The following is a 69,922-nucleotide window of genomic DNA, read 5'->3' as shown; positions in this document are numbered from 1 at the left end:
GCTCGGAGCGTGTCATACACTCGCACAAAATAAACACAATGCGGTGCTACACCTCGGTCATTCCAATGGCGTTGTCACCCTCTGGACGCCAAATATTCCCCATCCCGCTGTACAAATCCTAGCACATTTCGGTCCAGTTGTGGGGCTGAGTGTTGATCCGAGCTCCGGTGGGCGCTATATGGCGACATCAGGTCAGGATGGCGTCGTAAAGGTCTGGGACTGCCGAAATTGGAAGGGCACTGTGCGGGAATGGACGACAAGAGGTGGCGGCGCCGAGCTGGAATGGAGTGCAAGGGGTGCGTTAAGTGTCGCTGTAGGTGGAAGTGTTAATGTGAGTTACTACTCTCTTGCCTGTGCCGGTTCTGATCCATCGTGCGTTAGGTGTACACAAAACCGTCAATACAGACCCCGCATGCACCTAAAGCACCGCCACCTCTTTACCTCACACACCCAATACCACACCGACCGCTTACTTCGGTGAGATTTTGCCCTTTTCAAGATATCCTTACGATCGGACACAATGCTGGTCTGTCGAGTATTCTTGTACCTGGAGTTGGCGAACCAAACTTCGATAGTATGGAAGCCGATCCATTCGAGAACAAGAAGGCAAGAAGGGAAAGAGAAGTCAAGGGTCTATTGGACAAGGTATACTTAACGTCTAGATCATTCCTGTGACACTGATATGGACTATCCATTAATCTAGATTCAACCGGACATGATCACACTCGACCCAGATTTCGTCGGAGCTCTTGCGCCGCCAACAAAGTTAACGACTGCTGTCAATGATACGCATGATATTCCCTTCGCTCGGCTTCCTCGGCTTGAGCGACTCCGTGTCCAGGGCAAAGCAGATGAAACAGAGCTCGTTGATGATGACGACGAGGACGTTGCTGACGGTGACGGCGACAAGAATGCCAAACCACAGTCACGAATGGAGAAGGAGAAACGGAAAATGCGCGGCAAGGGAAAGAGTGTCAAAAGGTATGTACTCCGTATAAGACACTGCAGCCTATCATTTATCATATTCAAAACTCAGATACCTCCGGAAGCAACGCAAAAATGTTATCGATCCCACTGCGGTAAGCCTCAGTCAATCGCTCCATTCATTTATTTTGTACTCATGTTCGTGCGCTCTACAAATATAGGTCGCTATTCGTGCAAAATTAGAGAAGCAGCGGGAGGAAAAGCGCGTGGCAAAGGCTATCGAGAATGGTTCGATGGAGGCGCGCAAACCATCGGCGCTTGATCGATTTAGACGACCGTGATGGTTCTTGGAGAAAATTCATATGTATGGAAACTTGTCAAGTCAGACGAGTTACACTCAGTCGGACAAGACTATGTAGACTAGCATAGAGCCTAGGTACGAATCAGTACACGTGACTGCTATGAACTGCAAGATAACATGCCTTGACGAGTACGATGAGGTGACGAACGTACAACAACGCCAACATACCTCCTTGCCGAGACTTGGACGCCTGTCGGAGTGGAGTGACATGTTTCGAGATAGACGGGTTCGATGAGTAAACGGCTGGAGAGCCCTGATAACCGCAGATAACGGAACCTGGTTGCGCAGATAACAGGCCCGCAAGAGCCCCGGCGAGATGCAATTGTTTGTCCTCAGTGAAGAGATGGAAAGGCCTGGTAGCATTGATTGCGCCAATGTGGCCATGAAGGGGATTGAGGGATTTCAGTGAGGACAAATCGATAGTTGGGGATGAAGAGATGTTGCTCGGCTGGCCGCTGCGCCGCTATGGAAAGAAATTCTGGATCGAAAACATCTCCAGGAAAGAAACACCCCGGATACGAATTTGATGTCGCTCTGAAAAGTTCGTGGCCAAGCTCGAGGAATTCTGTATATGCATGCACCTGAGTCATTAGCAAGAATGTTTCAAAGACAAATGGAATCATTGTTGATGATATTCGAAACAATGACATTTTCCGCAGGAAAACCATCCGCCGCAGCCTTTCTGGCATCAACACCGACGGAAATGGAGTCGAGCTTTAGTATCCAATAAAGTAAATCATAATTTGACGTACAACAATGGCCAAGGTCGAGGAACACGGCATCGGAGGGCTCACCGCCAAGCTTTAGGATGTGTTCATACACAGGGTAAGTCGAAATGTTGAGGCTGAACACAGTTCCCTCATTATGATGATGGATTGACTCGGATACATAGACTGCAGGTCAGGTACCGAAGAAAGATGAATCCGTGGATACAAGGATACGGTGCAACTGTTTAGCGGCAGTGAGTTATTGAACTGATGGTGAGGTCGAGTCTGCAAGTGACTCACATGGTATGCTTTCGCCTAGTACACCTTCAGGATATGCCTCTTCAAGTCTTCGTCATCATCGATACCAATTTGCGCTTTAAAGAACATAGCTTCTTCGGAAGACAAACCGTAAAGGCTGGTGTCTACGTTGGCAGTGATGGGGTCTGAAGTATTAGGTCGCCCAACAACGTCGAGTCATGGTGTGTAGCGGCACCCTCCATCGTGATAGATTGTTACTTGTGCTACCATAGCATTTTGCAAGGCAACTGGCTCTAAGCGTCTCCCGATGGGCCCAGCGGCCACTGGTGGAGGTGTGACTAGCGATTTTTAATTGACCAGTTCACTACTATTGGTTACCACTTGCTCGTGCACACCACATTTCGTGCAGTCACAGAAAAGTCACGCAAAGTCACATGTTTGCCAGGTTCAGATTTACAAAATCAATGCTGTGACACAATGTGACATCTATGTCAACCCAAATTTTATTGTTTCTAACATCTTGCATCAGCATCCCTCTGGCAGCATCTTTTAAATACCTTTTTTTCTTCTATCAACTAGAGCTTTCTTATGACATATGTAGCTATAGTTCCATGTAATTACATGAAAATGAGGTTCTCAGATTTTGCAACTCTGGCCCAACGATAGTATTTATTAATGGTGACACAGGTATACTTTATCTATTGGTAATAAGCAAGCAAAACAAAAGTTGAATATTGGTTTGTTGAAATGTAGTGAAAATTTTGAGTAATCCATGCCCAAATCAATAACATCCCAGTGTACACAAAGTCACTAAAAAAGACTTGACTGCTTTGGAAGCACTGGGAATCTCCGCAACCTGTCATGACAGACACGCTTGTTTCAAATCAATTATTGCAACAAGGACATCGCGACTAGGCGGGCTGCAAAGGACAGAGGGCTGGCGGACACGAAAGAAGATGCATCGATGAGCAACGAGGGACAAAGGTGCTGGGCAGGCAAGGCTGATGAGCGGACAGTGAGCAGAGTTGGGGCGGAGACATCCAGTATTCTAATAATGGTGGGCCGCGGCCTGAGTCGACCGATATAAACTTGGCTAGCGAGGTTTAAACTCCGGTGGGCGTGCCGCTGGCTGCCGATGTGATATCCTTTGAACTAGACTTTGGCCTAGACGTTGTCTTAGACAAGTGATACTGAAGGACCCCGGGAGACATTGCAGGCTATTAGACATCGCTCGAATGGCTAGGGATGGGTTTTGTACTAGCCATGGGCTCGACCTCGAAGGATTTATAAACGGATTGACAATGATCGAGAACTTCAAAAAGAACACAAGTAGGAGCGGAAATTGAAGTGATGGCCGGTGTCCGAGGGCCGAAGCAGGAGGCCACGAAAAAAAAGAGCAACGTTATTTGTAACTTAAGCCAAATTTTGAGCCCCTTCTAAGGGTCACTTCACCTCACCTCACACTCTTTTTCGCTTGCTGGACAGTCCTCCTTTCGGTCGTATCTTCCATATTCTGTCTTTCAAATCATTTAATCTTGTAGTACGACCACCCAATCATGTTCACACCCGCTGCTTGGCTGGCCCTCGGGCTTGCAGCGTCTTCCAAGCTGGCAGCTGCCCAGCAGGCAGGTTCCTTCGCTCAGGTCGGCAACACACAAGTTAGCGCTATGATGGTACGCAATTGTCTGCCTTGTTTTTCTTCTGTGCTGAGTGCTCGCTCCGAAGATGTTCCTTGGCAACGAGGAAAAGGTCTACATTCTCGACAAAACGGAGGGCAATGCTGCTCAAATAGATGGCCACCCTGCTTGGGGCGCTGCATGGTACGTGCTCCCGCATTCGCTGCATATTAATAGCCCGCTTAACTTTGCGCCCAGGGATGTCAATACTCACTCAGCCCAGGTGATGGAAGTTTTGACCAATACCTTCTGCGCTTCTGGTATGCACCTACCAAATGGCTCGTACGCGACATTTGGCGGCAACAGTGCAATTGGCCCTCTTGGTTCCACTGGTAATGTTAATGCAGGTGCATATGATTCGACCTATGGAGATTATGACGGAAGAAAGTCTATTCGTATCCTCAATCCTTGCACAAGTGCCGATGACATGTCGAGTGCTCAATGCCAATGGTTCGATAACGCCACAGCTCTGTCTATGCAGAAATTACGGTGGTACTCTGCCGCTGAGGCTCTTGGTGATGGTAGTATTGCATTGATCGGCGGTTTCGTCAGTGGTGGTTACATCAACCGGAATTACCCCAACACGGACCCAGAATACGAAGGCGGTGCAGCTGAACCAACGTATGAGTTCTTCCCTTCAAAGGGACCTGCAACTGTCATGAACTTCATGATCACCACTTCCGGTCTTAATTCCTACGCGCATACTTACCTCCTGCCTTCTGGTAACATGCTCATCCAGGCCAATATCTCCACTGGTATGTCTTATTTTTATGCTCTTGTCCATCTTTCTCTTTCTTACGATTCCGATCAGTCCTCTGGAATCCTGATACCAACGTTGAAACACCCCTTCCCAACATGCCAGGCGGTGTCGCTCGTGTTTACCCGGCTTCTGGCGCCGTTGCCATGCTACCCCTCACTCCCGCCAATAACTATACCCCTACTGTCATCTTTTGTGGCGGCTCTGACATGCCCGACGAGTATTGGGGTAACTATTCATTCCCCAACTATAACACCTGGACCTACCCTGCTTCCAAGGACTGTCAGCGCCTCACTCCAGAACCCACAGATGGCTCTTCTCCTGTTTATGTCTCAGACGATGACATGCTCGAGGGCCGTACCATGGGTCAGTTCATCATCCTTCCAGATGGTACCCTTTTGGTTATCAATGGTGGTTTAAATGGTACTGCTGGCTACGCTCAGGCTACTGGTCAGACCCCTAGTTATAACCTCATGCCCTACGGCGAGTCGTTGGCCTCTGGCCCTGTCGGAACTCCTGCCATCTACAACCCGAATTTGCCCGCAGGCAGCCGCTGGTCGAACGCCGGTCTGAGTAGCACGAACATTGCACGTCTGTACCACTCCAGTGCCTTACTCATGCCTGACGCTACCGTCATGATCGCCGGATCCAACCCTAACATCGATGTCAACCTCACCACCATTTATCCCACGACCTACACCGCGGAGATTTTCTATCCACCATACTATAGCGCCAGTAAACGCCCAACTTTCTCTGGCGCACCGCAAACTCTCTCTTACGGTGGTAGCTCCTTCGACCTCACTGTTCCTTCGAGCGCGTACAGCGGCTCTGGCAACGCTGCTGCTGCAAATACGACCGTCGTTCTGTTGCGTGGCGGTTTCACTACGCACGCCATGAACATGGGTCAAAGATACCTGCAGCTCAACAACACGTACACCGTCAATAGTAACGATTCAATCACCCTTCACGTGGCTCAAGTTCCGCCAAACCCCAATATCTTCACCCCCGGACCTGCTCTCATGTTCGTCGTGATCGACGGTATTCCCAGTAATGGAACGATGGTTATTGTCGGCAACGGTCAAATCGGGACGCAACCCACGCAAGCTGCCACTGTTCTCCCTGCTTCCGCTCAAAATCCCTCTGCCTCAGGCTCGGGCTCGGGCTCGGGTAGCAGCACTTCGTCAAACAGTGCATCGGGGAGCAGTCACACCGGAGCCATCGTTGGCGCTGTGATCGGAGCGATTGCTGTTATTGGTATTCTCGGTGCGCTCTTTGGTATTTTTGTGGCTCGACGTCGGCGCGCCGCCAGCCGCCAGCATCCTGCGGCTGCGTATGTCATGAAAGCCACAGGTGACGGGTTTGGTAGCGGCGCGTCCCGCGGAAGAGCCACCGATGATCGAGTGCGTCATTCTGACTCGAGTGCATTTGTCCCGTTGCAACAGGATAATTCAAGCACCTCATGGAATGCGAGTAACACTAGTCTGCATTCACCGTATCGGGATACGTATGGGAGAGAGGGGGCAGATTATGATCCATATAATTCAGATGGCGCAGTGCAACATAGCAGTGGACAGCGGTTATGAACATTGGACATGACAATAGAAACGGACAGACAGCGCTTGTTGTGTGGACTATCTCAGTTTTTTTTTTGTTTCTTTCCTGTTGCTCATTCATTTATAGCTACAACTATATATCGCGTGCGGTGATGTTGAAGCTCTATTGTTCCGTGTGCTTCAACGTAGTATCTGTCGTTTCGGGCGTTTTTGGACTTTGTTATATTAGAGCCACGGGCGCTCTGTTGTCACTCATTAGTGTTGTTACTTACGGATAAATTTGCAGTGGAACGTTGAACGTTCTGTCGAAGTTCGGCAAACATTTTCGTCGAACAAAAGCGATAGATCGTTGGCGAAAGCTGTAGTGTGTCGGATGTCACGGACAATCTGTGAGGGACGTACATATGCAACAGTAGTGCGCAGCAAACTTGGGGTGATAACGACTCGGTCGTATTCTGGATAGCTGAGGGGAAAAGGCAAGTTTGGTCTAGGTCGAGAAACAAGGGACCCTGCAAGAGAGGCGAAGTGTGGCGCGGTAGGCTATCGCTGGTGTGTGGTCTCGTCGAAAAGGTCTGTTACGTGCCCACTAGCCTTGTCAGCCTAGCTGACACAAACCTGCTGAAACACTCACTAGTAGCACCATATCATGAAGAGACTCGGAAAAGCTAGTACGAGTGGAGTACTTGCACGCACACAAGTCTAACGTTATAAGTAGTCTGGCTAGAATGCGGGTTAACCAATCTACACCCCCGGTAAGTATTACCACAACTCAAGTTTATTCTGTGACACACATGTTCACATGAACAGCGCTGGTGACACCGAGACCAGACAAAAATAGAGGCCTCGAGATCGAAGCACGGTGCGTATGGCATAAGCATGTATTAAACACCTCCCCCGTTGGGGAATGAGAAGCTCATGACCGAACTCGGTTTAGGTGGTGGGTCGTACTATCCCTAGGCAGACTGACAAATAGAAGGATGCCGGTTCTTGAAAAGTTGCGGTCAACTTATTATGGGCTAGACTGAGAGATCCGGCGGTCTGTATCCACAACTACGACTCGGAAGCCGCATACAAGGGCCTACCGTAGCCCCACCGATTGTACATCTCCACTCTCAGGCCGTAGCTGCGTCATAGAATGTTCAACACCCTCGTTCCTCCCTCCGAATAGGCCCGTCGGAATTGACTAGTCGGGATTAAGAAGGTCGTACGATGTATGATACGCTGGAGGTATGTCTTATCGCGTTAATCATACACCATCTTTTACAAATTTTGAGTTCCGCATCCTACCGATGCGACGTCGCGCGAATGCAAATATCGAACAAGTTATCAAGTGGTCTCGCTAGCTAGACACTTGTCTAGTTGCGGTATGGGGAAAGAAGACAGACCAAGATCCAGACAAGTTGTTTCTTTCATTTCTTCTTTTTTATGATACTCGATAGGCACCTGGAAATCGACCCTGATCGGTCCCGGAGACACGAGGCAAAGGTTACATACATGAGGAAGATGAGCTGGCCATTGCAACCCCTATCGACTCGTAGTAACGTTTGCCAAGGCTCGCGTGTCACGGGATGTGATGAGCCAATCCGCTTCTGCCCCGTTCACCTCCGTCACGAATGAACAGTTCGAATCCTCGTCACACAGCCTGTTTGACGTGCATCAATCAATGAAACACATTTTTCTTGCGCAGATGATCACAGACCTTGATATGATCACCCCCACAGCTTGGTAAACGGTTCATTGGTGAGATGATGAGGATTGTTTCAAGGCCTATCATCGCTCTACCAAGCCGGTTAGAAGACTGCAAAACTTTTCAGCCAAAGAAGGATAGATGTCACGGATGTATACCTATTTGGCAATAATAGCTTCTTGAATATCGTGACTATCGTGGACGCTGGTTAAGCGGGTGCAATTCTGTGCTAACCTATGTTCGATTGACCACATATCGTACGTGCCTATCTAGAATTTCATACATTTGTGATTTCGCTACTCATCATATATTCTATCAGATTTCTCGGAAATTGATGAAGAAGCTTGATCGGCTCAACCTCGTGGCTTGCCACTGCTCCCGCGAAAGATGCTCGATATTGGAGCTGTTCACCAAGGTCTGTGAGCGCTCGTTTTGATCCTATCACCAACTGTTTTTGAGACGAGGCTATGTAGACACTCTTGGCAATTTGACGCCCAACTGGGTGAGTATCTGGTCGTGTTACTCCCACAAGCACCTTTGTCTCCCAACAACCGCCTACACCTACAACCGCCCTTGTGCCTCATGCCCACGGAATCTGTCTTTTTATGAAATAGTCAACCGATCGGTGGAATCGGGGTTTCGAAACATGATGACGATCAAACAAACTTTCATCATCGAATTACAAGATATGCTTACATCGCCGTAGGGTATTTATACCGGGCCGTTCACTCACTCCTCAGTAGTTATTACAGTCCAGCGGTACGTTACTAAAAGGCCAGGGCCTTTTCCATTCCCCTCACGATTCGTCATGCTCTACCTCCAAATTCTGTATTCATTCACGAGCGACGACATCACCACTACCATTGTTCCCATTGTGTGTATCACTCTTTCGCCGTTCTGTCACCGTACACTGACCATATCAGACGCTATTCGCAGTCGTGGCTGGGCCACTCTGCAATTTCCAACGTTTTTCACACATTGTGTTCTGGATTTGGCTCCATCTACTCCATTTTAATGTCGCCAATCAAATAATCGATCCTCAGGAGGATGGGAAGAACAAGTCTTCTCGACCGATACCTGCAGGACTAATAAGCCTAGAAGACGCTCTTGTGTTACGTTGGGCTCTCATTCCCATATGTCTCGCCCTATCCGCATGCTACAGCTTTCAAGTCTTTGGCTTAAGCCTCGTGTTGACGCTGTTCATAATCTTCTATAATGAGCTTAAAGCCCACGAGCATTGGATCTCGAAGAACTTTATAACGGCAGTGGGTTACGCTTGCTTTGAAATTGGTTCCACTCTTATCGCAGGTTCGTTACCGAACATTTTATCTCCGAATGAATGCTTTGCTGATTTATTGCTCGAACAGGCAAAGATATGTCACGGTTAGAACCCACCGCGATTTCAGCGATTTGCTTAAGCCTTGCCGTATTCACGAGCACATTGCACGCTCAGGACTTCAAAGACGTGGAAGGAGACCGCCTTATCGGCAGACAAACATTACCCATAGCATTCCCGAATCTCGCGCGGACATCTATGCTGGTGGCCCTTCCTCTGTGGTCCATCTGCTTGTCTCGTGTTTGGGGAGTGGACACACTCTGCACGCTTGCATTCACAGGATATGCAGCGATGGTAGGGCTCAGATTCATGACCTGCAAGACATCAAAGGCAGCGCGAATGTCTTGCAAATTGTATAGTGTGAGTGGCGTTCTCTGACTGACGTGCGTCTTTCCTGATGTGATGTTATAGCTATGGTTTTCTGTCGCACATCTTCTCCCTGCCTATTGGCGGTACTTCCACGAAGGACAGAACTATGCCTTTTGAACGTCCTAACTTATTGATAATGTGACGCGACTGTTGTACGACCAAGCCTGTAAACGATGTAGTTTTTGGAGGTTGTAGTTTGGTTGTAGCTGTAATCTGTATCACCAAACGGATGCATTTCTTTTGTTCGGCAATGACATGTACCACGGACCCGGCGCTAACTTGTCGGCCGGTATCACACAACTCCACCGAGCCGCATGGAGGTCGCCTGACATATCCATGCACACTCTTATTTATAACGGGAAGTACATCCAAACTTGAGTATTCTCGCGACTCAGGCACTTGAGAAAGCTGTGAATCTAGATGAGGCCTTATTCTCTCAGGGGTACTAGGTTAGGACGACACACGGAAGATAATCTTAGCTGCCAGCCAGTGCCAGGGTGGGCACCAAGTATAGTCATCAGTAGCAACTCACCAACACGTGTAGGTTGGCCATGTGGAGCTGCAGTGCTTCGCGCTTGTCTGAACGTTGAACAGCCATCAAAGGTAAAATAACGAATGAATGGGACAAAGGAACAAACAAGGGTCTACAAGAGTTTATGTGGATCTCCTTCCTGATCGGGAGCAGGCGCTTTTTCGCAGCCTGGGTACGGTGAGTCCGAACGGTCACAGACAGCGATTAGCTGGTGCTTATTCTGAACTCGCAGCAACTTGGGATCTGCTCTAGGTCTGGTGGAAACACTCAGTGACTGAAAACAGACAGCATCGCTCTAACAGTAGACTTTCGAACGTCGCAGCCCGAGTGGGCCATTGAATTTTCATTGTCCGTCTCTTTCATCTCAGTGACGATTCATTCGATCCTTTTCAACTAATCGTGATCCAACGTATAAAACGTATTTCTGACGGTCTTTTCTCTTACCACATTTGTTTACAACGAACTAGCACTCTGCAATGGACTGGGACATAGGACCATCTCCTTCACAATTCCCCTCATCATCTCAATGGGCGCGCGCCAGTACTCGGCCTACATCTGCTAACATGAGCATCGACGACGATGTCGGCTACGTGACATGGAAGCAATCTCAACCCGACCCCATCATTCGAGAACTGATGCACAACGCAGAGAGCAAAAAGGAGGGAAAACGAGAACAGAAACGTACGTGCTCTCATACGAGAACATTCGAGGTGTTTTTGACTTGCTTTTGTTCTGCTTGCAGCCCGTTTGGATGCGTCTGAGCACACGTCCACATGGGCATCAAGCACCAGCACGTCTGTTCCTCACCGCACGGCATCCTTCCCCGGTTTTTCCACACCTTCGACAAGCACACTTGCATCTACGTTTGCGTCTAATTCATCGAGAAAACTACATCCAATGAAACTCATCTCGAAGAAAGTACCCCCGTCGCGTGCGTATTCAGCTACCGCACCCGTGAAGGATGGCGTATCTTCCGAATCAGAACTGGCCGCGAGATACCTTCATATCATACGTAATGGCACTGCAGAGATGGACGAGAATTCGAGGCGAAAGCAAGCTGCGAAGGCGAAGGCAGAAAAAGAGGCGGCGAGTGGCACGCCGGGGGATATCGCAACCCGGAAGAATACCTGTGCATCTTCGTCTGGGTCGAGGTCCACATCTACCGCGTTATCTGCAAGGCCTTTAAAGAAGACGGCTAGTATCTCGTCTACTTCTTCTTCTGCACCTCTGCGAGGAAATGTGATCAGTAGATCATCGAGCTCTGCAACTCTCAAACCTACAGTCAAAATTTCTAGAGACAGTGGCACATGCGGGGACATCCAGATGACGTTGGACTCAGATCGAGATACGGATCGCGAGGAAAGCACTTTCACCGATTCTGCAGGTGACTTCGCACCAAACGAGTCTTTCTCGATGCACGTCGATGACGTCCTACCACCTCCCAAGCGTGCTGTGGGGAGGACCCCCAGTATTGTTATGGACACCAGTCCTACGGTTTCTTCCTCAAACTCTGGGTTTATGCCTCCTTCCAAAACTCTCACAGCTGCATTCACTTCCGCATCTACAGTAGTTCCAGAGAAGATACCCCAATCGAGACATGTTGTAGCACCCTCAGCGACTCAACGAGGTCCCCCACCGCTGGGGATGCGCCGGCACCACAATCTCCCAAATTCCGGATTCCCTTTATCGCAATCGCGCTACGCCACCACGCAGTCGCCCTATGCGGCTTCACAAGCGAAGGGACAAAAGCCAGTGACGCTTCCGCCCTTCAAGCCTCCGCTGCTCAAGAAGCCCAACTCGATACCTACTTCCGCACCAAAGCAGGTCTTTCAGACTCCCGAAAGCCCACCGACTTCGACGCCCGAGCTGGTCAAGGACGATAGCAACGATGATGGTGATGATGAGGAGGATAAACTCGGTGCGGCGGGTGTAGATTCGTCGTTTGATGTGTCTTTTGATGTGGATGTGGATGCCTTGGAGGCGACGATGCGGCAGTATGATTAATGGAGCGGACGTATGCGTTTTTGACCCCGGAGGCTACGACGTGGGTGTATGCTATGGAAGGTGAATACTATGTTTTCGATCTGTCTTTGATAATCACATCTACTTAGATACATGTACACGCGTTCACATATAATATTCACTTTATGATTTCGAACTGCATATCTGGACTCTAGACTGCTACGTATACTACATACCGGTATACCAATTACTCAGTATTAAGATGCGAACTCTAGGCGATGCACGTCCCTTCTGTGTCGGCTGAGGGTATCTCTACGCGAGAACGTCTTCCCGCATTCACAGGAGTGCACAATCCTTAAATGCCTCTCTTCCACATGCCTCGAGAGGCTTTCTTTGTTCACCTCCAGATCACAACTATCCCACTTGCATATGACGTGGGAATTGTCTGAGCCACGAATTCCATGAACTTTAAGTAGGTGATGAGAAAGATTGCAGCCAAGAAACAAGTCATTGCAATGCAACCCGTGAGAACTACCCCACATGCACAGAAACACCTCAGCGAGGGAGTGGGGCATCTGCAAGGGCCAATTAGTTATAGTGAGGCACGGTCAGAAGGTCAACAACTTACATGTGCTCGTCTAGTAGAGAACTCAGATACTTTATTACACCGGTCGTTGTAGGAAATAGTTGGTACGGCAAATGCAGGAGTAGTATATCTGAAGACGGACATGTTGAGAGCCGAAGAACCCGAGGACGGAAAGGCCGATAGAGGAGGATATGGGACTACGGCCGAAGAGTAAGGCAGCTCGAGGTGCGAGCGCCACCAAACGGAGATTCCAGACGACGTGTCAACGTCGGCTATCTTTTTTTCATTCCTTTAGTATATGTTTTCATCAAAAGGCCAGCTGGCGCACTCACCATATAAAAGCAGCCATCCACCATCGAAACATCTCAGATTCGTAATCCGAATACTGAGATGTAAGTCTTCTAAAATGTAACGTTTGAGTACAAGTACTAACGTATACCGTAGCTTACCTGTCTAGGTAAAAACACTTGTCAATAAAGAGATTCGTAATCCGAATACTGAGATCTTACCTGTCTAGTCTAGCCTCGCGTGAACGCCCTGCTATACTCTCAATAGGTTATGAGCCCTGCCCCGGTCATGGACACAACGCTCCCCGCTACCAGTTCGAGCCTGTTCAACATTCCCAAGTTAGCCGAAGACGGCACAAACTGGATAACATACAAAGAACGTACGTTAACGGCCATTGGAGCAAGAGGTTTGATGCGTTATGTGGACGGCCGGGCAGTACGACCTATCCCGTTCCTAGTCGATCCCAAGACTGGAGCCGTAACGAAGAAGGATGGCACCGTCCCTACCCAGACCGAGATCGATGACCTGGATAAGAAACTGGATGATTATTACCAGCGAAATTCGCTGGTAAAACAACAAGTGTTCAGCAGCATAACTGATCGTCTGCTGCTGCGGGTACAGAAGCTGGAGGCTGCATCCGAAGTCTGGAAGGAGGTCTGTCAAATACACGAAGGCAAAACCGAATTAGTACAAATCGACCTCCGTCGTCGACTTCAGGAGACGCGATGCGAAGAAAACGGCGACGTACGTGCACATTTCAGCGAGATGCTGCGCATCCGCGAGTCCCTTGCGGGAATGGGCGCCTCCATCGAAGAAAAAGACTTCTACGCTATAATATTGGGGTCGCTCCCAGAATCGTACCGTCCCATCCTGTCGTCGATCAATGCGGCGGCCAAGATCACCAAAAAGGTCCTAAGTACATACGAACTTGTCAACGTCATCACCGAGGAATACGAGCATCGTTTGCTTACCGACAGACGCCCGTCTAAACGTGGCACTAACTCTGCCCTCTCCGCGCGCGCCAACGACGCGAAGTCCAAAACCGCGGATGGCGCTGCGCCCCACTACAACCCAGATGCGCTCTGTCAGAACTGCGACCGAAAGGGGCACTACAAGAGTGAGTGCTGGAGGAAAGGGGGAGGGAAGGAGGGTCAAGGTCCCAAGCAGAAGGCTAGAAGGGGAGGACGCACCCAAAAGCAGAGTGCTAACGCGGCTGCGGCCAAAGAGCCCGAAGCCCAAGACAATTACGCTTTCGCAACATCAGACCTTGTGAGCGTAGCAGAAGCTATGCACTTACCTGCTGCGTGCCGTGGAGCTATAGTCGACTCCGGCGCAACATCCCACTTCTGTCTGGACAGGTCCAAATTTGAGACTTTCGTCGAAATACCCCCCCAAAAGGTCTATACTGCAAACGGTTCCAACGTTAGCGCCACAGGTCGCGGAGATGTGAGAATCGACTTACCTTTGGGCTCCAAAAGGACCACTGTGACCTTGAAGGACACCCTATACGCCCCCGGTATGGCGTTCACCCTCATATCCACAAATCGTATCGCATCCGCCGGTCTAGCAGTCCTTTTTGAAGGACGCATGTGCAAGATTCTCTTGCGAGGTCCCCGAAGGGACGTTATCGCGGAGATCCCACAGGTAGAAGGGCTGTACTCTGTTGGGACGAAGGGGAGTCAGGGTCACCACGCCAATGTGGCCAAAGAAAAGCTTACCCTAGGCCAGCTACATCGTAGGCTGGGACACGTCGGCCAGAACGCCCTTGCTGAAGCCGTGAAGAAAGGCTTGGTGGTGGGAGTTGAGTTTGACCTGGCGACGAAAGCCGAATTCTGTGACATCTGCGTGAGAGCTAAGTCAGCGCAACAGTCTTTCCCAAAAGAGACGAAGTCACGTGCACTTACCTATGGGGAGATAGTCCATACCGACCTCTGGGGGCCGGCACAGACGACGAGCTTGGGAGGCTGCAAATATTATATCAGTTTCACGGATGACTTCAGCCGGCAGACTCGACTCGACTTCCTCAAACAAAAGAGTGACGCACTTACCGCGTTCAAGTCATACGAGGCGTGGGTGACGCGTCAGTCGCCGGGTGTCCGCGTGCGCAAAGTCCGTTCGGACAGAGGAGGGGAGTATCTAAGCGCCGAGTTTGACCGATACTTGCGTCAGCAAGGCATCGAACGGCAGCTAACAGTACACGACTCACCCCAACAGAATGGTGTCGCCGAACGACTTAACCGCACCCTGGTCGAGCATGCAAGAGCGATGCTCCTGGGCAAGGATATGCCGAAATACCTGTGGGCAGAGGCAGTTAGTTATGCCACATGGCTCAAGAACCGCCTACCGTCCAGAGCCATCCCAGGTAGCACACCCTATGAGATGGTGCGCAAGTCCAAGCCGGACTTGTCGCGTGCCCATGAATTTGGGGCACCGGTCTTCGTCCATACGCTGGAGGCCGGTAAGCTGGAGGCGAGGGCAGAAGAGGCAGTCTTCGTGGGGGTAGACGCTGAGAGTAAGGGATACCGGGTTTACTGGCCTGGGAAACGTCGAGTCACGGTCGAAAGGAATGTCACCTTCAAGCCAATCCTGGCAGCCGATGGTGTGCCGGACGAGGGGGAGTCTACTACTGTTAACGAACATAACAGCGGCAACGGTAATAATAACTCACCTAATAGCGTCCAGCCCACCACCATGCCACAGCAACCTCAACCATCTACTCCTCAGCAACCTCAACCATCTACCGCCCAGCAACCTCAACCATCTACTCCTCAACAACCTCAACCATCTACTCCTCCAACGAGGTCCACAAGGGCAAGACCACCCCCCGGCTACTATGCGACCCTAAACGAGGGCCAGACGGCTGCCCTAACGATGGAGAATCTGTTGGAGGCGTCAGAGGTGGACCTAATGGATGAAGAAAATTATCTTCACCTTGCTTTGGCCACAGCAGAGCCAGAACCCACCCTACAGCAGGCCCTAAACGGTCCAGACGGCGTTGAATGGCAGGAGGCGGTGGACTATGAGATAAGTCAGTTGGAGAAGCTAGGTACGTGGGAGGTAGTGGACCCACCTCGAGGCGCCAACATCATACCGTGTGTTAAGGTCGTACTCTCGTAAGATCGGATCCGAAGGACTTCGGCCTCAGCTCGTACGCTGTGCCCCTTTCCCAAGTACTGTCCCTTATTTCAAAGTACTAACGATAACGCGTCCGAAGGTCCGGACGGGTCTCGTAGTATATCCGGAAGTCTTCCGGATATCGGAAACGCGTATAAGGCTAATCCGGACGTATCCGAACTAGAAACTAACAGAGTAAAGACTACCCGAAGGTAGAGCCGAGGATATAGACTATCGGAATCTATCCGAAGTCTCGGAGAGTGACAAGAGTAAGGAGAACTCAAGTCCGGAGGACAGAAAGAGGACAAACTAAGATGATATTCGAACTGAGGTACTACAGGACATATACACGAGTTTATATACTATGAGGATAACGGAAGTATCAGTAAGCAAGGGTCCGAGGCTATGTACGAAGCATGTGCAAAGGTTATCAAACGCGAGTCGGAAATGAGACATAGGTTAACGGATCAGTAATCATACCGGTAATAAGCATAACCGAAACACCGGGAAGAGGAAATACCGAATAGGCTGTGTTTAACGTTATATGAAACAGGAAATGAATTAGAAAGCTTATCGTAAATCGGATCGGAAGCGGATCTATACATCGGACCGGACCGGATCTCAGGGTCCGAAGTCCGGAAGAGAAGCGTGAGTATATGGGATATGACAGTATCCCCCCCTTAGGGCCGATCCCTAGAGGCACAAGAACCATCGGTCCGGACCGGACGAGATTATCGCGAGATGATGGAGAAGCGTCTGAGTTCGGAATCGGACAGGTATACTCAAGGGCGGACGTCCCAGGATGATTCTTCCTTTCCCACTTTTTACTCTCTATAACGCTCTATCGAAAATGTCTGGCAACACCTCCGGATCTCAGAAGACTGCTAAGCAGAAACTGCTGGAGCTTCAACAGCAACTAGCGGACACTGAAGCTGCGGCTCGGAAGGAGGAGGAGGAGATTCGGAAGCGTCAGGAGGCGGAGCGGAAGCGTGAAGAGGAACGGAAGATTCAGGAGGATCTTAAGAGGATTCGAGAGTCCGAAATTCGGGTGGAGGCAGAAAACAAACGGTGCAGGGAGATAGTAGAGGAAATGGTGAGTTTCGGATGGTTATGATGGCTTTGCCTGACGGATGAAAAGTCTCGTGCCATTTCCGCTGACAAGGACGGATCCTGCAAGCGTTGCAGCGACAGAGGCCGGACTTGCCTTTGGACGGATGCGGAGAGCAATGCTCTGGTGAGTTAATCCGTGTTTTTTTTTTTTCGGATCCGAGTGTTTTGACGTCCGGATAGGTCAAGTCTTGCGATATCTGCCGGAAGGACAAGGCTACGTGCCCCGGACGACCCGGAACTGTCAAGGTGCCCAAGGGCAAGAAGAGGAAGCATGCTGCCGGATCTCCATCTCCGAAAGGTAAAGGTAAGAAACGTCAGAAGAGTCCGACTCCTGAAGATCCGGAGGAGATGGAGACGGAATACGATGATCAGGCTTGGGTGGCCGCAGCCAACAGTATAGTGGCGGAGCTGGCTAGGACTAACACCCTTTTGGAGAGAAGTATTCAGGCGGCGGAAGGCAGCAGGGCTGCAGCGGACCGGATGAGCTCCGGAATTGAGCTGTTCCTTCAGCAACAGAGGGAATTTCAAGCCATGTTGTTCGGACATATTCGGAAGGGATTTCGGACGTCTCCGGGTCCGGAGGAGGAAGATGAGGTGATGGAAAGGGCGTCCGGAAGTGATGCAGGCGGATCCGGAGAGGCGGATGGGTCTATGGAGATGTAGGAATTTCTGGTCCGTTTATGCTTCTTCTCTAAATGTACTTGTATTTCGTATGCACACTATGTACTTCAAAGTTGAATAGGACCGGGTTTGTTCGGATATGCAGCGTGGAAGTCCGAAACTAGTTCGGATGCGTTACCGAGCTCCGTAGCAAGTAACCATGAAGTCTCCTCGTCCGTTCCTTCATATCCGGACCATCGGACGAGGTATAGGAGTTGACATTGTCTTCTCCGACGGTCTAATTTTGAGTCCAAAACTTCGGATATCTCATATTCGGGTTCTCCGTCGACTTCGACCGGAGGCGGAGGCGATTGGATACGATTAGGAATGGTATTGAGTGTGGCTGGTTCTAATTGCGAGACATGGAAAACTGGGTGTACGGAGCGCATGGAATCCGGAAGTCGGATGGTGAAAGAATGCGTACCCGGACGAGCTATGATTTCGAACGGACCTAAGTTCTTTTCCGAGAGTTTCTTGGACGGACGGGTGGATCGGAAGTATTTTGCTTTGACGAAGACCGGATCTCCGATTTTCATATCCGGAGCAGGTTTCCGTTTGGCGTCCGCAGGTCCTTGATATCTTTCTTGTGCGTGGGCCATTTCTTCTCGGAGGAACTGATGGAGTTCGTCAAGGTCTACTGCATAGTCTCGTGCGCGGGCGGATGAGAGGTCACGTTCCGGATGAACGGATAGGTTCGGATGATATCCCTTATTGGCGAAGAAGGGTGATACTCCGGTAGTAGCACTCGGAGCGTTGTTATAAGCGAATTCTGCCAAGGGAAGTAGTTCCGACCAGTTATCCTGCTGATAGTTGCAGTATATCCGGAGGTATTGTTCAAGGGTTTGGTTCGCTCGTTCGGTTTGTCCGTCTCCTTCCGGATGATATCCGGACGTGAAGTGGAGGACCATATCTAATGCTTTTCCTAAGGACCGGAAGAAATGCGATACGAATTCTGTTCCTCGGTCCGAAGTGACATGGGATGGAACTCCGTGCTTGGAAAACACGTGGAGGACGAATAGACGAGCGAGATCCGGAGAGGTAATGGTGTCGTGGGTAGGGATGAATATAGCTTGTTTGGATAGACGGTCGATTACGACGAGGATGGCTGTAAAGCCGGATGAGTCCGGAAGGTGCTCGATGAAATCCATGGATATAGAATTCCAAGGCTTTTCCGGTATGGGTAACTGCTTGAGCAATCCGTAAGGTTTGTGTCTCGGAACCTTAGCTCGGCCGCAGGAAGTACAAGACTTGACGTAGTCTTTGACATAGGTACGGATTCCTGGCCAAGTGTACTCGCGTCGGATGATATCTAGCGTCCGGTTCTGTCCGAAGTGTCCGGACAACGGATGATCATGAGTATTCTGGAGGACGCGAAGACGGAGATTATTAGATTCCGGAACATATATACGGTTGTCGCAGCGGAGGAAACCACTATCGTCCACCGTCCATCTCGGATCCGAAGGTTCCGGAAGATGTTCGGATGCGATAGGGTCATTAGGAAGTGCGGTCAGGATGTCTTTCCGGAGCTGGTCGATATCAATCAGAACGGCTGCCCTAAGAACCGGAGTTACTAGAGTTGAGGCTCGGAGGGACGAAGCTAACTGTTCCGAAGTGAATACCGGACGGAAATTGTGAGGGTTAACTCGAGCGTAGTCCTTATCCCCCTCTTTGGGATAGACGTCCCAGCGTCTAGTAAGGGAATCCGGTTTAGCTCCGAGTTTTCCGGGACGGAAACGGATGACTAGGTTAAACTGATGGAGGAATTCCGACCAGCGGGCCTGACGGCGAGAGAGGAGTTTTGTGGTAGAGAAATACTCAAGGTTCTTATGGTCCGTGACAACGTCTATCGGCTCGGCAGAGCCTTCAAGGTAATGTCGCCACGTCCGAAAAGCTTCATGGATGGCTAGAAGTTCCTTATCGTGAGTGTCGTAGTTGAGTTCCGGAGCGGTAAGCGTCCGAGAATAAAATGCCACCGGACGAAGCTCTGAGTCCGGACATACTATGGAAAGTATTCCGGCTATAGCGTAGTCAGAGGCGTCGGTTTCTACGACTATCGGAACATTCGGAATCCAGTGCGTAAGCACCGGAGCGGACGTGAAAGCTTTCTTGAGTGTTTCAAAAGACTTCCGACAATCATCGGAAAAATCCCAAGTAACCCCCTTGCGGGTAAGACGGGTGAGCGGAACTACGATGTCCGAGTAATTGAAAATGAATCGACGATAGAAATTTGCGAATCCGAGGAAGGATTGAATATCCTTAACTTTCCGAGGTTCCGGCCAGTCAACGATGGACTGGATCTTCTCGGACGACATGGTCAAGCCGTCCGGAGATAGGATGTAACCAAGGTATTCAACGGATGTGGTATGGAACGCGCATTTTTCGGGTTTAGCATAGAGTCGATGTTTTCGGAGACGGAGAAGGACTTCTCGGACATGTTCCTTATGGGATGCAAGGTCTTGGGAATAGATGAGGATGTCGTCCAGATATACGATAACGCATACATCCAGCATATCAGCAAACACGCTATTGACAAAGCGTTGGAATGCAGCCGGAGCGTTAGTGAGACCTTCCGGCATTACCAACCATTCATATGAGCCATAACGCGTTCGGAACGCGGTCTTCCATTCGTCTCCGTCCGCTATCCGGACGAGATGATAAGCGGATCGGAGGTCGATTTTGGTATAGACTTTAGCGCGGCTCGGAGAGTCTAGGAGGTCGGTAATGAGAGGTAACGGATATCGGTCTTTCTTGGTAATCTGGTTAAGTCCACGGAAATCTACACAGAGGCGAAGGGAGCCATCCTTTTTCTTGACAAACAGGACAGGAGCTCCGTGAGAAGAGGATGAGGAACGGAGGAGTCCGGAGGAAATATTTTCATCAAGAAACTTCCGGAGGGCTGCAAGCTCAACTGCAGATAGAGAATAAATGGTTCCGAGGGGCGGACTAGTTCCTTCCTCTAACTCGATTTTGAGATCATAGGGACGATGAGGAGGAAGTTGGCTAGCTTTGCCCTTATCGAACACATCCGAGAATTCGTGATATTCCGGAGGAATTCCGGACAGGTCCGGAGGATCGGATGAAAGGGAAGCGGACCGGAGGTCTACACCGGTCGGACGAAGGTAGATGCTGAACTGTTCCGATCCTTCCAATTTGCAGGCCCGGCAAAAGGCAACCGCATTGATCAAGGAAATGTTGGGGATGGTTTTATCAGCGGAGGTTCCGGATGTAGTCGGAGGAGGTAAATCTTCCATCGGAGGATGCGGATCCGGAGACGGAAGCGACGTCGGAGGTGTCGAAGGCATTCCATGAGAAGTCGTTCGGAAATCGATGCTGCCCGAAACCCAGTCAATCAACGGATTGTGTAGGGTGAGCCAGCTATATCCAAGAACGATAAAACAAGAAGAATCCAACGGAGTAACGTAAAACGTATCGGAGGTAACTACACCGGACGGAAAACAGATAGGCAAATCTATAGCTTCGGAAATCATATTATTACAAGTACCATCAAACAAACGGAGAGAAAGCGGAGATATCGGATATGTAGAAATTTTATTTTTTCGGACGAAATCAGAGTCTATAAAACAGTGAGAGGAACCACAATCAATTAGTGAAGGAAAATCAGAAATATCAGGAAAAGTAGGAATAGAAACGTATGGACAAAGAGAGTTCGGATCGGAAAGAGAAACAGCATTGAGACGTAGCTCCGTTGCACGGGTAGAGTCAACGCAACCCTCATCCCGTGCGGAGTCGGGAGGGTTGCGGACTATTTTTTTGCTTCATCCGAAGCCTCCGGTTTGTCTTCCGGAGTTACTACTGCAGCGCGGCCTTTGGCAGCGCGCGAAGTAGACTTGGTGCATTCCCGAGCCGAATGGCCGGGTCCACCGCAGAATAGACAGAGTTTGTTATCCATCCGTCTCTTACGTTCTTCGGACGTGAGCTTCCCGTCCTTTCCTAACTTGGAGGTAAGGTCCGGAGGTTTAGAAACGGAGGATGATGCGGAAGTAGCGGGTTTGTCGGATTTGTACCTCGAAGGTCCGGACGAGTTGGAATTCGTCCGATCGGACGTGGTTTGCTTAGGAGGAATGGAGGTGGTGGGTTTAGTTTCGCGGGCGACTTCTCCCTTCCGTTCCCAGTATCGAGCGTCGATAGTCTGGGCAAGGATCTTGTATTCGGAAAGGGTGGAAGGTTTACCCATGCGACTGATTTCGTCTTTGATACGAGCCGGAAGTCCGTTATAGAATTGGCGTCTTAGGGCACCGTCACCCCAGCCACGGACTTGTGAAGCAAGACGCTGAAATTCAACAACATATTTATTAATGCGTTGTCCGTCACGCATATGAAGTTGCTCCAATTGCATTTCCGCATCTCCGGACGGATCGTGCGGTCCGAAATTGGTTTGGAGTTCAAGCATGAACGCGGAGTAATCATCCATCCAATCCGGACGATCATCGTCCTCGTCGGCTAGGAGATCCGGTTCGAACCACTCGAGTGCCATACCCTTAAGGTAGGATTGGGCGAAGTTGACTTTTGCCCGTCCGGAACGGAAGGCTTTGGGTTTGCTTTGGAAGTGGAGCTCGCATTGGACGAAGAATGCACGAAGCTTCCGAGGCTCAGTGCCATCGAAAGTATCGGGCTCACGGATCTTGACTTTAGAATCTTCGGACGAGGTCGGACGACGATTGTTGCGTGCGAGATTGTCGATGGCTTGAGAAAGCCGAAGCATGACACGGTCTTGTGGGTTTAACCCGTCAAATTCATCATCGTTGTCATCCGGTTCATCATCCGGATCACCTCCGAAGTCATCCGGAGGGTTTCCACCAGGAGTATCTTCATCGTCCGGAGGTCCTTCGTCATCCGGATCACCTCCGGCAGGAGTGCGCGTAGGGGTTTCCGGATGCGGACGATTCATGAGTTGCGAAATACTTTGAGCAGGACCGCGTGATACATGGCGCTGAGAGAAACTGGTGAAGGCGTTAACTACGGATGTCGGATCGCGTCGGGTGGACGAAAGTCCGACAGCGTGCAAAGCGGCTTGGTTTACTTTAGTAGGAGCCATGATATGAGTAAGTGTACTTGGAAAGGTGTGAGTTCGAATATACTGTTAAGGTCGTACTCTCGTAAGATCGGATCCGAAGGACTTCGGCCTCAGCTCGTACGCTGTGCCCCTTTCCCAAGTACTGTCCCTTATTTCAAAGTACTAACGATAACGCGTCCGAAGGTCCGGACGGGTCTCGTAGTATATCCGGAAGTCTTCCGGATATCGGAAACGCGTATAAGGCTAATCCGGACGTATCCGAACTAGAAACTAACAGAGTAAAGACTACCCGAAGGTAGAGCCGAGGATATAGACTATCGGAATCTATCCGAAGTCTCGGAGAGTGACAAGAGTAAGGAGAACTCAAGTCCGGAGGACAGAAAGAGGACAAACTAAGATGATATTCGAACTGAGGTACTACAGGACATATACACGAGTTTATATACTATGAGGATAACGGAAGTATCAGTAAGCAAGGGTCCGAGGCTATGTACGAAGCATGTGCAAAGGTTATCAAACGCGAGTCGGAAATGAGACATAGGTTAACGGATCAGTAATCATACCGGTAATAAGCATAACCGAAACACCGGGAAGAGGAAATACCGAATAGGCTGTGTTTAACGTTATATGAAACAGGAAATGAATTAGAAAGCTTATCGTAAATCGGATCGGAAGCGGATCTATACATCGGACCGGACCGGATCTCAGGGTCCGAAGTCCGGAAGAGAAGCGTGAGTATATGGGATATGACACCGTGCCATTACGTCCTGGCCACTAAACGCGGACCGGACGGCGAAAAGCTGAAGCTGCGTGCCCGACTCGTGGCGAACGGGCAGAGGCAGAAGTTTGGGGTCGACTACTTCGACACTTTCGCCCCCACAGCCAGCATGATAACGATCCGGATGGTCCTAGCGATGGCGGCTCAGCGAAACTGGGAAATACACCAGGTAGATATAAAAAGCGCTTACCTGTACGCCAGCATCCAGGAAGAGATATACATGTGCGCCCCGCCCGGCTACTTGAAGGAGGACCAGCGTGGAAAGGTGTTGCGGCTGAGGAGGAGTTTGCCTGGCCTGAAACAGGCAGGATTCGAGTGGGCCGAAGAGCTATCGGGCGTGTTCCTAGCGCTGGGCTTCAGCAGGTCCAAGGTAGATCAGGCGGTGTACTATAAACGTACCTCCAACGAGCACATGGTCATCACGGTGTCCGTGGACGACATGGCCGTAACGGCGAACGACGTCGCCCACATCCAGCGCTTCAAGTCCCAGCTCCAGCGACACTTCGAGATAAGTGATCTGGGAGAACTAAAATGGCTGTTAGGACTGAAGGTGACGAGGGATAGGAGGGCACGTACCATCACACTATCGCAAAGGGCATACGTCGCGACCATCGTCGAACGTTTTCGCTTGGGCGACGCCAAGAATGTGCAGACTCCAATGGAGTCTACAACGACCCTGTCAGTAGAGCAAGGACCCGCTACCCACGCCGAAATTCAAGACATGCGGGACGTACCATATCAAAGAGCCATTGGCTCGCTGATGTACGCAGCCACCAGCACACAGCCGGACATTGCGTTCGCGGTCGCGACGCTATCCCAGTTCATGAGGAATCCCGGTAGGGCCCATTGGGAAGCTGCAAAGCGGGCCCTACATCAGAGAAAACCTCCTTCACAAAATGGCTCAAAAAAGAAGGAATTTCAGGGAATCTGTTAAACTACATGTATTTCGAGAGTATTTCAACGAATCTGTTAAATTACATGTATTTCGAGAGTATTTCAACGAATCTCGTTATATTCCTCAAACAATAGTTAAATAAGCGTGTCGGTCACTGAACGAGTTTACAAAGAAGCTGGGACAGAGCTCCAGAACGGTACTGCTCGTCCATTCACGAGGTACTACTGCACCGAAATTTGGAAAAAGATGAACACTCCTGCGGATGTCCGATACATCGATAATGCTTGCAAGACGCTCTCCATGACGCATCAGACGGCAAATTTTGTACAGCCCATGGTGTGATTCAGGTTGCTGGAAGGGTGTGAACCATTCCACATACGCAAGGTGGGCGGGTGGTTTTAGAGGTCCAGCGGGGAATAACAAATTTGTAGCTTGACTTGTCAGCGTGAAGACGACGCGAACTTGCGCAACACGGTATCCTTTTTGGAATAAAGTCAGATTAACGGCCGTGTTCACACAAATGCAAACGCACCATTCACGCCCGTTATCCCACCATCCCCTTCGTTGACCAAAACAGTATCAAAGCGTGCGGGGATCGTGTGCCCTCTCTTGTCCTTTCGCGATGGTTGAGAATGCACAGAATCTACTGTTACACTCGAGTCCTGGAACCCGTGAGCATCGATTGCGTGAAATTTGATCCTGTGGAATGTAGCCACAGCATCAAAGGGAAGAATGATATGAGCAGCCTCTCGTTCCAGTTGCGCTGCAGATAAACCAGGTTGATTCCTGCCAACCACATAACGAGCCAATGCTGCTGTGAAAAAAGTGGCGCCATAGTCCTGCACAATGTGATCCAATGGAACACGTCTGACGGTCGGGTGTTTCGTCATCTTGATTGCCCGACGATAATCCATGTCTGGTGGTGGCCTTTCTTGTGAGGCAAGATCACCAACCAGACGCCACTTAACAAAGTTATCATGCCACAACATCTTCTCACGTCTTTCGAGCCAGAGCGTCATTTGACTATACTCGTCTTTATGGTTGGTAGCCCTGTAAGCATCCTTCGTGAGGTCAATATGTAAGCGTTCGGTGTACTCGGTGTTGTAGTTGTCCGTCGTGCCATACATTTTGATCATATGTACATAGTGACGGAAGGAATGAAGCTTCGGGAGGTTGAAATTCGATCGGATCCCAAGATCAAGGAAGATATCCTTGTTATCGTGAAAGCGTGTCAAGGCATCATCGAGCAGTGCTAGAGTTTGATCTGTGTGAGAAGGGTATTGAGCAAGGTAAAGGAAATCAAGGATGCCGCGAATGGCACGAGTAAGGCGACCACTATTGAGATTTCCAGGCAACTGTATGCCAATGACAATACCAAGCAGGAAGCGACAGATCTGGTTATGCTCTGTTCCACTAACACGTGAGAGGTGACTGATTCCTTTCAGAAACAAGCGGATGTTGTGGTTTGGGGGAAGCCTACGACAACGAGCGTCGATCTCAGCTTCGCTACATGCCTCCTTGATCCACTCAGTGAGGTGCTTTATGATACCCTGGTAGAGCTGATGCAACACATCCGGCGTGATGGATTGGAATATGTTGGTGTGCGGGAGATCCAGCCAGAATGGTTTGAAGACAGGCTTAATGCCACACTCCTGGCACGCTCGTCTCCACAGGTCATAATCCTCGTCGACGAGGGACAATGCGGCAAGAATTGCATTGAGGTCTCGCAGGTTTACCGGGAAATGCGGACTCGTTATTTGAAGGCAACAGATGACATGGAACTTACTTTGGGAGTCACAGACGCTGGCCTGGAAGCCTTCGTCGATGCAGATTGGGCGTCCCAGCCCCACCGACATTCGATGTCGGGATACGTCGTCATGTTCAACGGCGCACCCATAGCCTGGAGTGCGAGGAAGCAGCCGTTAATAGCGTTGTCGACGGCAGAAGCTGAATATATCGCACTTACCAGTGTGGTGCGCGAACTCCTCTTCCTGCAGCTCCTCATCGCCGAACTCTACGACGCCCCGAACCTGCCGATCCCCATACACTGCGATAATCAAGCAGCCATTGCGTTAGCATCGAACGGGAAGTTCCAATCAAGGACGAAGCACATTGACTTACGATATCATTTTGTCCGAGGGCACATCAAGAGCGGTGTCTTCAAGCTTCTCTATTGTCCCACAGACGACAACGTCGCCGATGCCTTTACCAAGGCACTACCGCGTCCCAGACTGCAGAGGTTGAGGGGAATGATGCGTTTGGATAGCGCTCGAGGGGGAGTGTTGAGAGCCGAAGAACCCGAGGACGGAAAGGCCGATAGAGGAGGATATGGGACTACGGCCGAAGAGTAAGGCAGCTCGAGGTGCGAGCGCCACCAAACGGAGATTCCAGACGACGTGTCAACGTCGGCTATCTTTTTTTCATTCCTTTAGTATATGTTTTCATCAAAAGGCCAGCTGGCGCACTCACCATATAAAAGCAGCCATCCACCATCGAAACATCTCAGATTCGTAATCCGAATACTGAGATGTAAGTCTTCTAAAATGTAACGTTTGAGTACAAGTACTAACGTATACCGTAGCTTACCTGTCTAGGTAAAAACACTTGTCAATAAAGAGATTCGTAATCCGAATACTGAGATCTTACCTGTCTAGTCTAGCCTCGCGTGAACGCCCTGCTATACTCTCAATAGGACAGACTATCTGCGACCGTGAACAAAGTTATCAGTTCATGATCAAGGTGGAGTGGTGGACTGTCAGGTGGTTGTTCTGCTATATCCGAGTCATTGGAGCCACCGTGCGGGGAAGTTCCGGGAAAATCATCCGGCGCATCATCGGGATGATCGTCAGGCGGTCTACTACAAAAGTCTTGAAGCTCGTGTCAGTCGATGGTTGGAAAGCACCACAAACTATGAGAAATTACCTGTAGAATAAAACCTATGCATGACAAAATCAAGTACTTTATCTGCTGAAGGTCGAAGTTCGGGTTCGGATTGCAAACATTTTTGGATGAATTTCCAATCAGAGTCTATTATTGCAGGATGACCATCTGGACGCTGCGGTCTACGACCTTGGGATATCAGGTTAGTAATGCATGCCACCAGCCTTGCAGATTTAATCTCAGACCAAGGAGGCCGACCCGAGAGAATCTGTTCAATCAGTCCTCAGGGAAACGTTTTGTGACCAAACGTCAACTCACTTGAAGCATCACACAACCAAAGGAGTAGATATCGATTTTTTCCACCAACCCCGGGTCACACGTAGTGTCTGGTAGAATGAGTTCTGGTGCAGCATAGGGGATTGCGCCGTGATGTATAGATGTCACGGCCAAATGCGACTGGCCAAGAAGGGGTTGTGTAATGGTGGAAAGACCAAAATCGATCAACCTCGCATGACCTCCCTTGTCGATCAGTATATTTGCCTGCATATTCATGAGGTTTCAAGAATGACACAACAGCTCTGAATTTACCCCTGTTATATCACCGTGCATGACAGCTTTCGAATGCACTTGCATCAAACGTAAGTTACAACTTGAACGTTTTGAAAAAAGATGGAAACTAACGGTAACGAAGTCCAGCGCTGACATCCTCCAACTTCCAACTTCGAGTTAGTCTTCAAAAGTGAAAGGATGTGATGGTAATGACTCACCATACGCGAACGGTCCAAGACTGTTAGATGGTCGTGGTTAGATACTAGGTATGCATTCAATGTGCCATTTGGCATCCACGGAGAAACTAAGCAGCGCAATTCTGGCTTGGATCCAAATCCTGTCGCTATACCCAACAAGGGTACAATGTTGTCATGGTGTAGAATCTTCAATATGCCAATTTCTCGGCTGATTTTCTAGGTGCGTCCAAAATCAGTGTAGGCTGATATGCGGTCCTTGCACAGAGCTTACCCTGTTGAGTGTCTCTAAATCATAATGATCTGGAAGTTTGAAGGCCTTGACCGCAACCTTATCGATCAATATCCCGATCATGATCAGCCAGTTGCATAGTAAATTGAATCCAACATATGAACTAACGAGGGCAGAAATACCATTTGCATCATCATTGTAATTGCATTTCCAGACATCGCCATATGAACCTGCACCAACGTGGTCCATAGCTATTCGAGTGATAAAGGGCGTCAAATCGTCTGGCAAGTCTTCCGTCCTGCAGCACGGTCACACGAGAAGTTCATTAAAACAAATATGACGACATACCTTACATTATCGTTCTCCATACTTTCTCGATCAACTTCGTAGTAGGCGATGAAATGTCAACTGTACTATCCTGTGAATCCACGCTGGATGTAGCCTATAGGCGTCTATATGACTCGTGTTCATTACTTAATAGCAGCGCTCACCATTCTTGAAGCTTGAATCTTGTCCTAGAGATATCAGATCATTGGCACAAATCATCCGAGTTGACACGTCAAGTGCAACGTAAGTACTAGCTGGCTGCCTCAAAATAGCTCGAGTCCGCTAATGCAGCCTACTGATACTCATTTTTCTTAGCGATACCTTGTCACTAAGGCTGCCCATGCGTGAACTCGGCATGACCCTACCCACTACTCGTAAGAATTTGTTGGGCACAGGATGCAGCTAGGCCGCCCTACAGGCTACGCACCGAAAACCCGCCTTCATTTATACATGTTTGACAGTACTTTGCAATGGACTGGGACGTGGGGCCATCCCCTTCATTCCAAATTACAATTCTCCTCTTCATCTCAATGGACGCGTGCTAGTACTCGGCCTGCATCCGCTAACATGAGCATCAACGATGATGTCAGCTACATTCCATGGAAACAATTCTAACTTGATCATGTCATCCGAGAACTCATGCACGACGCAGAGAGCAAAAAGGAGGGAAAACGAGAACAGAAACGTACGTGCTCTCACACGAGAACATTCGAGGTATTTTTGACTTGCTTTTGTTCTGCTTGCAGCCCGTTTGGATGCGTCTGACCACACGTCCACATGGGCATCAAGCACCAGCACGTCTGTTCCTCATCGCACGGCATCCCTCCCCGGTTTTTCCACACCATCAACATCGACAAGCACACTTGCATCTACGTTTACGTCTAATTCATCGAGAAAACTACATCCAATGAAACTCATCTCGAAGAAAGTACCCCCGTCGCGTGCGTATTCATCTACTGCACCTGTGAAAGATGGCGTCTCTTCCGAATCAGAACTGGCCGCGAGGTACCTTCATGTCATACGTAATGGCACTGCAGAGATGGACGAGAATTCGAGGCGAAAGCAAGTTGCGAAGGCGAAGGCAGAAAAAGAGGCGGCGAGTGGCACGCCGGGGGATATCGCGACCCGGAAGAATACCTGTGCATCTTCGTCTGTGTCGAGGTCCGCATCTACCGCGTTCACTGCAAGGCCTTTAAAGAAGACGGCTAGTATCTCGTCTACTTCTTCTTCTGCACCTCTGCGAGGAAATGTGATCAGTAGATCATCGAGCTCTGCAACTCTCAAACCTACAGTCAAAATTTCTAGAGACAGTGGCACATGCGGGGACATCCAGATGACGTTGGACTCAGATCGAGATACGGATCGCGAGGAAAGCACTTTCACCGATTCTGCAGGTGACTTCGCTCCAAACGAGTCTTTCTCGATGCACGTCGATGACGTCCTACCACCTCCCAAGCGTGCTGTGGGGAGGACCCCCAGTATTGTTATGGACACTAGTCCCGCGGCTTCTTCCTCAAACTCTGGGTTTATGCCTCCTTCCAAAACTCTCACAGCTGCATCCACCTCCGCATCTACAATAGTTCAGAGAAGATACCCCAGTCGAGACCTGTTGTAGCACCCTCAGCAACTCAACGAGGTCCCCCACTGCTGGGGATGCGCCGGCAATACAATCTCCCAAATTCCGGATTCCCTTTGTCGCAATCGCGTTACGCCACCACGCAGTCGCCCTATGCGGCTTCACAAGCGAAGGGACAAAAGCTAGCGACGCTTCCGCCCTTCAAGCCTCCGCTGCTCAAGAAGCCCACGCCCACGCCCGAGCTGGTCAAGGACGATAGCAACGATGATGGTGAGGAGGAGGAGGATAAGCTTGGTGCGGCGGGTGCGGATTCGTCGTTTGATGTGTCTTTTGATGTGGATGTGGATGCCTTGGAAGCGACGATGCGGCAGTATGATTAATGGGGTGGACGTATGCGTTTTTTTGATGCCGGAGAAGATACGGGGTGTATGCTATGGAAGGTGAATACTATGTTTTCGATCTGTCTTTGATAATCCATCTACTTAGATACATTTACACGCGTTCACATATAATATTCACTTTATGATTTTGGACTGCATATCTGGAATATTGACTGCTACGTATACTACATACCGGTATACCAGTTACTCAGTATTAGGATGCATCTCCAGATATCACCAAATGTTGGCACGAATCGTCGACGCGCCAAGTGCAACATCAAAATAGCTCCAGTCTGCTAATGTGTGGTTCACTGATACTAGTAAATAGTACGACGCCCGGCGAGCCCAATCAATGCACTCGCAGCTCAGATCTATGCAGATCGTCCTTTTCACTGTGTCTAGTAGATGATACTTAGCGTACATGCATAAATATTCAATATCGATGACGTGTATGCGTACAATGAGGCGTAACGTACGTGAATATTTAGGTGGAAGTGTGAAAATGTGAATAGTTCTAGGAAGAAGCGATGTCAAACCGTCAGAATATATTTGCATAAACACATATGGGAGGTCAGCAGAAAGTCTGGGACCTCGGAATTTCGCCCCAAGCCTTGGTTCCGTTCGCCCCACTAGGTACCAAACAATACACAACAATACCTCTATTTTTTAATAATAATATTTGTCTCAATATATTAATCACATGACATAATATGCTAACCACCTCAATCATTGAGTCCATCCTTTCGACTCATCAGTATTCCAATTATCATTAGATAAGGCACATGCCGCACACGACTCTCATCTTCAACCATCACCATCAACTGCAACAAACGTCCTGCCCACTCCCTTGCTACCTCCCAAAGGCACATATCATTGCCTGCCACCACCAACTATTAGGCAACAATTGGTATGTTCATCGAACTAGTGCGTGCCATGTCTTTTTCTTTGATACCATGAGTTCAACGTGAAGCTCAACCTTATAGGATCTTGGGCGTGTGACACATTTACCTATGATTCATTACAACAGCAAATCCAGCAAATTTTACTCTTTGGTATGTACTCCCTGCAATAGGGCTTCATGTACGTGTCTCTCCTTGCTTCACAGTTGCAGTGCATCTCATGTAGTCCCTGAGCAGTTCTATATGACTTATTGACTACACTCTCTCATGCATACAAAGTCACGATGTCTGACATCCCACCAACCACACCATTTATCAAGCCTGACTGGGTGTCTGTTTGTGGTGAATGTGGTGATGAGCTGGCATGGCGTGTGGTTAGTTCAAGCAAGAATGACAACCGTGGGCGGTGGTATGCTATGGTAAGGATTTTCATTTCATTAATAGGAAGCTACCTGTTGTTCATTGTTCATTGATCGTGTTAGTGCTCTAAGAAGACGCCTGCAGGAAAACCTGAGTTCTTTCGGTGGGGGTCTCCAAAGTCTTCACCAAACCAATCTCCCCCCAACTTATCACCGACTTTGCATTCTGGCTCATTGCCACCTGTGGCAGGCACAAGTCTCATTCCTGAGTCTCATGTGTCTCATGCTCAGGATGCCAGCTCCAATACTCACCATTGCGCTATTCCTGGCTGCAAGTCAAGCCGTGTTGCTGTCAGTTGCAAACATGAATGCTGCCGCAAGCATTGTCTTGCTTTTGGCGGGTGCCGCCTCAAGAAGCATAAGCTATCTCCAGCTGAATGTCAATGCTTTGCTGCCATTGATCCTGCATTATTGGTAGTCCCACCAAATCCTCACCACCGTAATTCAATGACTCCATCTGAAACCCCGGATTCAATTCAACCCACCCCAGACCTAGAGACGTGTGCTCCTACCCCAATCCTAACCCATGAAACCCCTTACACCACCCTTCCGCCAGCATCTGTGACTCCTGCAGCCAGTCGAGAATCCTCTGCTGGACCATCCAACCTTCCTGTCACACGCACCAAGAAGGGTAAAGCTCGTGCTGTCGAAGATGTTGATATGCTTGCAAATTCTCGCCATCCGTCACAACTTCCACCAGTCTTCACTCAACGATATGCTGAACAAGAGCTGGTCCTTCAGCAGCAGAAAGCATGAGATGCTGAACAGCGTGACCTTGCATGGTGTGCAGCCAACACCATTTATGCCTATGGCTGGTCCAAGGTAGGTACTCAAAGTCATAGTCGTTGAGCGCTCCTCATGATAGTTATTTTATAGGATGGCAATCAGGCTGAGATGTTCGAGGTCCAGAATGGATTTACCTATCCCCAGCTCCAGATGACTGCCTCCATCCTTTCCGCTCTAGGCTTGACTGCTGGTGAGGACGGCTCCTCCATGCTGCAGTACTATAACACAGCAAGGAGCAGATGGGTCAATATCATCCAGGGCCATGTCATCACTCTCGACACACACCATATCTTCGTGTGCAATGTTGGTGTCTCTGTCATGCCCGACTTTGATACGATATTTCATGACTGTGCTGCCAGTGAAGCTGGTGCCCCGAACATCCGAACCAATCTCCAAGCCAAGCGTGCATCTATACGCCATGCTAACAACCGTGATCTATTAAAGCTGGCGTCCTCGAAGAGACTAGCCTCGGTAATTGAGGTCTCTAGCAGTTCAGATGATGAAGTCATTGCCCCTGGCAAACACAAGACTGCTGCCCGCCATCAGGACCAGCATGGCCCTACCTGTCGTATATGTACCAATACTGGTGGATCATCACACCCTCCTGCCATCAAGGTGGAACACTCACTGGGCACCATTGAGCTTACTTCAGATGAATCTGACGATAGCCTTCTTACGACTGGTGGCTTATTCCGTCTTCCTGTCATGAAAACAGAACAACATTCACTGGGCACCATCGAACTCGCTTCAGATGAATCTGATGATGCTGTCACAACATTGCCTACTGGTCTGACAGCTGGTGACCCCATTGATGTTGATTCCTTTATTCTCAAACGTACCTGGCCGAAAAGCTTCTATACATGCGAGGTCGCAGATGTCTTCAAAGTTGCAGTGGTTGATGATGGGAGAAGCCTGAAGACAAAGTTTGAGGAAGTGTATGGTCCTGATGTGCGCTTCTATGCATCAACTTTCAGTGATCACTTCAAGCGCTGGAAAGCTGCTTCCCCCTCATCTCGTTCGGAGTTCATTGAAGCAGGAAAGACAGATGACGGTCTGTACTCGAAGTTTATGAAGGCAAACCCTGCGCCAGGGGGGGAAGTCAAAGCTGCGAAGAAGCGCCTCACACGCCTGCGTGGCTAGCTAACAGACTAATTTACCAACATTCGTTCTAGTTCATCTCTTACTATCATTCATTTTCGTTTTGTAACCACCTGACATGTTCTACTTGATTAATTCTTGAGCTGCGCTACACAAATAGTACTACAATTGAGTCAGGAAGCCGATGATATTCGTCAAACAGAGAATTGAAGTAACTATGGAAGGACAAAGTGAACCTGGGATGGTGGAGGAACGAGCGCATGTCTACCAACCATGCATGCATGGCTGACGACAATAAGAAACTACTGAAGGACATCTCATGCCTCCTGTAGTGTATACCTGAAGCAAGTCTTACAAACTGAGTGATACACATGCCACGTTGGTCAACACCACCGTGAAGTTCGCTGGATCGGTGTCAACAAGTGAGGGGGAGGGGGTGCAGCCAGGAGTGGTGGGGTGAAGTCACCTGGAGAGGTGACCTCATAGGCAAAGGCAGACACGATGGAGGCCAAGAGGGAGGAGCGCTGGAGTGTGCCAAAGGAGAGATCGAAGAAGAGAATGAGAGAAAGCACGGGCTGCAGCCATTGAGCAAGCTTAGGGTTAGGGTTAGGAGCTCGCACCTGCAAGGAATAATTATGAGAGTGCCTGAAGCGAGAACAAGGCAAGTGTACAGGGCAGGAGCCGATGCCGATTGAACGAAAGCCTGGCCAGCAGTGCTGGTACCAGGCAGATCTGCATGTTCTGCACTATAAGATTTGATGTGAGAGTACCATCTGGCAGAGTGCGGGTATTTCGATGGCTCTGGTGCTGCAGGACGAGGGTGGATGCAAGTACTAGTACTTCCTGCTACTCCTGAACCATTGGCGTCCGCGCCAGCTTCCAAGCTGCACTGTATGTATCACCTCCAGTTCGGAGCTGAACAAGTTGTACATTCATACGGTGCAAGCTCCACCTATTTACACTGTTCGCCACCCAGCTACACCAAAGGCAGTTACTAGGTGAGGAGGGTAGAGCTGCAAGCACCATTCACACCTTGATCGCCGACATCATGACGAAGTGTGAATTGTGCGCACGATTTTTCAAAGTCAGCTGGCAAATGCCGGTCAACAAACAACACGTCAATAAGACATATTTACCCCTTAATCCTTGACTTCACACATCTCTCATTGGAACAGCTCGATCGGCAGCCTTTCATACTCCAGAAGGTCGTCTGTCTGCTGCACGCAACCTAATCAAAGAGGGAATTGATGCTCTTGCCGTCTGTGGAGGTGATGGTTCTCTAACCGGCGCAGACCTATTTCGCTCCGAATGGCCTTCTCTCATGTCACGGCTGCTCACTCAGGGTGTGATCACAGAAGAGCAGGCAGAGAAGCACGGACATCTCAAGATCGTTGGCCTTAATTTGACTGCTGCAAGTCATTCGTGTGCATTTGTGTTAGAGGTGATGGGGAGACACTCTCCCAGCGTTTGTCTTTTATGGATCCACAATTTTATGAAGACGTTGCTCCCCTTCTTATGCCTATCGAGAGCCCAACAAGGTCAGCGTCCTCTAATCTTGAATTTATACGTATATAGACTTGGCCATATAGGAACCGCACTACAACTCCAACGAGCTTGAAAACGTGAGTATCTCCTTGTCATTATTGGGTATCTCATTGTCCCTTCAGCCCGTCTTATCCTGCACCAGTAACCACAACATCGCCTATTCCACTGGATGGACATATTCAATACCCAGAACTCATGTCGCAACACCAGCTCAAGCAAGGCTACGCACCTTCTCTGCAATCAATGTTTAATTACCATACGTCATATTGATGGTGACCGGTACCGGACTGCTTCTCAAGAGTCGGCATGGATTACCCGTAAAGCCAGCAATCCTGTCCAAGTACCCGACTTGAAGACTGTGAGCTTGCCACGAGAATGCCTTCCATGGTTTCTGTCTATCACATCGCTGAATACAGCATGAAATCGCGAAACTTGCGGACTATTGTCCCGCAGTCGACTCTGGATGACGTATGTGCAGGAAAAGACGACAAAGAGTCTAACAACAAACCCATATTTCCCTCTGCACCTCCCCGCCCTGTATTCTCCGCAGACAAACCTGTTTTTCTCGTGTCTCAGCAATCTTCATGTCTACCAGATCTCGTGCGTCAAATCTTGCCTGTAAGTCATCGTTTTGCACATTTGTTTGATGTCTCATGATGGCACCACTATAGGCTACAGAGGCAAGTTGATGCCAATGAGCGGGAGGTACAACACATGATGCATGAGTCCTATGTTAGCATTAGTCAAGTGTCCTAACTGTCCAGCGCTCAAAGTCCAACACCAGAGGACGACGATGCTGATGAGCTACGGCACAGTAGAGTGGCGAATGGCGACGTCCAGTACACCTGGAGGAAGTATTCCGACTTTCATCACAGAGGGCAGTATGCCAGGCCAAATATCTGCGGTGAATATCATATCGTCTCATGTACCATGAATTGAGACTGATGTTACCTTACAGGATGTTCCGCACTTCTTAAAGTGGTTCCATACCATTTGCAATCAAGGAACTGCGTAACTCGATAGTTGAAATCAGACCGGACAGTATATCGGACAATAGATGAGCAAATACATGCGCTTGTTCACAGGCGAGAGATATGGTTGAACGTTCTGCATGTGTTACTGTTGTGCGAACTTAACACAATCTACACAATTAACCACCTCTTGGCATTGACATCTTCTGGTCGTACAATGGTTCATCCCATGAACAAAAACGCAAACGCACATGGACAACTTGGTCTACGGAAGTTTGACATTCCTAATCCAAGTTCTACAGACACCGTTTCTCCGCCCCGCTGTAAAAACAACAATACTGAGAGGAACAATTGAATGCTCCTGACTGTATCTATAAAATGTTGTAGGTCGTGCATTGCCTAGTCTGCATTACTTGAGGAGACAAGCACGTTCGACCCTAAAGGGAAGTGAGTGCAGCAAAGATCTAGAGGTACGCGCTGAAGCGAGGCGCGAGAAAGCGCAGGTGCGCGCAAGGTACGAAGGCGCGGGAATGCGCGCGCGTATTAGCGCGAAGCGCGGGAAAGTGCGCGTGCGTGTGTGGAAATGAGAAAGAGTAAGCTTAAGTGAGGATAAGATGTAAGACAAGTGAAGAGAGGTGCAAAGTGCAGACAAATAGATTTCTACTATGTTCAGCTAGGTAAATAGTGGGTGGTACTCAAGTCAAAAGTAAAGTTGGGTGAAAAGTAAGTCCGTAATAGTATGTACTGCTGGCGCTTATATAGCGAGCCTAAGCGCAGTCATGCGGAGCCGAAGCGCTACCGAGTAGGTATGTAAGGATATATATGGGTGAGAGTCCATGATAAAAATAAAGGTGGAACACTATGCTAATAAAGGAAATGGAAATATACGCACTAGGGAGCTTGGTGGACAGTGGATGGATGCATCTGGATGGCTGGCGCTATAGGGCGCGCAAGCACGGGAACGCGCGCGCGTGTATACATCGCGAAGCGCGGGAATGATGTGCGCATGGCGCGCGTTGCGCGGGAAAGCTGCGCCTCATATAGGAATTGCTGTGGACAGTACACAGAGTGGTGCTGCGAGTTGGTGCTGTATACTCCCTTAGTGGGAACTGCCATATCACGCCATGAGAGGCATGATTCTCTACACCGCATTCATGTCGAGCTAGTTCCAAGGGCAGTGGCTGACCCATTCGCTACAGTGTCTCCTTTCTCGTGTTTGGCATCATCATCTGTGCCACCTTCCATATCCACCAACATTGATGGAATAGATGACCAGCACATTAGATTTTCAGATGCTCTCTTTGAGATTCCCTCTCTCCAAGGCATCAAGGTCTCTCAAATTGCAGCTGGAGGTCGCACCAGCTTTGTAATGACAGATTCTGGTAGGGTGTCTGACATGTTTCGTCACCGAATGCACGGATGGCAAATCCCTCGAATATGTAGACATTCTGACTTGTGGTATGATGAGTCGTATCATACGCGCATTGATATCCACTCATATTGCAAATACGAATGAAGGAAAAGCTACAGAGGCCAGTTTCCAGGGGACCGTTTCTGACTAGCTAACTTTACTTTCAAGAGACGGTTCTTCTGAATAATCATCTCATCCAAAAGGAAAACATAACGATCAGCGGTCATCTCACGACATATAGAATGGTAACCTCCAAACCACACATTGGTCTGTTCAGCTATTGATGAGTTGAACAACCATGTGTTATTGTCGCCCTTCAACTCGTCAAAGAATGTGGGGTTGCAATGTTCCTGGCACCATTGATCTTCTTCCAAGTGCTTGCATTTGAAATGGAACACGTCAACCAAGAGGCCGACATTCTGAAAGTAAGGATCATTGCAGACCATGTAGGAAAGGGTGCAGTTATTATCATAGAATATATGACCTGGTTTGATGGTCTCGTCGCAGAACATGTGTTTGATCATTTCCTGTCATCGATAGTAGTAATTAGGATGATTCATGTGTCACAGAAATGGACTCACAATGACACTTGCCACACCTTCTGCACCAAAGAACATTTCTTGTGCTAGGATCATTCCACAAGGGGAAACAATCAGCTGCTCATTGTGAGTGCGTTTGCGTCCGAACTGTGCACGAAGCCTCGCCATTGGCTGTTGTGAAGTTGTTGCCTTGGATACGATTTCTCCTTGTGTGTCAACCTGAAACTCCTCCTCAGAATACTCCTCCTCAGGAATAGAGTTGGGTGGGGTAGCAACAAAAGTGCGCTGAAGTCGCTCTTGAAGCTGGAAGCGAGCTTGGCCACGTTCAGTATAAGCCTTCTCAACTGCTTGGTGGGTGGGTGTGTCACATGTCTTCATTGAATGGACGACCACACGGTTGCATCCAATGATAGCACAGGTATTTACGAGTGGCAAGTGTTTGAGGCAAAAGCGGTCATGGTTATTGAGAAGTGGGTCATGGCAGTTATGAACACTGCAACAAGGATGGCCAACAGTGACGCCATCTGTGACAACAACAGATAGCTTGCTAGTGGGAATCCCATCACCATCGTCATCATAGAGGATGGTGCATTTTGAACAATAGTGGCGTAGCTCCTCTTGGCCATACATTTGGATGTGCAAGTTTCGGGCTCGAATGGCTTCTGTAAAGCGGTCTTTGTGGTCACCACCATGGCACACAGTCAAAGTCTCTGCACGGAACCCCAAGTCTTTGATGAGGGACAATTGGACGATGCCACTCCATACATGGTCGCCAGTTACCTCAAATCCAAAAGGGAAGTCAGAGGGAGGAGAAGCACCTTTGGAGAGAGCAACATTATATAAGCATGCACAATTGGACATAGATGTCCTGCCGCTGTGTCAATAAGGCGAGGGAGTGCAAGACAAGGCGGCTTACCAGGAGAGAAGGCATTGTGAGCGCCACATACGTACAACGGCTGTCTCAACAAACTGGTGACCTCCAATGTGAATGATACTAGGAACATCGCTGTAGTATGTACGCTCGCATTCAGCTTGGGGTACCTTGTGGTCAACCCAAAAGGAGTGATGAAATTTGACATTGCAAACTGGTTAGCTTGTGTGAGCGGGATGCAGCAAGTTTGGATGGATTGTAGTACACACCTTCACATTTCAAATCAATTGAATAGGTGGCAATGGGGCCCTGGGCAAGGGTATACAGTACAGCTGGCCGCTGGTTTGCTGTTATTAACTTTCTGATGTTCGAGCAGCCAGGTGTAGCGCAGGTTTGACTGGGTGGATACAGGGTGTATGGTGCTGGTGTTAATACATCAGTATCATACAATATTATTGATCTGAGATTAGTATGTACGCACTGATCCCATGCTTGTGTCCATATAGTGAAAATGTTGGAAGGTGATCGTTGATGCCAAAGCAGTCTTCGTTCCAAATGACATGCTTTAATGCAAACCAGAAGGTAGGAATGTCATCTATGGATATATCACAGCTAGCAGAGAGGAAACACGAAAGACTTGGTGAGAGATTAGCAGGTGGTTTACTGAGGTCCTGGTCTCCAAGCTGCACCAAAAGGATATCGTTCTTGAGACTAGTTGCTAGACTGATGAAGCGGAAAATAGCAGCCAGTGAAATCTTCAGCCCAGATGGGTTGGCACACTGCAAGAGCTGCAGAAGCTGGTTCAGGTTGTACATGGTGACTGTTTGCAATGTGCATGTGCCAGTGTGGTCACCGGCAGCTGAGCCAAGTACATGTATTCACAGACAGTCACACCAATTTCGAAATTGCCTTGTCCTTACAATATGTAGAAAATATGTAGAATATTATATTATACATATGACAAAATATATTATAAAAATGGATTATGTCATGTTGACGCGCATGGGGCGAAAGGCGCGAATGGGGCGGAATTCCAAGAACCCAGATGTCCTCGAGGTCAGATCTTCAGATCTATCCACATGTCCCGAATGCGAAGAATGAGATCTCCTCGCACTGATATGACATGCGGAACGACTTGTGTTTTTGATCAGAACTCATGCATCATGGTCGGCGCGTGCAGGATATCATATCATTATAGATGAGACTCAGTCATGGGCCAGAACCTTCAAACCAGCTTGCGTGCACGTCGGTGTCTCCCCATATCATGAACTACTGCCGATCATATAGCACATCCTCCTGTGGACATTGAGGGCACTTTTACGCGAGAACGTCCTCCCGCATGAGTCACAGGAGTACACAATCCCCAGATGAATCTCTTCCATATGCCTCAAGAGGGATTCTTTTTTAAGCACCGTACTGCAACCATCCCAGATGCACATGACGCTGAGCTTAGGTGGGCCACGAATTCCATGGACTTCACGTAGGTGAGAAGAGAGATCGTGGCGATGGATCAAGTGATCGCAGGATAGCCCGTTAGGACCATTACACTTGCACTGAAATACTTCTTCAAGAGAATGGCCCTTGTGCAAGGATCAATTAGTCATAGTGAAGCACGGTCAGAAAGTCGATAACTTACATGTCCTGGTGTAGTGGAGGACTCAGATACTTCATTATTTGAGTCGTTGTGAGAAGAAGACGGTATGGGAAATGCAGGAGTAGTCGAGGTGGAGGCAGACAAATTATTTGCGAACGTGAACAAGATCTTCAGTTCATGATCAGGGTGGAGTGGGGGACTGTCGGGTGGTTGTTCTGCTGTATCTGAGTCATTGGAACCACCGTGCGGGGAAGTTCCAGGAAAATCATCCGGCGCATCATCGGGATGATCGTCAGGCGGTCTACTACAAGAGTCTTGAAGCTCGTGTCAGTCGATGGTTGGAAAGCACCACGAATCATGAGGAATTACCTGGAGAGTAAAATCTATGCATGACAAAATCAAGTACTTTATCTGCTGAAGGTCGAAGTTCAGGTTCGGATTGCAAACATTTCTGGATGAATTTCCAATCAGAGTCTATTATTTCAGGATGACCATCTGGACGCTGCGGTCTACGACCTCGGGATATCAGGACAGGAATGCGTAAATCCAGCCTTCCAGATTTAATCTCAGACCAAGGGGGCCGACCCGAGAGAATCTGTTCAATCAGTCCTCGTGGGAACGTTTGTGACCAAACATCAACTGACTTGAAGCATCACACAACCAAAGGAGTAGATATCGATTTTTTCCACCAACTCCGGGTCACGCGCAGTGTCTGGTAGAATGAGTTCTGGTGCAGCATAGTGGATTGCGCCTGGACGTATAGATGTTGCCACCAAGTGCGACTGGTCGATAAGGGGTTGTGTGATGGTGGAAAGACCAAAATCGATTAACCTCGCATGACCTCCCTCGTCGATTAGTATATTTGCCTGCATATTCATGAGTTTTCAGGAATGCCACAGTAGTTCTGATTTTACCCCTGTTATGTCCCCATGCAAGACAGGAATCGAGTGTACTTGCATCAAACGTAAATTACGACTTGTACGTTTTGAGAAAATAGATGGAAACTAACGGTAATGAAGTCCAGCGCTGACATCCTCCAGCTGCCAACTTAGTGTTAGTCTTGAAAAATGAAAGGATGTGATGGTAATGACTCACCATACGCGAACGGTCCAAGACTGTTAGATCGTTGTGGTCAGATGCTAGGTATGCATTCAATGTGCCATTTGGCATCCACGGAGATACTAAGCAGCGCAATTCCGGCATGTATCCAAATCCTGTCGCTATACCCCACAAGGGTACAATGTTGTTATGGCGTAGAATTTTCAATATGCCAATCTCTCAGCTGATTTTCTGGATACGTCCAAAATTAGCGTAGGCTGATATAGATATGCGGTCCTTGTACAGAGCTTACCCTGTTGAGTGTCTCTAAATCATAACGTTCTGGAAGTCTGAAAGCCTTGACCGCAACCTTATCAATCAATGTTCCGATCATGATCAGCCAGTTGCATCATGTAGTAAATTGAATCCAATATATGGACTTACGAGGGCAGAAATACCATTTGCATCATAATTACATCTCCAGACATCGCCAAATGCACCTCCACCAACAGGCCTCGGAGTGGTTCGAGTGATAAAGCGCGTCAAATCGTCTGGCAAGTCTTCGTTCCTGCAGCACGGTCACATCACAAGTTCAGCAAAAAAAACATGGCGACACCAAGCACAGTGACTTGAATGCGATCATACCCCACATCGTCCGAGTTATCCATGCTTTCTCGATCAGCGTAAGAGATGAAAGGTCAACTGAGAAGTACTAGGTTGAGGGCGAGACCGAAGAAACCACACTGGATGTAGCCTATAGGCGTCTATATAACTCGTGTTCATTAGTGCTCGCCATTCTTGTCCTTGGTATATATCTTCCTTGGCGCTTAATGCAACATCGTGCATTTCCCAAGCGAATGCGGGCCCGCCAGGTAGTGACGCTGGCACACATCGTCGACGTACAAAGTACAGCGTGAAGATAGCTTTAATGTACTACTAGTTCACTCGGATGATAAAGTTAGCTGACACTGTCCTCATGCAGCACGACGTTCAGTAGATCAGACTCGGATACTAGATACTAAGAGGCCGAGCACAAACTGGAAAATACAAGTTGAAGTCGAAATTGACATATCGTGGAGGCATACAGCGTCAAAGTATGGAATATCGAAGTCCTGGGCAACATGCTGCGTGCATGACCGTCTGGATGCTACATGCGAACTCATCAGATTGTCTCAAGAATGCTTTGATCAACAAAGTGGGAGGATGCACGGAATTGATCATATGCCAATATGCACGAACGCGATGCGCTGGACCAGGGGTATGTCCTCATCACTAGCCGTGTCCCCGCAAAAGTCTTTGTAGAGTGCCTTGACTAAGTGCTGCACGGTACTATCATCGACATTCCATAATAGCCCAACGACGGTCTTAACCCCGGAAAATTACAGGCCAGCCGCTATGTGTATCATCACTTCGTCAGGAGTGTCATGGTCACCGACTGCGGTTTCACGGGCAGAGAGAAATGCAAATTGACTTGAAGTGTTCATCCAAATTCTGTGATCCGTGACACGCGGGATGGAACCAAGTATTATCTTGCAATGCGCAGTGCTCCCGATTTCGCAGCATCAATATCTTCAAGAAGGAAATAGTTGGGGAGGGGGCAAAAGTCTTCGCACCAATTCCAGCTCAAGCTCCACACCGTCCGAAGCGAATAAGGCACCGGCTGGTCGATTCTGACCAATGGCAGTGAAGGGTACCGACAGGGACCTGTCATGACTTTCGGGAGCCCTCATTAGCGCGGTGAGCGATGGGGTATATGAAGAGATGTAGTGCTTTCCCTTTGCACTGTACTCGCCAGCAGCATGCAACGGCAAGAAATTGAAGAGACGTCGGGCACCACCATGTTCAGGAACCTCGTCGCATAAATCCATCCAGATTCCAATGATGATGAACTTTGGAGGGGAATTGGGTAATGAGAAAACTGAAACCAGTTGGGCTGGGAGTAGGGGAAGCTCAAAGTAGATATCAATCATGAGTAGAGCGTCGGAAGCAAAGCACTCCTCCGTGACAGAATCGGTGGTGAATTTGAGACGCAAGAAGGGCGGCTGCATCCCGTGTACAAGCAGGTCTTGAGAAGAGGTGGAATGAAGGGGTGATATTGGAGTAAGCTATATGCTACATGCATGCGCCAGAAGGAGATGTACTTGAGTAGCTGCTCAACACGAGCAACAACGATATGCATGCATTCGTGGAGGATAGATAGTGATATTCGAGCACCAATCGCCCGATTAGATGCATTCTGGAGTTTTGGAGTGGGACGCATGTATGCACTGGGACATAATGTGGGCGGGTATGATAATAGAGTGCATTCTTGCCGTGATGGAGGCGTGGAAGCGAACAGCCTCAAGTGTCTGGGCGTCTATTCCCGCTACCTTTAGTAGAACAGGTGGATGCAGTGAGGCATGTTTTACATGAACCCCAAAGTACACGCACTTCTACAGAAAGACACCCACAATCCCCCCAAAATCTACTTCGACGCTCCAGTAAAATGTCGAAACTCATTCCAATCACAACACCCCTGCGAGAGTTCAAAGGCCATAAAGATCGCGTAACGGCAGTCGCAGTGTTCCCCGATAAACAGCGAATGGTTACGGGCTCGGACGATATGACACTTCGTCTGTGGGACTTGAAGACAGGTGTTATGTTGAAGAAGATGGAGGGGCATAGCAGGAAGGTGTGGGCATTGGCGGTATCACGAGATGGGCAATTGATAGCAAGTGGTGATCTCAACGGAGAAGTCTTCGTCTGGCACGGAGAAAGTGGAGCATCAATCACTGAACCCATCAAAGCCCACTTCGGTCATATCGCCTCACTGGATTTTTCTCCTGATGGGTCAGTGCTGGTCACTAGTACATACGACGACGGAATCACGAAACTGTGGAACACCAAAACCTGGGAGCAACAAGGAGACTCAATTGAGTGTGGTCATCGTCGCGTACGGTATTCGCCCTCTGGAGAACTTCTTACCATCGCAACAGACAACAATATCCAAATTTATAATTCAGGCACGAGGAAACGCGTCGCGTCCTTCAAGGCTCACACTGGACGCAACTTGTCATTTGCATGGACACCCGATGGCATACGCCTCCTCACGGGTGGCAGTAATTTTGATTCTACCATACGCGAATGGGATACAACAACCTGGCAGCAGGTCGGTGATCCATGGACGGGCCATACTGATGCAATCCGTGCCATTGCCGTTAATCCTACTGGCACACTTGTCGCATCCGCATCTTATGACAACCATGTCCGTCTCTGGCGGCTCTCAGACCGACAAACCGTCGCCATATTCGAGCACTCATCCTTCGCGGAATGCATCACTTTCTCGGTAGACGGAAACCACATCCTCAGCGGAGGTGGCGATAACATGATCTCGGAGTGGGCAGTACCTCAGGGTATTCATCCGAAGGCATGGTTCCAGCATTGACTGATATACCACAATTCGAGCATATTTTGCACAGATCCTAGCCATCACGACAGCCCGCGTTGCATGCATAGATGGAGACTTATCTACTGCCGAAGACCTACTCACGCAAGATATCAACACCAGTGTGAACAGCCACACTCCCTACGCCCATCGCTCATTCGTGATGGCCCGACAGCACAAATGGAACCGCGCCCTTCAGGATGCAATCAAGGTGAGTCATACGCACTGACCATAGTCCACTTACGAAAGGCTGACTCGACGGACGTAGTCTATCAACATTCAGCCCTCATTGATAGGCTACATCTCCAAGGGTATTGCTCTATGCGGAAAAGGCCGTGTTCCGGATGCGAGGGCAGCATTTGATGTTGCATCAATGTACACTGACCAAGAACCGCAAATCATCCATTCCCTGCTCTTGATCAAAGTATGTTACATTTGCCTCACATATTACCCTCCGATTCATCGCGTATTTCAGGCCATCGCTCTCTTCAATGCAGATCAACGTGACGATGCAAACTTGCTCCTCGAAGAACTCGCTGCTGGTTGTCCGAATGCCGATACTCTTGGGTGTTGTGTCGTGCAAGTAAGTATCATCGACACTTGATCATCGACACTAATATCTGCAACTCGCACATCAGGCATATTTGCGTGTTCAACTCGGAATCAAGGCCTTGGACGGTGCACGTCACGAAGAAGCCGCTGACCATTTTACCGCCGTTCTCAACTCGAGCGCGCTCTCATCGAGTTCGCCTATTCATCTTATGTACGAGGACTTGGTAGTGGTACGTGACTATACATCCGAAATCCTTTTCATAACCAAGTCCCTTGTCCAGCTCTTCGCCTGGGATCTCAAATCGTTGCGGCTCACTGCACACCAGAAACAGTGCCAGGCTTTCCTTTCCGCAGGCAAAGTCAATGAAGCACTGGAGTCGCACAAATCTATGATGGACAACCTCGACGAAACAACAAAGGCCAGCTGCATTGACTGGTCCACTGGTGAGTCTTCAGTAATGTTACCCAAGGTTATAATCCTTACCCACATTTCACTTAGCTTTCAAGCAAGAATGCAGCGCCCTCTCTCTTATTAACGGAGATTATGCCCTCACTGCAGGCGACTATGACAGGGCTATTGACCTCTACTCGGCAGTGATCGACCTAAATTCTGCATCTGACGCTGTCTTTGTAAAACGCAGCAAGGCAAGGTTGGGAAAAATGCTATGGACGGAAGCACTTCTCGATGCGCAGAAGGTGCGATGATGTTTATAGTTTTTTCACCCATGCTCATTGTGGTGATACACAGGCCATCCAACTCAATCCTTTGTCTCATATCGGATACAAGTTGGAGCATGCAGCGTTTTATGGCGCACAACGTTATGATGAAGCCATCGCGGCCTTCAAAATGATGCTCTCAAAATTGAATAGCATTCCTGACATTGAGACACGAAGTAAGCCTCAAAGAGCTCGTGTGTCAACATACTGACTGTTCTTGCAGAGTTGCGCCAGCAGTATCTCAGCCCTTCTGAAGTAGACCGTGCTATTCGAAAGGTCATCGATGCTCAACTTGACAATGTTCCGCTGCGTGTAATCGACACTACCACCGGTTTCTTATGCGATCGAGAGACGCAGATACGCACCTTCAAAACGAGCGCAGAGTACAAGGAGCTTGTATCATCAACAATTGTGCATCCAGATATCCGAATGAAGCACATCGAAGGCGTGGTGATGACATATTTCCAATATGTCATGCTATCGCACAGGTGGGAAGGCGAGGAGCCGCTGCTGCAGGACATCCAGGGCAAGGACGTCTATAAGTTGGATCCAGTGGGCGGCATCAAGAAGTTGCAGTCCTTCTGCAAAACTGCTCATGATTTGGGGTATCACTGGGCATGGAGCGATACATGCTGTATTGACAAGAACATCGATTTTGAGCGCCAAGCATCAATCAAGTCCATGTTCGACTGGTATCACCACTCCGCGCTCACAGTCGTATACCTCTCGGATGTTCCGCCTTTGTCAAAGTCTGGTGCACTGGCAGAGAGCGCTTGGAACACCCGCGGATGGACGGTTCAAGAATTCCTCGCTCCCAACGTCATTCGGTTCTATCAGAATGATTGGACTCTTTATCTCGACGATCGCACTCCCAATCACAAGGATTCTGTGATGATCATGCAGGAGTTGGAGGATGCGACGGGGATAGATCGACGAGCTGCCGTGGCCTTCCGTCCCGGGATGAGAGACGCCCGAGAGAAACTTCAGTGGGCGTCGGTACGTACCACCACATTGCAAGAAGACATCGCATACTCGTTATTCGGCATTTTTGGCGTCCGTCTACATGTTGATTATAGCGAGAAGAAGCAGAATGCGCTCGGGCGGGCTCCTGCAGGAAATCATAGCTCAGTCTGGCGATATTACTGCGCTAGACTGGGTCGGAAAGTCATCAGAGTTCAACAGCTGTCTACCAGCCGACATCACCTCATACGATGCTCCACCATGCAAGCTGCCATCTCTATCTGAAGATGAGATTCAGGCATCGGTCTCCTCGCTGCGAGGTGTTATGGCTTCACAGTCGGCTTCACAATTGTATCAGACACTTGACTGCCTAAGCGCTCCCCGTTTCGCGCACCGCCGGTTGCATCTGCCTTGCATCGTATTCCCAGTCACAGAAGCCAGGCGGAAGCCAGGTCATGACCAGGATATACACGCGTATGAACTCAAGTCAGACGGGCTTCGCAACCTGGAGATCACCACAGAAAACAAGTTCACCCCTTTCTCGCCGGCAAGGCCACCACCCGCCTGGCAGACGATGTTACTCGTTCGTCCATGGAGTCGCTATCTCCTCGAGCTACATGACAGGGCAGATGTTATGCAGAGCATGGGCAATCGGTCCGTGCCCGAATCTCCGTTGTATGATTCATCTGCTGCACAAACTGAGCCGATTTGTTCGGATTCTGACTCGCGAGCATTGCGGTTGATTGTTCGCCTTGGACAGCCCTTTAGTGCATTTTTGCTAGCGCGGCAGCGTGAAGGAGAATACAAGAGGATCGCATCCGATCATGATATCATTGCACAGGTCAAAGACGTGGTTTCTATTAGCTACTTGATGGACATCAGGACACTAGAGGTACTGTAGCTGTGTGCATGGATCCTTTCCAGTCTTACACCTGTTCCGGGAGAGCGTCACCATATCATCACACCATCTCCAAAGAAATTGATAGCCCGAGTGAACTAGTCTGCATTAGGATGCAATTTCAAGCTTCAAGACTCATCGCTGAATGTGGACCAGGAATACAACCCCCCAATTTCAATTCTCTTCGTCTCAATCGTGCTATGCCGTTGGACTCATATCGAGATACGGATCACGAGGGAAGTACTTTCACCAATTCCGCGTGACTTCGTTCGAAACAAGTCTTTCTCAATGCACGTGGATGGCATCCTACCACCTCCCAAGCGCGCTGTGGGGAGGACCCCCAGTATTGTTATGGACACCAGTACTACGGCTTCTTCCCCAAACTCTGGGTTTATGCCTCCTTCCAAAGCTCTCGTAGCTGCATTCACTTTCGCATCTACAATAGTTCCAGAGAAGATACCCCAGTCGAGACATGTTGTAGCACCCTCAGCAACTCAACGAGGTCCCCCACCGCTGGGGATACGCCGGCACCACAATCTCCCAAATTCCGGAACCCTTTGTCACAATCGCGCTACGCCACCACGCAGTCGCCCTATGCGGCTTCACAAGCGAAGGGACAAAAGCCAGTGACGCTTCCGCCCTTCAAGCCACCGCTGCTCAAGAAACCCAACCCAAAAGCCGTTCCCGCACCAAAGCAGGTCTTCCAGACTCCTGAAAGCCCGCCGACTTCGACGCCCGAGCTGGTCAAGGACGATAGCAACGATGATGGTGATGATGAAGAGGATAAACTCGGTGCGGCGGGCGCAGATTCGTCGTTTGATGTGTCTTTTGATGTGGATGTGGATGCCCTGGAGGCGACCATGCAGCAGTATGATTAATGGAGCGGACGTATTGACACCAGAGGGTGCGAGGTGGGTGTATACTATGGAAGATGAATACTATGTTTTCGATCTTTTTGATAATCCATCTACTTAGATACATGTACACGCATTCACTTATGGTTTTGAACTGCACATCTGGAATCTTGACTGCTACGTATACTACATACTGGCATACCGGTTACTCAGCATTAAGATGCAAACTCTAGGCCATGCACGTGTGTATGTCCAGGATATGTCTACGCATGAAAATCCTGCCGCAAAGTTGACAGGGGTACCTAATCCCTAAATGAGTCCCTGCCACATGCCTCGCTAGGGATTCTTTGCTAAGCTCCACATTACAACCAGACTACATCCACTCGATGCGAGACTGGTCTGAGCCATGGATTCTATGAGCCTCATGTAGGTGAGGAGAAAGATCGTGGCCACAAATCAAGGCATTGCAATGTAACCCGTAAGAACTAGCCCACATGCACTGAAACACTCCATCGAGAGAATGGTACATCTGCAAGGGCCGATTAGTTGTAGTGAGGCACGGTCAGAAGGTCAACAACTTACAATAGTGGAGGACCCACAGACATTGCATTACTTGAGTCGTTGTAAGAAAAGCGCGGTGTGGGAAATACAGGAGTACTCGAGGTGAAGGCAGACAAACTTTCCGTGGGCGTGAACAAACTATCCGTTAGGGCGGTGTATCCGCGACTATGCGCCTGCGTGAAACAAGCAAGGCAAGAAGTGGTGGGAACCCCACGTTACGACAAAGCCCGAAGGACACTGAGTGGCTGACTAATCTATGGTGCTCCTCGGCTGCTGCTCTGCTGCTACCTACTGAGTGAGGTGGTGCCTGGGGCTGTGCATATGCGCCTCCTCTTTAAATACTTAAAATACTTAACTTAATCACTGTTTTTTCTGTGCTTCCAGTGACCACCGACAAAGTCGATAACATTTCAGTGTATTCCATAGTCACTAAAAAAAACTTGACCACCGTTTCCGTGAGACAATCGCTGGAAATTTCCGCGACCAGTGGCAAACACGTTGGAATCAATTGATTCTACTATCCACAGTGATTATGTTACAACTGAGAACTCGCAAACTAGTCCTGCTGTCCCACACTTTTATCTTCGTCATATCACCCACCGTGACGCCGATGCATACATCTGTTCGATCTACTCCGCCCGCGCCGTCCGCTCCATCTGCTCCACCGCCTGCATCGCTGCCATTTCTCGGGCTCCGGCCTTAGTGTGTGCTGTACCATGGCCGTAACTTATGTCATCAACTATGTGATTGTGATGAGAAGTACCAGGAATCACTCTACTGACGACTTACTATATACTGTAACGTCCCAGATAAGAGCGTGTGGAGGTCCTAGGGAGTGAACTTCCCATTTTACATGGTTAAGTGCGCTTGGGCCAAACCTTCATTGAAGTTGATTGTTGAGCGCTACTCGGGGATGTGTACTAGATGAACTACGGCTGCGCAAATGATAAATATAAACATATGCATACGAATATTGTGTGAACATACTAAGATCCCTGAATTCAAGTCTCTAACAAAATTGAAGGATTTGGTTCACGACCAGGGTGGAGTGGTGGACTGTCGGGTAGTTGTTCTGCCGTATCTGACTCATTGGAACCATCATATGGGGAAGATCTGGGGTCATCATCCGGCGCATCATCGGGATTGTTGGGTGCTGTTCCGGAGTGCGTAGTAGCTGAACCACTGTGACGGCTGCGCAGATTGAATATAAACACATGTATACGAATGTTGTGTGTGGACATACTAAGAAATTCGAGGCTTTAACAAAATTGAAGGTTTTGATTCGCGACCAGGTGGACTGCCGGGTGGTTGTTCTACCGTATCTGACTCATTAGAACCACCATGTGGGGAAGCTCCGGGGTCATTATCCGGTCCATCATCGGAAGGATCGTCAGGTGGTCCACTGCCGTGACAAGGGTCTTGAAGCTCCTGTGAGTGGATGGTTGGAAAGCATCATGAATTATGTAGAATTACCTGGAGAGGAAAACCTATGCATGACAAAGTCGAGCACTTCATCTGCTGAAGGTCGAAGTTCGGGTCCGGATTGCAAACATTTTTGAATGAATTTCCAATCAGAGTTTATTATGGTAGGTTGACCATCAGGACGTTGCGGTCCACAGCCTTGCGAGATGCTAACGATGATGAACGCTTCTGACGGGATCTCAGACCAAGGACGCCGACCCGAGAGAATCTGGTCAGTCAGCCCTTGAACGAATATCTTGTGTTCGAACTAAGAACTCACTTGAAGCATTATACAACCAAAAGAGTATATATCAGCTTTTTCGAGAGGCACTGGTATCTCGCGGGTATTGTCTGGTAGAACGAGTTCTGGTGCTGCATAGCGGATTGCGCCTGGACATATGGATGTCGCGGCCAAATGGGACTGGTCGATAAGGGGTTGTGTGATGGTGGAAAGACCAAAGTCGATTAACCTCGCATGGCCTCCTTTGTCGATCAATATATTTGCCTGCGTGTTCATCAGTTTTCAAGAATGCCGCAGCAGCTCTGGGCTTACCCTTGTTATATCCCCGTGCATGATAGAAATCGAGTGCACTTGCACCAATGGTACAGTCACAACTTGAATGTATTGAGAAAATAGATGAAAACTAACAGTAACGAAGTCCAGCACTGACATCCTCCAGCTTGAAACATCCAGTTAGTCTTGAAAAGTGGAAGGATATGATGAGAATTATTCACCATACGCGAACGGTCCAGAGGTGATAGCTCGTTGTGATTAGATACAAGGTATACATTCAATGTGCCATTTGGCATCCACGGAGATACCAAGCAGCGCAACTCCGATATTCGTCCAAATCCTGTCGCTATACCCCACAAGGGTACGATGTTGTTATGGCGTAGAATCCTCAATATGCCTATTTCTCGGCTGATTTTCTGGGTGCGTCAGTACAAGTTAGCACGGGCTATTATGCAGTTGTCATACGAAGCTTACCCTGTTGAGTGTCTCTAAGTCATAACGTTCTGGAAGTCTGAAGGCCTTGACCGCAACCTTATCAATCAATTTTCCGATCATGATCAGTCAGTTGCATAGTAAATCGAATCCAACATATGGGCTTACGAAAGCAGAAATACCGTTTGCATCATGATTGCAATTGCATTTCCAGACATCGCCAAATGCACCTCCACCAATGTGATCCAGAGCTGTTCGAGTGATAAAGGGCGTCAAATCGTCTGGCAAGTCTTCCGTCCTGCAGCACAGGCATGTCACAAGTTCAGTAAAACAAATATGGCGATACTAAGCACAGTGAAAATGCGATCATACCTCACATCGTCGTTCTCCATATTTTCGATCAGCTTCGTAAGCGATGAAAGGTCAACTGAGAAGTACTGGATGAAATTTAGTTAAGGGCAAGGCGGACGCTATCCTGTGAATTCACACTGGATGTAGCCTATAGGCGTTTATATGACTCGTGTCACTTAGTTAATAGTAGTGCTCACCATTCTTGTTCTTGGTATATATTCTCCTTAGCGCTAAATGCAACATCGTACACTTCCACTAGTGACGTTGAACAAGTGACTGTATGGAAACGATCATATCCTGACATTGTCGGTCGCGACAACGGTGCCGTTGGACTATGGGCTCGTTGTTGGTCGTCTGAGTTCAAGGGCTAACGAACATTCAGCCTAACTTGACGGTGATGGTGTAGTGTCAATAAGTCATGATTAAGTAAGTAATAAGCTCAACCCGACATCGGATCGGCATCCTCAACACAAATTTCATCTCATCCGAACTTCGAAGGCCTTGGTGATCGCTATTATTCAAATTACTACTTTTCTACGGTTTCATGCCAGACCGGCCATTTCAGAGTCGGATTGCCCACCTCCATATATTGAACTCATCACACTCGCAACCACCCCGCTACCTACTCTTGTTCCCAATGCCGCCAGTGAGGACCAAAACATTCAGCCTCCTCTGCTTACTACTGGGCGAACACCCCAGGCAGATATTCAAGGTCGAGATTGCGTCGACGAAGACCGTCAGTGACCTGAAAGAGTTGATCAAGGAAAAGAAAACTGCATTTCGCGACCTGGATGCAGACGCTCTCCAGCTATGGAAGGTGAGTGATTTGATACAGTGATACCTACAATCAGATGCTGACGGTCTACTTTGGAAGGTCGACCTGCTTGTCGACAACACCCTCGAGCGTAATGTCAACAATATCAAGCTAGACCAGCAGCAACTGTTATCGGCTGTGGATGCAATGTTCGAGGTTTTTGACAATCCTCCTCAGCCCAAGCACCTGCATATTCTTGTCCAGCCATTACCTGCTGGTGAGTTGTCTGTCGATATCGCCTCTCTTTCATCCATACTGATTGCGGTGTGATCAAGTTGTTTCTCACTCAGCTGGCCACTCGTTGATCAATCTCAACTGCCTAGTATTAGGCGACCACCGCGAGAACATATTTACGGTCAAGATTGCATTGATGGACACTGTTAATAACTTGCAAGAGTTGATCAAGAAAAAGAACTGCATTTTGCGACCTGGATGCAGACGCTCTCCAGCTATGGAAGGTGAGTGATTTGATACAGTGATACCTACAATCAGATGCTGATGGTCTGATGCTTTGGAAGGTCGACCTGCCTGTCGACGACTCCTTCGAGCGTACTGTCAACGAGCTCGAACCAGATCCGCAGAAAGTATTATCGACTGTGAATGGAATGTTCGAGTTTTTTGACAGTCCTCAGTATAAGCACCTGCATATCGTTGTCGAACCGCGACTTCCTTGTGAGTTATCGGTCGATATCGCTTTGACATGGCGACTGAGCTGACGGCTGCCTCCCAGACGGCGACCGCAGCCATTTGCGACCGTCGCCTTCTGCAGTCCTGTTTAAGCAACTTCGTGGAAATTACAACCTTCCCCAGGAGCCTCCTCCCAACTATGGACAACCTTCTGAATTCGAAGGCATACAAAAAAATCCGGACCAGTTCGTTCACTGGGATCGACCCCCTGAGAATGCACATACTATACCCTGCACGCTACTTCATCCAATCTTTGGCACATTTATGGACGACTGCGAAAATATCGAGCCAACGCCAGATGATAACAAGTTGGCCATGACATTGTCGGTGGTTATGTCCGGCTTCTTCACGGACGAGAAAGCACGAGCTTACAAATTTCGTGAAGTCCTCCAAGCGCACAATATCAACATTATGGCCACGACGATTAGTGGCACCGCCTATGTCACTGACGGCGACATACAGTACAAAGGTTTCCGTTACGCAATCACCAAAGTTAAGAACGAGTTAGGGTCCACGGCGACCGAACCCCACATGCAAACCATTCTATATTATATACATTCTACTGAGTCTTTCGCGAAGGCCAAGCCCACATTTAGGTTCCCCTGTATGACAATCACTCTATTTGGTAGGTTTGCAGTATTTCACAACTCGCGATGCACTGATCACAACTTCAACAGGTCCGCACATCGATTTCTCAGCTACTGTTTGGAGTACTCGTCCAAACATGCAGGTGATTTCGACTGCTTTACCTCTCTTTCATCACCCCACTGATAGCAAAATGCGTGTGATGGTCGCTCGGCACATTGGTGCGTTCAGGAAAGCTCTTCGGTCCCTCTTGGCATGTTACCAGGGCATGACGTCCCCTTCTCCCGATCAAGACCTTGAATTTCTGGACTCTAAATTTCAAGATCCCATGTGTCCATACCCGTATTCTTTCACTTGTATGGAGACATCGTTGACGTGTGATTTCACGTACTACAATCAAATGGATCAGTCCAGACTACTCTTTTCCGCCGTCAAGACGACCGACGACAAGAAGCTCTGCATCAAGTTTGTCCGTCGCTACTCTAAGGAAGTACATCAACGATGTGCTTCGGACGGCTTCGCTCCAGCACTTCTGGGCTTTGAACAGCTACCAGGCGGATGGTACATGGTCGTGATGGAGATGATCACGGATGATTACTGTCATCTTCAGGAAATTACCGTTCCTTACCCTCATCACGATGCGCTCGCTACGGAACTCCAGTCTCTTCATCGAGGAGGTTATGTTCACGGAGACATCCAGGACACAAATATTATGGTAAAAAAGGACTGCAGCCCTGGATTCATGTTGATGGATTTCGACTGGTCCGGAATGATAGGTGAAGCCCGATACCCAATGAACGTATATCGAGGAGAACGTCTCTGGAGACCTGATGGAGCGGAAGACGGACAGTTGATCATGCCCGAACATGATATGCAGATGTTGCACGCCATATTTCCAGAAGGCACCTTTGTTTGAACTAGTACGGTTGACCAGTATTGATTTTACTAGATTTGTATTACATTCCATAGATTACTTATCTGTACTTTTTAACTTGATGCATTAATGGCTGAGATATGTATCTTGAGGCTGGTTCCCTGGACCAGTCTATTGATGCACGTGAACGACATTGTGCCACCACCAACTCGGAAGCATGCAAAGGGGAGGACACCCAGTACCATCATGGCCTCATCTATTAGTCGTCCTACTATGGCTTCTTCCCCAAACTCTGAGCTTCTGCCTTCCTCCAAAGCTCTTGCAACTACAACTACTTCTATATCCACAGCTGTTTTAGGCAAGATACCCCCGCCGGGACATGTATACTGTAAGTCTGAGGGGGACTTGTGAGTGCAAAAGAGGTGTGGGGACCGCTTGTAGGATATTGGTGCGCTGTAGAGTTTAGCTTTTTAGTGAATGTTATGCGGTAGAGAACGTGACGAGTCTGCGATGAAAGATATAGCGATACTGAAGATAATGAATGCGAGAGCGGGACTTCTGATACTGGATATTATTGCCTGTCAGTATGGACTGTACATGGGCTACTTATACTTTAGAATAGTAAGAGTCCTTATGGATGGCTAGGCCGAAATTAGAGCGAAAAACGGAGTCCGAAGAGAGAATTATCGCGTCCGAGAAGGTAGAGTATATATAACGCGAAAGAGTACGAAAAATGAGCGAGCGGAGGTTTGAATGGGTATGGCTTGACAGGATAACGAGAGCGTGCATAAGTTTTGACAGTTTTTAGATGGCTCGGTTGCGAGTAGAGCGACGGGGACGAACAGAGGGACGCGAACGAGGGTTTTAGTGTATAATGGCCGACAAGGACTTGGTGGTCGTGGTGAGCGTTGATTCGGCTATTTCCGGCGACAAACGATTGGTAATCCTTACAACACTCTGCCGTGGTGCCCCAAACGACTCAATGAGGTCCTACCGCTGGGGACGCGCCCGCAACACAACCTCCCCAATTCCAGGTTCCCTTCGTCTCAATTGTGCTACTATGCTACTGTGCAATTGCCTACGTGGCTTCACATGCAAAGGCAAGTTATGCTACAACCTTTCAAGCTCCCACTGCTCAGGAAACCCAACCCAAAACTTGTTCCCGCATTAAAGCAGGTCGTTCAGACTCCCGAGAGCCCGCCGACTTCAACGCTCGAGCTGGACAATGACGACAACGGCGATAATGATGACGAGGAGGGCAAAGTCGGTGCGGATCCATCGTTTGATTGTGTTTTTAATGCGGACGTGAATGCTCTGGTGGCGACCACGCGGCAGTATGATCAGTGTGGTAGATGCATGCAATTTTTGTGCCGGAGAAGATACGAGGCGGTATACTTCCAATCCGTTTTTGATAATTCATCTATGTATATTCACACGTGTGATTACTTGAGGGAGTGCGCACCTTCTTGATGTTGTCGTGACCCCCATATACATCTATCTGCTCCATTTACCCCCTCCACTCTGCACCTTCCCTAAACCCTACCCAAGTTTCTTGCCTTGCATCGCTGCCATGTCTTGGACTTCGTTCCTGGTACACGTTGTGCCATGGCTATAATTCATGTCGCCGTCTACTTGACTTTGATGAGAAGCAGTCTGCTGACAACTTACCATATAGTGTAGCGTTCCAGGTGAGAATGTTTGGAGGTCCTCGGGAGTAAACCTCCCATCTTACATGTGATCCGGCCTGTAGCGTTGTTATTCAAATTACCGCTTTGCTACATTCGCCAAATGTGGTCCAGATGCCACGGCGCGCTGGCACAAATCGTCGACGCGTCAAGTGCAACGTGTAATTAGCTGACTGCATTAAATAGCTCGAGTTCGTCAATGCGGTCCACTGATACTTAGTTTTCACTGCAAGTGATACCTCGTTTAAAGTCGTGCCCTGGGTCGACCGTAATTTCAATAGAGAAAGATCATTTCTATCTTTGTCTATCATCAGGAAGACGCGGTGCTCTACGAACTGTCCTATGGCGTAATTCCGATAGAGCCTCAATGATACTCCGAATCCTAAATCACCTGTGTGTCGGTCTCGGAAGGTCGAACCCTCAGACCCTGTGAACGTTACACCTCGGCGAATTTGATAATTCATCTATACCTTTATTACACATGAACTAGTATGTGTTACGAAGTTACCAACCCACCTTTGTCCATTTTCTGTTAACACTGTGCGTTCTTCAAATTCACTCATTGCCCTCGTGAACGAAACTTTCACAACACGACAAAGATGGCAGAGCCGTCATCTCCAGCAGTCGAGGAGGCCAAAGAAAGGCCAGGTGCATCGTGGAAAATGGCCGAGGAGCACGTCATCCCTAAAAATCGCCTAGGGATTGTGTTTATTGGCTGGATGTGTACAATTTTCTTGGTAGCCATAGATCAAGTGCGTATTTGTGTTATTTTATTGATGAATATCGAATTGACATACCCTAAGACTGTCGTTGCTACCGCCTTGCCCACAATTGTAGCTGATCTAGGGGGAGGTAGGAACTATAGTTGGGTGGGGAGGTATGTATATGTTACATGTGGTGTCATTACGTGATACTATTTTCCACGTAGTGCTTACATGCTGGCGTGCTCCTCTTCGAGTCCGCTATATGGCAAGCTATCCGATATTTTAGGCGAGTGCTCTTTGAGCGTTATGGAGTGTTACTCGGGAATCAACTTATGACTGGGATCTGCAGGCCGCAAACCCATGCTATATGGATGCATTCTCGTATTTTTGGTATGTCATTGCTAGCACGCGCGTCCGACTAGGCTTTGACCTCATAGACTAGATGGGATCAGCGCTGTGTGGTGCAGCTCAGAACATGACATGGTTGATTGCCTCTCGTGCCGTACAGGGAGTTGGCGGCGGCGGCATCTTCCAACTCGTACAGATCACCATATCCGACATCGTTCCATTGGAAGAGTAAATATGTGTTACCAGCACCAAGTCATTGTTGATCATATTTATTTTCCAGGCGAGGCAAGTATACTGGTCTCATTGGTGCCACATGGGGCACAGCAAGGTAAGGTTAAATAAAACACCACCGTTAAGCCTCCAAAGCCTGAAACTTATTCCTCAGTGTTATCGGACCGTTAATCGGCGGTGTGAGATCTCCCATCTTCTGAGGGGATCTGAGAATTGATTTTTTGCGCTATAGCTTTTCACTGATCATGTATCTTGGAGGTGGTAAGTTTGCGTGTGCTATTTGTTGACCGAAGTTTCACGATTGACGCGTATCAGGTGCTTCTGGATTAACTTGTGCGCTTGATATGTTTTCAATGTTTGCTGCGAGATCAGAAGCTTATTACTAACACGTCTTATGGACAGACCAACTGGTGGCTTAGCTGGGGCACTTTTATTCTTTTTCTTAAATCTGAATCCGCACCAAGGAAGGCCGTTCCGCGACCATGTCCGAGAATTTGATTTCGTTGGACTGTTTGTGATCGTTGTAGGGGTTATTTGTCTCCTTATTGGTATCAACCCCACCGAAACGACGTGTAATTTCATCTTCTTACTCTACAGAACCGAAGCCCATTATTATTTTCTTTAGGGAAAAACCCCCAAACCATTGCACTCCTTGCTGTGGGTGGTACACTGCTCATCATCGGTGGAATCAATGAGATTTATACGAAGCGGGAGCCCATTATTCCTCCTCGTCTTTTCCAGGCGAGTTGTTGAGAAAGCTCCCCATATCAATATCGTGTCTCATGGTTTTCCAGACACGTACGACGGGCTTTGCATTAGTTTCTGTCTTCATACATGCTACGATATTCTTCGCAGGTGTGTCACGCACGCGAATCTTTCTCGGGAGTACTAACAATCATTTGCGTGACTACTCTAGGTTCTTAGTGAGTACGTTCAGACAGAGCTTATACTTGTCATCATCATGTGTTTTCTAGCTACCTTCCAATGTACTACCAAGGTAGGCCTGTCCTATAGCCTTCGAGTCTGCATTTTGCTGAGCTCGACACAAGTTCTTGGCGCATCGGCAACGAGTTCTGGCGTCAAGTGAGTATTGAACCCATGTATCATTGTTATCCTATGTTGCTGATATGCGCAGAATGCTTCCTTACTCGTTAAGCTGTAGTCTCATGTCATCAGTTTCTGGAATGGTTTTGACTCGCATGGGATCCTACCGCCCTGTCATGTGGTTCGGATGGATTTCCATGACGCTTGGTTGGGGCCTCATGACCATGCTGGATGATACGACCACTGTGTACGTACTTAGTCGTGTCGGATTCACGCGGTCGTTATAGCTTTTTCATTTAGTGCAGCACAGGAAATCTACCCCCTTATTACTTCCCTCGGTGTCGGTTGCTTGTTCCAGGTGAGTTTACTACATCATAACGATGCACGGTCATCATCGCCTCTCCAATAGAGCCCGCTTATTGCCATACAGGCAGCCATGCCTATAAAGGATATGGCTACCAGTACAGGCACTTTTATGTTCCTCCGGTAGGTGACTTTACGATTTGTTTTTCGTAGGTACTCATTGGTCTTGAGAACTCTTGGGAGTACGGTAGGCATGGCGATGGGGGAAGCTGTTATTTCCAGTGTCCTCCAGCAGAAAATGCAGGGCATCCAAGGCCTCACAATCGACACTTCTGCCACGGCTTTAAACGGTAACATAAAGCGGATCTCTTCCATTTCTGTAAGCACGCTACCATGGTCTCGGTTCTGGCTTAACGATCACTCCCACCAGAACCCCATAGTACGCCACGAAGTCATGCATGCTTACTCGCGATCTATCAGCACGATTTGGATAGTCAGCGCCCCACTATCTGCATTCGGTCTCTTCCTAGTTCTCTTCATCCGTAGCTACACACTCAAACGTACGATCATCCGCGGCGGCGAGAACAAGCTAGGAGATGCTGAGACGGGTGCTGAGCAAGCGACTGTTGCAGATACAGACGACTTGCCAGCCTTGGAGTTGGAGCGTTTTGGGAAGCACCAAGCACCGGCCTGCTCTGATAACGCCACTGGATCAACAGAGTCATCGGACGATATTGGCATGCAGGATATGAAAGCATAGAATGAGGGGAAAAATTCCCCTGTATCTCAGGCATAGAGGTGGGCGAAACCCAATCATACTCCATCGATGGTCTGACTCGAGTAGCAATGACACCTCCGCTCACGTCGCAAGTGTTCCAATGCCACTGCGTCTTGGGCTGCGCATGGCCATGATTTATTACATCAAATGTGACTCGCGGTTCGACGCAATCGATCCATATAATATTCGAAATATATTGTAGAGCTCCGATTGGGGGTGGCTAAGCGATGAACCAGGGCTAGGAAAGATGTAAATGTAAACATGCGAGTATTCTGTGTAGAGGTGCTATGATTCCTGAAACCGAGACCCTCATATCGAATGCTTCGGTTCATGAGCGGGATGGAGTGGTGGACTGTTGGGTAGCGGTCAGTCCATCTTGCATGTCCCCACGCATCCCCCTCGTGCACTAATTCCCAGGACAGTTCGTAGAGCACCGCATCTTAACAGTTTCCGTTGTTTGTTGTAGTGCATAAGTATTGGAATCCGTTCTCCATCCCCATATCAACCATATGGTTGAACTCCATCAAGTGTCTTGCTCCGCTGCTTAGCTGTTATGGCTCCAATGCCGATTTGCCGAACACCAGACCAAATCTAAACGCCATTATGTCCGGGAGTGATGACCGAGAACCAGCACCGAACCCTGTTACGGGACTAGTGACCCCCTAGATTCGGAAGCGGCGAACGAGGAACAGTGCCAAATGAATCAATGTCGCCTAAATGAATGAGAAGCACCAGTGCCGAAAACCGTTATGGGACCCGTGCCGTCGAGATTTAGGAGTGACGAACAAGCACTTGAAACAAAATAAATATTCAAATCTGTGAATCTGTGCCGGTTTGGAACCTATGAAGATCCCCGATCTCGAGGTGCTGTGACTGAAGTCATCGGCTCATGATCAGGGCGGGACGGGGTGGAGGATTACTGGGTGGTTATTCTGTCGTGTCCAGGCCATCATATCTTACATGCATCTGGATAATCATTAGATGGTCTTGAAAATTTTTGAAACGCACGTAAGTCGATTATCAGCAAAGCACTACCTGAGAAGAAAACCTACGTGCAGATAAAGTCCCGACCTGGGTCTATTATTGCAGAATTGCCATGGACGCTGCACCGCGTCCGCGACCTTCAGATATTAATGATTCAGGATTTCCGGCTTTTTACATCTCAGACAAAGGCCCTTCCTGAGAGAGCCTACTGAAACAGAGTCTTCAAACGAAGATTTTGTGACAAAACTACTCACCCATCTGAGGCATTACACCACCAAAAGAGTAGGTGTTGGTTTTTTTCCAAAAGCCCCAAGTCACGGATACCATCTGATAGAACGAGTTCCGGTGCTGCATAACGGATTGCACCCGAATGTATAGAAAGTGGAAGAGGTACACCTCCGTTAATGTGGTTTAGAGCAGTTCGAATGATAAAGGGTGACCAGTGACCAGTGACTGGTGACGTCACAAATGATAAGGTTCAGCGTGACGTCCAAAGTTAGGCTTAAGGTTCCTCGGTATTTTCCGAGATGCGGTCCTACATTGGACCGTAACTTCCAGAAAGTTGGTTAGTCTGTGTGAGGTTTATATAGACAAGTCACAGACTCTTCCTACATGTCCTCGTAACTTCGAAATTCCTTCTCTCTGTATTTCGAATATGCAAGTGACAAGACACAACAATGCGCGCTTCCAAGTTCTCGAGCGCCATGTTCGAAGTACTTGATACCATCAACTCCGGACCTCCGAAGGGTCACTAAAGTCATCTGGTCGGTCACAGTACCGTATGTCTATTTCTGATGCTTTATCTCAACTCTATCCTGTATTTGAGAAGTGGTAATGGGTCCCGTGCTAGCTTTCTTCTTCCCTAAGTCCCAGGTCCTCCTTTCTCCCATAACCGTCTAGCGAGTGGAAATGCCCAGCTTAACATCGCCCGAGTGTGGGCGCTATATCTCGCCTCCGGCCACAAATGAGGACTGTGAGGGAGTATCTGATCTACATAGTCTGTCTAGCTAACGACTCAGCGTGTAGTAGAGTTTGCAGACCTGGCCATCATTGATCTTTCCAAGGCCCATACGCCGGAAGGACGGGCAGAGCTCTATCCCCAACTTCGAGATGCACTGCGCACCTACGGCTTTGTTTATGCTATAAACCATGGTTATAGCCAGGCTCAGGTGCGCTTGTGCCCGTAGCCCATACTAAGGTTTCTGAAGTGCTGTTGTAGCGCGATAGGATCTTTGACATAGCTAATGTCCCTTTCACCGTTGTTCCTCCGGATGAAATGAAGACGTACGCTGCGAACATCGAGAAAGTTGGGTACTATGCAGGTTTTAAAGCTCGTCAATTCTGGGTGTGTCACATTCTAGCAAGAAACGTACATAAAAGCTTGTCCTAATCGCCCAATGATCAGAAAGTCGACGCGGAGAATCAAGTTCTCGATCAGATCGAGCACTATGGAAGTAGGTGCTACAGTCTTCTGTGTGGTAGGCGTCCTTTACATTTTCGACAGTTAACAAGGACGTCACAAGGCGTCCGCACCCTCAGGCCTTGCGTCCGTTCCTCCCGGAAATCGATGCCTTCGCCCGACATAATCACTTCAACGTTGTCCATCCAATCCTTCGGTTAGTTCTCCGCGGGCCCCTTGTTGATACCTCATCTCACGAGCTGTCTCTTGCAGCTTGCTCGCTCTGAGCCTCGAGTTGCCCGAGGAGACTCTAGTACAAAGACACAACTTTAACGGCACAGGAGAAGCATGTGGTTGGTCTCATTCTACGATATTTTCAATCCTATGTTGATGGGCGATCATGTCGCAGTCAGATTTATGAAATAGCAAGTGTCCCTTAATGGTACTACCTGCTTGTCAACCTGATCAATATTCCTAAAGTTATAGGCGCACCAAGGAAGAAGAGGAGAAATCTAAAAATGTCTGGTTGAAAGGACATACAGGTACATTTTATTTCACTACTTGTCGTTATATGTCCCTCAACCATGCAGACGTTGGCAGCGTCACCATTCTGTGGAGCCAACCTGTCGGAGGCCTGCAAATTCAGGCTCCAGACGGCAGATGGAAATGGGTCCGCCACATCGAGAACGCTTTGGTGCGCAAATGAGTGAACCACTGTAACAATCACAAACTCAATATTACGTCCTCAGGTCATCAACACAGGTGACATGATGGATTTCTTCAGTGGTGGTTACTATAAGCCCACGATTCATCGCGTCGTCCAGCCTCCTGAGGATCAGCACAACTACGACCGTCTGGGCGTATTCTTCTTCTCAATGCCAGATGATGATGTTCGCTTAATGCCGTGTGTTGAGAGCCCGGTACTTCGCCAGTTCGGCGTCCAGCGCCGGTGCCCTGACGAGGACGCCCCGCTGTGCGCAGCGTGGAGGAAGGGAAGGACAACGACATATGGTAGGTCTAATCTTAAGAAGGGAATAGAGCACAATGTCGAAGAAGAGGTCATTGAGGGGATAGTGGTGAAACATTACAACTAAGGAGTCGCAGACTACCCATGTGCGCATGTCTCGGAATAGGTATGGTGTATACGATATTGGTCAGCAAATTTTGAAACCCTATAACCATTTGGAAAAGGCCGCAGAGGTGGTACGTATACAAACAGTACTCCTGCGTATAATTGTCAGAAAAGAAGTATATGTCGCCAAAAAGCGCAACAAACATTACACTCCACGAGCCTCAAGACGACTGCGGAAGAGCTTCTGGAACTGCGAGGCATGATCAATGTCCATGAGCGTGTTGTGTTCTCCGGGCACATCAATAAATATTGGGTCGCTGCGACTGAAAGCACTCCATGGCTTGAGCTCCTTGAGCCAGTTGACCTTGTCATCCGGGCCACGAGGCGGGACGGCGTAGAAAATATCGATGACAGCTGGAGAGAGACATGAACAAACCCTACTAAAGTCGAGGAATGAAAGACTTACGAGCTGTGCCCGATGGGGTGTATCCCTTTCCACAACGCAAGAGAGACGCAGAGACTTTGACCCAGTGTTCGAGAGTTTCAGGTGTCAGCTGGAGCTCGGCGAGACGTTCAGGAGGCGACATATTCCACACGATCTCGAGCCTCTCCTTCTGCGTGAGCGGTTTAAAAGTGGGCACCATACTCTCAGAATCATGCTTCGATATGAGACCGAGGAAGAACGCAACGTGGAGCGCACACATGAGGTCGATGTCGTGCATTTGCTGAGCGATATAAGGAGGAACGTTGACGAGACCGAAAAACTTGACTTCTTCGCCCATGGCCTCCAGGCGCTTGACCACTTCAAATGCCATCAGACCACCGTAGCAGTAGCCAGCGATGGCATATGGTCCCATTGGCTGTATCCTCCTTATACTTGCAGTATAAGAGGAAACCATCTCGTCCATGGACGTGAAGAAGGGCTGACCAGGCTCGAAGCCACGAGCACGGAGCCCATAGAATGGACGCTCATTCTGAAAGTACTTGGCAAGATTGAGGAAAACAAGAACCTCTCCGACTCCAGGGTGCACAAAGAAGATGGGTATCTTGTCTCCGGTCACTTGAAGGGGAACAGCGGGGTCGTATTCCTCAGCTTGACTGTCTTTGGAGAGCAAGGAGTCGATATAGTTGGCCAGGCTCGAGACATCGGGGTGTTTCAAGATTTGTATGGCGGGGATTTCAGGTAGGCCAAAGTACGCCTCCCCCTCACGCTTGAGCCTGCAGATTATTTGTCAGTGAAGGTCATTTTTACAGTGGTAAATTATGCATTTACCTGAGAACACCGATAGATGTACCACCGAATTCAAAGAAGTTATCGTTCGCTGACACTTCGTTGTCTGCGAGGTTGAGGATACCTGCATACATCTTGGCAAGAGCCTTTTCCGTTTTTGTGAAGGGGGCTACGAAGGAAGCGCCGCGTGCTTCGCTAAGAAGCTCGTCAGCGCGGGCGATATGCTTCGCCAGCCCACCTTTCTGAAGGAGGATGAGGAGGCGAGACCGGGAGAGTTTCCCTAGGGTTGTCTTCTCCATCTGCTTCACAGGAATGGGAACGATCATTTGAGGTGGCTGGGTGATCATCTTGACAGAGATATCGCGTAAAGCACGGTGCGTGGCAAAGAGTTTCATGGGCGCGTCTGCTCCATCGAGGTCGAAAGATGGCGAGTAGAAAATGACGAACCCTTCGGTTTCCTGGCCGGGAATACGGTATGGAGCAGCAGCAAGGAAGGAGTGCGTGACACCTTCCAAAGTCTGAAGATGGGTTTCAAGCTCAGGGATACCATATGTGACACCATGGATGATGACAGTGTCCTTGATGCGACCGATAAGGCGCATAGAGCCACCTTCGATGATGCCTACATCACCAGTGCGGTACCAGCCACCCTCAATAAAGCTGGAAGACGTAGCCTCGGGGTTTTTGTAGTAGCATACAAAAAGCATCGGTCCGCGAACCTGAAGCTCACCGCTCTCGCCATCTGCGCGCGGAGTAGTGCCATCGACAGGGTCAACGATGCGCATTTCGCAACCAGTAACGGGACGTCCAAGGTCAAGGAACTCGCGAGCAGGTTTGGTTGTAAAAATATCGACTGGATCAAAAATGCAGCCACCACTGCAAGACTGGTCAGCTCAGATGTAACGATGTTGTATGAAGGTTCATACCAAGTTTCTGTCATTCCAAATCCAGCAGAGACTATGAAGGACACTGCGGAGGGGTTCTTGCTAAGCTTTTTCATGGTAGCAGCGAAGGTTTGTGCGGTCTTCGAGACCACCGCTTCACCTCCGCTGATGATCCGCTTGATGGAGGATAGGTCGAAAGATCCGAAAAGATCAGTACGCTTTTCAAGATCGCGAGTGAGCTTGGCTAGCAGAAAGTTTGGTGCGAAAGCTAGACCAATGGACTGAAAAAGAAGCACAATGAATCGATAAGTAGAAGCCACGGCTGAATTGAGACATACATTTTCGTCGATCAGACGAAGCATGCGAACGGAATCGGACAAAATAACAGATGCATGCACATGGACCTGCGAAGCACCATATAGGAGAGGTGTAACGTGCATTTCCACAGACCCTGCGACGTGATCAAATCCTACCCCTGAGGGCCATGGTTAATTCTAGAAGCTCTAACAATAGTTGTCTTACAGTTCAAGACTCGAGACTCAGAAGGCGGGCCAAAGCGTAGCTCCTTGGCATGGCAAGCAGCAATAATGGTACGGTGCGTGTGCACGACCGCCTTTGAAAAACCGGTCGAACCTGAAGTCAGGAAGAGCATTGCGTGATCATCGGGCTTAGGCTCGAACGCAACCCAGTCAGCTGGGACCGTGAACGTCTCTGCTGAAGCTTTCAGGTCAGAGAACAAGTGAACCTCCAGACCGTCAATGGAACTGATCTGTTCAGCACCGAGCTCGTTGGTGAGCCAAATTGCAGATTCAAACAGGTTCTTGATGTGAGCAACATGTGCCTCTTTGTGCGCCTGTTGTGCACTGAGTACGGGCTGTAAGCAGGGGACATAGCCAGCCATGAGACAAGCCCAGATGGTAGCCATATTTTCTTCGTGTTCGGTAAGGTATACAACAATGATTGAGCCAGTAGGCTTTCCCCACTCGAGCATTGCGCGTGCAAGGTTACGAACATATTGATTGAATGCGCTGAAAGTCTTTGTCTGAATGGAGGAGTCATGTGCGGAGGAGGTTATGAACGAAATCTTGTGTAATGGATAGCGGTTGACAGCTTGAGTGATGATGTCATGAACTGTGTTGAAATCAGGTTCTGCCATTGTGAGGTATCAGAACGATCGACTGCGAAAGTTGTGTAGTATGTTGACGGCGGACGTCCGACTTTATATACTTCTTCATTTGGCATCAAGGAGCATCCTCTCATCCTGGCATGAATTTAGCATCACATCACTTTGAGTGGTAAGTGTTCAACTTACACTGTCACTTGCAATTGGCCGCGTCACCAACTTTAAATTGTGCGGTGGCCGAAAATTATTGGCCGCTCCACACCACACCCCATACTATGATGTGAACGGATCTACCGGTTCATGATTATTGAATGGCAACTTGGCAAACCAATTGTCACAACGGAACATCCGAAATTGATGGAGGCCACACACGTGCTTCAAAATGAAAATTCTCACATTTCTGGTTTATTGGTTTCGAAACCACGTTCGAACATATGCTTCGAGGATGATCTCATTCCAGTAAATCCTTCACTTGTGTTTCTGAAACATCGATGTCTTTCAGACGCCTGCTTCCAGTACGGGATGCTCCTCATCACCGACTTAGGTCAGTAGCGAGACGCTAATGCACAAGTACACTTCTTTTTTATCGCTTGGCGGATCATCTATATGAAGATGAAGAATCAGCGAGGGAAAGCTAAAAACGTTGGGGAAAGCCACGAACATGGCCACGTCGGCAGTACTGATGAATACTACCACACAATGGAACAATCATAATCGTGACGACACTGTGAAGAACATGCTACGAGTGTGCCAACACATTCATTGCCAATGGTATCGCTGGTGACCTGGACTCCCTTTACTTCACTTTATGTAAAAATGGGGCAGTCCGTCAGAGAAAATCAAAGCAACCTCATCTATCCATGTTTTTGTAGTTTAGCGACTGGATGAGGGGAGAAGCGACGTCTAGAAACGAGACGGGTATAGTATCCTGAGCTATGTGTGTAAAGTGAGGTGAGCTGCATGTGATGCGCGGGCGGGCACTAATCAGTTCATACCGCGTGCCAAGGCTTGATTGAACGTACACCAACGCCGAGCGCATCAGACAAATGGTTCAACTCGTACAACGCGAGAAGTCTGCGCATGAGACTGAAAAGGAGTGAGCCACTGTGAACGAAATGGCACATCCCATTTATCCGGATTGAAGAGAGGGAGCAGCAGCTGGCGAGCGCGAAAGGAATAGCGAAAGAAGGCAGAGGGACCGATTTCGACTGGAGGGTCGGCGCAAGCTACCACCGTGTCGACTCCCGTGAGCTGATACTAGCAGACCGTGGTTGCACCACTGAAAATGTCTGTTGAACTTCCAAGACAGAGCGTAGACTGAGGACTCGGACTCGGCGTGCACACTCCGTAGACTAATAGACTGAGCCTTTCCGTCAGACCGGCTCACGGACCGCTCCACAAAACCCAACTGCAGGATGACTCATCAAGCTTCTATTGAACTTGTATGCAACACCAGAGACGCCCCATAAAAATGGACCACTACTAAACTTATAGCAACACATCAATCAGAGCCCACCAGCAATCCGCGAATGCACAATGCGCGCTGTCCCGTTTCTTGTGGACTTGTGCAGGCCCTAATTGATCCCATCGCTGATCAGAATTACTACGTGGCCTTCTGTCAAAATCATGTACATACTGTCCCAATGATATTACACCACGAGTGAAGTTATCCGAACGGTGATGTCATATAGAGAGGTAGAGCGCCACTTTCAGATTTTCGCTAATAATTCACTCACCAGAAACAAATTCACTTGAAGCTCCCGTCATCATGTCTGTTTTCGCTATTCGTGGGTCAAGTTGATAGTTAAATGCTACGAATGACCGTCACGCACGCAGTGACTCTCATATAATAAGGTGAATAACATGTTCTAAACGGAGAGTTCGCTGTTTACTCCCTTTTTGCGTTAAGCCGACATCGCTATGGGAGCAGCGCTACCACTATGGCTCAAGTTTCTAGACAAAGTATGCACCTGCTTTTGGAACAGAGAGCAAGTGCTGAGTCCGTTCTGCAGACGTCCAAAGTCGTGACTGTGTTGACTGCAGCTGCTCTTCTCTATACCCGCTCTGCAGGAGTCGCTTTTTTTGTGACCGGCGCATTGTTGTGTTCAAAACTTACTAAGGTTATCAAGAAAGCAATACGACAAGAGCGCCCATCACAGTTCTCTGGGCATAAAGTGTCATATGGGTGCGGAAACTCGATCCACTTCCATTAGTGCGTACAGACGTCTGATTACATTGTCAACACAGGATGCCTAGCTCACATGCATCCACATGCACCTTCTTCGCTGTATATATTACCTTTGCTTGCCTTGAGCTACCTATCCACTCTGCCTTCCCTCGTTTCGCCATGTTCGCCCCAGTGGTTGTCTTACCATGGACATGCATGATAGCTATGTCCAGGGTCCGGCTGGGCCATCACACGTGGCCACAGATTGCGGCAGGAGCTTTACTTGGAGTCTGCTGTGCCAGTCTTTGGTTCAAACTATGGGTGGATGATGTGGGTGGGATCATGACAATTTTATCATCAGCGAATGTCGAGTTCACTGTTGTCTCAC

At 48.8% G+C, this 69,922-nt stretch overlaps 10 protein-coding genes across 10 annotated transcripts; 4 read left to right on the top strand and 6 right to left on the bottom strand.

The window, feature by feature from the left end:
- Positions 1–12,271: 12,271 nt before the first annotated feature.
- On the bottom strand, positions 12,272–13,032 carry F5891DRAFT_123022 (uncharacterized protein). The gene is made up of 2 exons (XM_041369563.1): positions 12,751–13,032; positions 12,272–12,697 (listed from the first exon to the last, which is right to left on the bottom strand). The coding sequence occupies exons 1-2, from the start codon at positions 12,850–12,852 to the stop codon at positions 12,380–12,382; spliced, it is 420 nt and encodes a 139-aa protein (XP_041217787.1). The 5' UTR covers positions 12,853–13,032; the 3' UTR covers positions 12,272–12,379.
- An 11,576-nt stretch (positions 13,033–24,608) lies between these two features.
- Positions 24,609–26,489, bottom strand: F5891DRAFT_1117930 (uncharacterized protein). The gene is made up of 2 exons (XM_041363822.1): positions 25,121–26,489; positions 24,609–25,067 (listed from the first exon to the last, which is right to left on the bottom strand). The coding sequence occupies exons 1-2, from the start codon at positions 26,442–26,444 to the stop codon at positions 24,712–24,714; spliced, it is 1,680 nt and encodes a 559-aa protein (XP_041217786.1). The 5' UTR covers positions 26,445–26,489; the 3' UTR covers positions 24,609–24,711.
- A 5,420-nt stretch (positions 26,490–31,909) lies between these two features.
- Positions 31,910–33,970, top strand: F5891DRAFT_1198141 (uncharacterized protein; the record flags this gene model as incomplete). The annotated part of the gene is made up of 4 exons (XM_041368587.1): positions 31,910–32,044; positions 32,108–32,776; positions 32,813–32,866; positions 32,921–33,970. The coding sequence occupies 4 exons, from the start codon at positions 31,910–31,912 to the stop codon at positions 33,968–33,970; spliced, it is 1,908 nt and encodes a 635-aa protein (XP_041217785.1).
- A 1,434-nt stretch (positions 33,971–35,404) lies between these two features.
- F5891DRAFT_1198140 (uncharacterized protein) lies at positions 35,405–35,743 on the top strand (the record flags this gene model as incomplete). The annotated part of the gene is made up of 3 exons (XM_041368586.1): positions 35,405–35,466; positions 35,518–35,550; positions 35,596–35,743. 3 exons carry the CDS (start codon positions 35,405–35,407, stop codon positions 35,741–35,743), a joined length of 243 nt encoding a protein of 80 aa, XP_041217784.1.
- Positions 35,744–35,848: 105 nt separating this feature from the next.
- On the top strand, positions 35,849–36,488 carry F5891DRAFT_1213678 (uncharacterized protein; the record flags this gene model as incomplete). The annotated part of the gene is made up of 4 exons (XM_041369256.1): positions 35,849–36,091; positions 36,152–36,205; positions 36,258–36,377; positions 36,432–36,488. 4 exons carry the CDS (start codon positions 35,849–35,851, stop codon positions 36,486–36,488), a joined length of 474 nt encoding a protein of 157 aa, XP_041217783.1.
- A 1,480-nt stretch (positions 36,489–37,968) lies between these two features.
- F5891DRAFT_964873 (uncharacterized protein) lies at positions 37,969–40,095 on the bottom strand (the record flags this gene model as incomplete). The annotated part of the gene is made up of 6 exons (XM_041376122.1): positions 37,969–38,382; positions 38,437–38,583; positions 38,671–39,262; positions 39,311–39,479; positions 39,535–39,687; positions 39,747–40,095. Coding segments are annotated over 6 exons (1,824 nt in total), but the record flags the coding sequence as incomplete, so codon positions are not given.
- A 1,119-nt stretch (positions 40,096–41,214) lies between these two features.
- F5891DRAFT_964881 (kinase-like domain-containing protein) lies at positions 41,215–42,137 on the bottom strand (the record flags this gene model as incomplete). The annotated part of the gene is made up of 5 exons (XM_041376123.1): positions 41,215–41,454; positions 41,504–41,725; positions 41,774–41,811; positions 41,869–41,899; positions 41,976–42,137. Coding segments are annotated over 5 exons (693 nt in total), but the record flags the coding sequence as incomplete, so codon positions are not given.
- Positions 42,138–43,144: 1,007 nt separating this feature from the next.
- F5891DRAFT_1282653 (uncharacterized protein) lies at positions 43,145–44,210 on the bottom strand. The gene has a single exon (XM_041370547.1). It carries the CDS (start codon positions 43,943–43,945, stop codon positions 43,469–43,471), a length of 477 nt encoding a protein of 158 aa, XP_041217780.1. The 5' UTR covers positions 43,946–44,210; the 3' UTR covers positions 43,145–43,468.
- Positions 44,211–47,937: 3,727 nt separating this feature from the next.
- F5891DRAFT_1071852 (uncharacterized protein) lies at positions 47,938–48,501 on the top strand. Its single transcript, XM_041363296.1, has one exon. It carries the CDS (start codon positions 48,125–48,127, stop codon positions 48,449–48,451), a length of 327 nt encoding a protein of 108 aa, XP_041217779.1. The 5' UTR covers positions 47,938–48,124; the 3' UTR covers positions 48,452–48,501.
- Positions 48,502–50,725: 2,224 nt separating this feature from the next.
- Positions 50,726–53,027, bottom strand: F5891DRAFT_122824 (kinase-like domain-containing protein). The gene is made up of 12 exons (XM_041369535.1): positions 52,819–53,027; positions 52,643–52,769; positions 52,439–52,568; positions 52,313–52,369; positions 52,060–52,254; positions 51,974–52,004; positions 51,878–51,915; positions 51,605–51,829; positions 51,337–51,553; positions 51,107–51,281; positions 50,851–51,054; positions 50,726–50,798 (listed from the first exon to the last, which is right to left on the bottom strand). The coding sequence occupies exons 2-11, from the start codon at positions 52,660–52,662 to the stop codon at positions 50,865–50,867; spliced, it is 1,278 nt and encodes a 425-aa protein (XP_041217778.1). The 5' UTR covers positions 52,663–52,769; positions 52,819–53,027; the 3' UTR covers positions 50,726–50,798; positions 50,851–50,864.
- Positions 53,028–69,922: the final 16,895 nt, after the last annotated feature.

This window comes from Suillus fuscotomentosus (genome assembly GCF_016647785.1).
Source record: "Suillus fuscotomentosus strain FC203 chromosome Unknown F5891scaffold_142, whole genome shotgun sequence".
Classification (NCBI taxonomy): Eukaryota; Fungi; Basidiomycota; class Agaricomycetes; order Boletales; family Suillaceae; genus Suillus; species Suillus fuscotomentosus.
The sequence above is the reverse complement of the archived record's forward strand: the minus strand, read 5'-3'. Positions and strand labels throughout refer to the sequence as shown.

Excerpts from the sequence above, each read along its gene's own strand:
- F5891DRAFT_1282653 (XM_041370547.1), bottom strand. The coding sequence starts at position 43,945 with ATGCAGCCGCCCTTCTTGCGTCTCAAATTCACCACCGATTCTGTCACG.
- F5891DRAFT_122824 (XM_041369535.1), bottom strand. The coding sequence starts at position 52,662 with ATGGAGAACGACGATGTGAG. Across the intron at positions 51,282-51,336 it reads GCATAGGTTTTCCTCTCCAG|ACCCTTGTCACGGCAGTGGA; the intron begins GTAATTCTACAT and ends AGGAGCTTCAAG. Across the intron at positions 51,055-51,106 it reads TTAAAGCCTCGAATTTCTTA|CCGTCACAGTGGTTCAGCTA; the intron begins GTATGTCCACAC and ends CAATCTGCGCAG.
- F5891DRAFT_123022 (XM_041369563.1), bottom strand. The coding sequence starts at position 12,852 with ATGTCCGTCTTCAGATATACTACTCCTGCATTTGCCGTACCAACTATT. Across the intron at positions 12,698-12,750 it reads TCTCTACTAGACGAGCACAT|ATGCCCCACTCCCTCGCTGA; the intron begins GTAAGTTGTTGA and ends TGGCCCTTGCAG.
- F5891DRAFT_1071852 (XM_041363296.1), top strand. The coding sequence starts at position 48,125 with ATGTTACTCGTTCGTCCATGGAGTCGCTATCTCCTCGAGCTACATGAC.
- F5891DRAFT_1117930 (XM_041363822.1), bottom strand. The coding sequence starts at position 26,444 with ATGTCGGTGGGGCTGGGACGCCCAATCTGCATCGACGAAGGCTTCCAG. Across the intron at positions 25,068-25,120 it reads TGGGATAACGGGCGTGAATG|GATACCGTGTTGCGCAAGTT; the intron begins GTGCGTTTGCAT and ends TATTCCAAAAAG.